This window comes from Rattus norvegicus, chromosome 1 (assembly GCF_021556685.1).
Source record: "Rattus norvegicus strain SHRSP/BbbUtx chromosome 1, alternate assembly SHRSP_T2T, whole genome shotgun sequence".
Taxonomy (NCBI): domain Eukaryota; kingdom Metazoa; phylum Chordata; class Mammalia; order Rodentia; family Muridae; genus Rattus; species Rattus norvegicus.
Window position 1 is genome coordinate 192,789,684 of NC_141534.1, and position 72,089 is coordinate 192,861,772.

Below are 72,089 nucleotides of genomic sequence, written 5' to 3' on the forward strand. Positions count from 1 at the left end.
AGGGGAGGGGAGGAGACAGAGGGAAGGGGAAAGGATGAAAAGGGAGGGAGTAGAAGGGATGGAGAAACGAGGGAGGCTAATTTCAGAGTCCATCATGCTTCCCTGCTGAAAGAGACAGTGGGGCTGACAGTTTTATTATTCAATTGTTCCATATAGATTTTGAATAAAAACTAAATTGGCTTCTTTTAAAGAAGGCAGTCCACAAAGGCGGTGCACTGTGGTGAATCATGTGTGATGCTCTCCTCCTGCTAGGCAAGCTCTTGACTTGCAACAGAACATGGGTCAGTGTGGAGTGGCAGAGTCAGTGACCTGGTATAAGAATCATGAGTTAAAGACGACAGCCACTAAGCTCATGCCCCACCATCTGCCTGCTCATTCCTTGACCTGCTGTGCCCTGTTCCCTACTCACTCTGAGGTCCTGGGCAAATGTCTTCCTCTCATCTGACAGATGGGTGCCAATAAAACCTCCCTTCTAGGAATGCTGAGAAGTAACCAAGATGTGTGCAGAGCTTTCTACTCAAAAAAGGCTGTGCAGTATGTCAAAAGCAGGAACTCAGAGGTGTTCAAAGGAAAGCCACAGCCTCAGTGGGAAATAACAGCAAAGAGAAAGGAGGAGTGAAGACTAAGGAATGGAATGTTCTCAACCTTCCGTAAAGACCCACGTATCCATTTATTGATTCATTTGAGGGTGGAGCAGGGTCAAAGGTAAGCCCGAAGACTTGTGCTGCCATAGGGACCTGAGTATGGATCACAGCCGCCAAATTTAAAAAAAAAAAATCTGTATATATCTGTGTGCACACACCTGTAACCCCCACACTATGGGAGGCATAGAGAGGAGAGTCTCTGGGCTCGCTACACATCAGCCCAGTATGGGTTCAATGAGAGACTATCTCAGGGGAATAGGACAAAGAATAATAAAGCAGGACACCTGCCTTTCTAGCTTGTTTCTGTAAGAACGGGAATCTGTACATACTCTTGTGCACATGTGCACACACATATGCACACAAACATGCACATACACATATACCACACACATGTATTACACACACACACACACATACCACATACACACCTACAAAACACATGTGCACACATTGCACTATTCCCTCTAGGTGTGTCTGGAAGGGTGTTCTCAGTGACTATTAGATGCTAAGAATTCTGATGAAATCAATGGTTTTGTACTTTGATTAACTCAAAACAGGAAGGAATTACTGGGGAGTCATGAAAATGAAGAGGGGACCTGCTTGAAGGTCAATGGGGGATATGTTTTGGGGAACTTTGTCTTGCCCAGACCCCTTTCTATATGCCTTCTCTCTGCTCCCCATCTGGGATAAGCTGAGTATCCTCTGCCACAGACTCCCTCTGCCACAAAGCTATGCCTCCCAACAGGTCCAGAATCAATGGGGCCAGCCTTGAAAGACTGAACCTTCTGATCCCCTGTGCCTTGCTCCATTAAGTTGTTCACAAGTGTTTGATCACAGTGACAAAACTCACTCTCACCACACCTGGATTTTCTATTAAATGCACCTCAGACCAGACCTAATTCATAACATTTGTAATAGCAATATGGGCTCTGGACACATCCACAAAGGTGTCACTCTGAAGCTCAAAGCCAGAAGATGGAAAGGTGTGCCACAACCCTCTCTAAGCAACACCAAACATACAGTTCCCCCTACTGCTCCTTGCCTAGTCACAAGCTTGCCCTGACCCTGCCTCATCCCACTCCAGCTGTGAGCGCTCTCCACTTGAGCTGCTTAGGTCCCTGGGGTAGACCCAGGAGCCTGGGGAAACCAGGACATCCCCCCAGGTCATTCCTCCCTGAGCTCAGACTGTCAGATTCATTTCTGAAAAGGCTCTGCCTCCCCTCCACTCATTACAACCCAGTCACGTCAAAGCAGCCCACAGGATCCGAACGCAATTTTCTCATTGAGTTATGCTAAATCCTTCAGGGAAGGATGTGAAATTATTTAAAACCTATAAAAACTAAAGCAACATTCTGGCTCTATATTTTAAGTTTCTCATCATTATTTAGAGTTAACCTTTTCTGCCGCTAAATCACAAACTCATTTTGCTATATATCAGGTAGTGTGGCCATAAGGCATGGGGGGAGGGGATATTCAGGCAAAGAGCAGACCTGGGGACAGCTCCCAGGGCACAGGCTGATCATAGAGACCGAGGTGGCATTTTGCTCTTGGGAATCAAAAGTATCAGGAGCTGATTCACTGGTGCAGGTAAAATGAGCTGTGGCTGCGTTGTTATAAATACAAGAGCAATAGATTAGGGCGAGGGTGTCTCTAGAGCATAATGTACTGGCTGGGAGTCATAGATGAGGGACACAGCCCTGTGCCTGGAATCTCAAGGAATTATTTATTCCCTCAGAGTCTCTACCTCCCCCTGCATAAAATGGAAAAGGTTAGCATCTCACTCAATTAGGACAGAAGCACCAGTGGGTTTCCTCACTTTAAAACCTCTGCTGTCTGGGAAGTGTCAAGCTGCATTCCCTGCCCTCCTTGCATTGAAAGGCTGCCTTCAGGCACGTGGTGGATGAGACTCTGAGGGCTAAACAGATCAAAGGCAATGACCAACTGTCATTGCGGAAGTGAGAAAGCAGCCACTGGAAGGAAAGTTGACCAAGAAGGAGGCAGATGAAGAAGGAGGCAGGAAAGGCAAGAACCAGCAGTGAAAGCACCCTCTCTCCCACTCCCGGTTCCCACTCAGGAAAGAGCACATGAACTCTCTGAGCACAGCTTTAACTACAAGTCTCCTAAGAGTCTGTCCCTGCTTCCCATCTGTGTGATAAGCACCATGACTGAGAGCAACTCAGAAAGAAGGGGGTATGTTGGATCTAAAAGTCCTGATCACAGCCCATCGTCCATAGAAGTCAGCACAGAACTGAAGCAGAGACCTCAGGGGGATGCTGCTTACGGCTGTGTTCTCCGTGGATTGTTTAGCTTGCTTCCTTATAAAACCCAGGCTCACCTGCCAGGCGTGGCACTGCCCATGGTGGGCTAGACTCACCAAACAGCAATCAAGAAAATACTCCAAGACTTGCCCTCAGGCCAATCTGATGGAGGCAGCTTCTAAGCTGAGGTTTCTTCTTCCCAGGCAACTTCAGTTTGTTTCAAAGTGACAGAAAAAGGAAGGAAGGAAGGAAGGAAGGAAGGAAGGAAGGAAGGAAGGAAGGAAGGAAGGAAGGGAGGGAGGGAGGGAGGGAGGGAGGGAGGGAGGGAGGGAGGGAGGAAGGAAGGGAGAGGAAGAGAGAGAGAGAGAGAGAGAGAGAGAGAGAGAGAGAGGGAGGGAGGGAGGGAGGGAGGAAGGAAGGAAGGAAGGAAGGAAGGAAGGAAAGAAAGAAAGAAAGAAAGAAAGAAAGAAAGAAAGAAAGAGAGAGAGAGAACAAAAACCAAGCAAGCACAGAACTCAACCTAGACAGCAGGCCCCAACGATCAAAATCGTTGCTATGTTCCCAACACCTTGCTATGTCAGAAAGTACTAATGACACCCATAAAACATTTGTATTTTGGACAACAAGAACTCAGCCAAATGGAAGCCAGGAAGACTCACCTAGAACCCAGCCTGAAGGACAAGCCGACCTGACCTTACAAGCACTTGCCTGGCCCTCACCTCACCTCATCATCTCAGCTCTGACGTGAATCGTCAGAGATTTGCTCCTTTCCCTAGGTCACATGACTCCCAGGATGAAGGCACAGACTCAGAAAGCACAGCTTCTGTACATTTGGTTGGCCCAGCATCTGGGTACCTACTACGTGCCTTGCTGTGCTGAGCTCAGAGAAAAGCAGGAAACAAACTAAAGAGCAGCCCTATGGGGCGAGTGAAGAGGTGTTTGGAGAAATGAGAATAACATGGAGGGACTGAAAGAAATGTTCAAAAGTGGACTTGATGGGGTGGTGGGTGGGCTGCACCCAATGGGGAAATGAATCATGGAGGCAGCAAGGACCCAAGGGAGCAGCTTTCTCCTTGGGCAATCCTAAGGACGAACCCAAGGACCTAAGGCACAGACAGAGAAGTTTACTCTGAGTACTATCCTGAGTTACTTCATTTATTTAAGGCAACTCACTTCCAGCACTCACATGGGTAGGTGGAGCAGAGGTTAGCACCTCCACTGAGAAAACCAAGGCAGGAAGAGACCAAGTTACTTTCCGAAGCAAAAGACCAAGGAGGCCCAGGGGAGGGGGGAAATGGAGACTGGGAGGAAACAGGGGAGGCAGGCATTCAGTGAACAGCTCCTTCCCCAAACATGGAGCCTTGCCTGACTGGGTAGGTTGAGGGAAGAGAGGCTAACAAAGGATCCCTGCCTCCTTCCTCTCCTTCAGCAAAGAGTCCTAAGCTCAGGAAACCTGAGGTTCCCATTGATCTAATCTGGATGCAAAGAGCCACAGGGGAGACAGGAACACAAAATACGCTGTGGCATCAATTCCAGGTTCTCAGCTGTAGTGGGGACAGATAGATGTCAGCCTGATTAATTCTTTAGGGAATTCTTTAATTCCCAGCTTTCAGTGTGCTCATACTAAAACTAGGGTAGTGGCCATGAAATGCAGACACACACAATCACCTCTATTTGTTTCTCATAACTACCTGCTTCCCCCTAGTACTCTATACAGCAATGCTCAACAGCTACCCTGGGACTTCCTTACACATGCAGCGTCCCCAAGCCTACTAAAGACGTCTGCCACCTAAACAAGACCTCTAGCCACACCCACCTTCACTGAGAAGCTGAGAAATCCTTTTGTGGTGGGAGAATAGAACTGGAGAAAGATACATGGAGATTAGAAGATAAGAGAAGACTGTAAGGAAAGAAAGACTGGAAAGGCAGGAAGCCCTTCCCCACCTAGGCTTCATACAACTCACAGAGCATGTGCAAGGAAAGTCGTCCTAAGAGAACAGGACAGAAAGGAGCAAGCACCCTGGGACTTTTCTGTCTGCTCACCAGCACACTTCCATTCTGGGGAGTGCTTTCTGTTCTTTAATAAACTTCCTGACTTCTATTTCTGACCCTGTGTCCCTGCTCCAATCCACTGGCATGGGACACATGAACTTGAGAACTTATCAGGGACTCTGAGCCACACCGACAGAGCTGGCATTACCTATCCTTTTGACCCTGGCCCCACAAGGAACCACGTTTTAGAATACATCAATGTCAATATTTGAATATTCAATGTATTCCTAATATATCATTCAAACAGCTGGTTGTGAGACTGTGAACAGTGCTCACAACAATCTGATGGCATCCTTAACTCTTCGTGGAGGAGTCACAAACCACAGTGGTTTGCGCTTGGGACACCGAAGGACCTCCCAGTATTCTCCACCAAAGAAGTAGCATCCAAGGGAACGGGGTTTCGAATCTATAAAACAAAGGTGCTTGAGAGCTGAGTTGCATCACCAATGTTCAACCAAGTCACATCAGACCTTTAGAAAAGAAGAGGTTTAGTAGGGACAAGCAGCAGCAGACTTGAGTAGGGAAGATGGGGATATAACTAACAAGGAGCCGCTAAAGGACGATGTGGTGACTGGCAGCTCCAATTCCTTGCAGCTGTCACATAACTGATGGTATTCCAACAATAGAAAGGGACTGAGTGTAGCGGAGCAATTGGACAGTCTCTGTGAGGACAGAGTGTCTTCACCCAGCAACACAAAAGCGCAGAGTATTTCGTTTCTGGAGCTCAGGTATTGTTATAAAGACATTCATGTAAAGGATGTTGTGGTCCACAAGGGACTTGACCTAAGGACAAACATCTCTGCTCTCCTTCCAGCTGCAATGTCCTATAACCCAAAGCCCAGGTTGGGCATTGCTGCAGCAAATCCACCCACAAAACGCCATAGGCCTACCAAAGGGCTGGTGAGGTCATTCCTGTTGCCATGAAATAAGGCCAAGATATGTATGTTGAAACAAGTAGAAGTGAGCAGTGTGGCAAGTGTCCCTTCCTATGTGGTCTCTTGTGTGCAAGAGGTGGCTCTAGACCAGTAAGTGTTAGGCACAGTTCTGTAGAACAGGATACAGACTAAACCCTAGAGGCTGACTGGTTCCTTCTTTGCATCCACTCATTGTGGGACTATAGCGCCATAGTCCCACACGGTGCTTAGCATCATCACAGACTCAGGCTCTACACTGGATGTGACAGGAGGGCTGGAATGGTCCCCTGGGACACTGTCTTCTTGCTCCCTCAGACATGGTGGTAGTTCACAAACAAAAACAGAGAGGGTGCGGTTCCTCGTGAAGTCATCCTGGGAGCTGGCATGTTGTCACTCTAGCTGGTGGCCACAGAGAGGCATCGAGTAGGCAAACAGTTAATGGTGACTCCAAAGACGCAGACACAAACCAAGAGCGGAGGAGGCATTGTCCCAGGCAATTGTGGCAGCCACCCCAAGTAGTAAATGTTTTGTCCTTGTGTGTAGGTGTGTCTCCTTCCCTACCCCACCTCCATTATTGCGGTAAATATCCTGAGAAGGCAACTTAAGGAAGAGAAGGTTTCTTTGGGTTTTCAGTTGAGAGAGTTACCATCCATCATGGTGGGGAAGACATGACAGCAGCCAGGGGACACAGAGGCTGGAGGCTGGCCGGTCACACCGCTTCTACACTCAGGGAGCAGAGAACAGATAGGGAGCAGATCTAGGCTATAAAGCCTCATGGCCTACCCCTACTTCCTCCAGTGAGGCTCTACCTCCCTAATGCTCAACAGCCCAGACCGCTGGGGACCAGAGGTTTAAACATGTGAGCCTATCAGGGACACTGCACATTCAAACTACAACCACGGTGAACTGAGACCGGGGAGGGTGTGGCACTGTCCTACAGTTACAACACTGTTAGGTGGAAAGTGGGGATTGGGCAACATGGGCCAGTTTGTTTCTACCACACCAGACTCCTGAAAGAGTACTGGAGGCAAGGCACCCCACCCCAACCCTCTCTCTGTCAACCCTAGTACCCAAAACTACTCTTCCTTGCACGGACAGGCCTCTTTTTTAAAAAAGAATCTTTGTCAGATGAAGAAAGCTTGGCAGCTGACCCTGTACACAGCTTCAGGTGCACATATTAGCCAAGCTTTACAGATTGTCTATAAACTTAGCCTACATGCAATTTCCACATGGGTCTTTAGTACCTCATGCCTGCCCCTCAATCCATGCAATGTCCCAGGCTGTGCGAACTCCCGACTGGCTGGCTAAACTCTAATTGGCTAGGTGTGAGACATAGGCCTCAGTTTCCCTGTCTACAAATAGTATAACTACAATAGTTTTCACAAAGTCGGGAAAATTAAATGGATTAAGTCAGGAAAATCTGCCTGCCAGTGTTGGCCTGGCAAACATCCTGTGGTAGTGCTTTATCTATCACCCTTCCGACCCCCAAGCCAACAACAGTGTAATCCTACACCCTTCTCTCAAACAAGAGTCAGCACCAATGCTGAGACAATATGGCTTCGGAATGCACCAGAAGACGCATCCGCATGGCTCCACCCCGAAGCCCAATAACCTGTCTCTCATTTGAATTGCCCAGGATAGGTCATGTGTTGTAGATTGAGTCTAATGCTATTTGTGTTCATTCAGCTCCCAAAATCACACGAGGACCCCTACTTCTCTCTGGAAGACGATGATGGTTCCTGCCCCCAGTTGGTTCTGATTGATAAAGTTGCCGGTGGCCAACGGCTGGGCAGGGAGACAGAGAGGACTTTAGATTTTTCCAGGCAAGGGAACCACAGGAAGAAGTTTTAGAATAGCCTGGATGGGGAAGCAGGAGGATCAAGCTTGAGAGCTGCAGGAGAGAAGGCATACAGCCCTGTAAGAGCTTGGGAAGAGCGGCCCCAGGGGCCCCTCCCTCGACTGGATGAACTATAGATTTTAGTAAGAATTCATTTGGGAGTTTCAGAGGGGAGAGGTTAGCAACATGGAGGTTTGGAAGTGGCCCAGGAATTGAGCTGCTTAGGGCTTATTAAAAAACAAGGCCGTGTGGGTGTGTGTGTGTGTGTGTGTGTGTGTGTGTGTGTGTGTGTGTGTGTGTTTCATTTCAAAATCCAAAGCATTTTGACGGGTGGTAAGGAACACATGTTTCTGCTGTGGTGATTCGTGTAGCTATAATAAATGCATGCAACACACAGGGTCATCTCTCAACCAATCACTGAATGAGTAAACTGAGTAAGACTTGCTCCTGGCTGTAAGTCCCAGTCCACCAACCCTAAGTCTTTTACAAGACTTCTTCAGCTGGTGAGGTGTTCATGCCATAGTGAGGAGACCGGGAAGAAAAGAGATGAGGGACTTCCCAAAGGGCACCTTGTTAAATTCCCCCGCTCAGGACAATTGTAGGGAATAGGGTTTGTTCAACTGTATAGTGTATGTCACACAACCATATCTTTATGTTTTTATTTTATTACATGTACATAGATGCGTGCGTGTGAGTGTGTGTGTGTGTGTGTGTGTGTGTGTGTGTGTGTGTGTGTGTAAGTTGGAAGACAACTGGCTTTCTCTTTCCACCATGTGTGTTCCAGGGATGGAACTCAGGTCCTCAGGCTTGGCAGCAAGTCCCTTTACTCTGAGCCATCTTGCTGGACCACATAACCACATTTTTGTCAACTGACCTACCACTCGTTACATGATGATGGCATGTACACACAGACGTAGTGTGCCAAGCCATCTAGACGTGCTGTGTTCTCTGCAGTATGTGACGAGCAATGACATTGTCTTGCAACTTATTTCTCAAAACAAATCCTGGTCTCTAAGCAACACATGACTATTTCCATCCTCTGAGACTCCCAGTCAAGGCAAAACGAAGCCCAGAAGGCCAAACAACTCTCCAAGGAGGTCATGTCAGAGTCTCTGGGGACTGTCACCACCAACAATGATAGCTACAGCTGTCCTTTATGTGGCTGACCCTGAGCTGGGTGCTGCATTGACTCACTTTTTCGATGTTCCTAACAGTCCTTTAAAAGTCAACCCTAAAGCCAGGCAGGATCCTGTCTCCTTCTTTTTCATTCTTATGCATTTGACTGTCTGTCTGTCTGTCTGTCTGGTAGTTACTGTTGTCATCACTGACAGAGTCTTATCTGCACAGAGTCTACACAACCCAGGCTCCCTGGAAATCACAACCTCAGCCTGCTGTGACAATAGTCATGCCCCCTATCTCTGACCTTACCTTTCTCCCTTTGTATCACACAGGTGCCCGTGAGCCTTCTAGTGGCTGCTCATTTGTTCAGTTGACTGTGACAAGCCAGACAGTCTAGAAGGCATTTTTTAAAAAGATTTATTTATTTATTTATTACATATAAGTACACTGTAGCTGTCTTCAGACACACCAGAAGAGGGCATCAGACCCCATTACAGATGGTTGTGAGTCATCATGTGGTTGCTGGGAATTGAACTCAGGACCTCTGGAAGAGCAGGCAGTGTGCTCTTAACCGCTGACCCATCTCTCCAGCCCTCTAGAAAACATTTTAAAATCATTCAATCATTTCTTCAGTGGGTACTCTTTTCATTCATTCATTCATTTATTCACTTTACATCCCAATTGCAGTACCCCTCCCTCCTCTCCTACCAGTCCCACCCTTATAAATCCCTCCCCCATTACTCCTTCCCTTCTCCTCAGAGAAATGGAAGCCTCGTTGGGTACCACTGCACCTTGGGACATCTAGTCTCAGTAGGACTAAATGTATCCTTTCCCACTGAGGCCCAACCTGGAAGTCCAGCTAGGGGAAAGGGATCCGGGGGCAAGCAACAGAATCAGAGACAGCCCCTCCAATTTTGGGGGGACCAAATGAAGACCAAGCTGCACATCTGCTACAAATGTGTAGGGGTCCTAGGTCCAGACCCTGAATGTTCTTTTGTTGGTAGTTCAGTCTCTGTGAGCCCCATGGACCCAGATTAGTTGACTCTGTAGGTCTCTTGTGGAGTCCTTGACTTTTCTGGTTCCCTCATTCCATTCCCTACTCGTTTGAAAGACTCTCTGAGCTCTGCCTGATGTTTGGCTGTGGGTCTCCACATCTGTTTCCATCCGCTGCTAGATGAAGCCTTTGGGAGACAGTTACACTAGGCTCCTGTCTGCAAGCAGAGCAGAGCATCATTAATAGTTTCAGGGGTTGAATCTCTCACATAGATGGGTCTCAAGTGAGTGGGTACTTTTTAAATGCCCACTTTATATCAATGGCTAATAACTGCAACCTTATCTCTGCCCTCAGAAATCTCAACGTGTTTCTCTGCAACTGGCTAAAAGCTAATGGCTGACATGTGTAGGCATGTAGTGTAGGCACCGGTCAGTGGTGCCCAGCAGACAGGATGAGCGAAATGACATGTCCCTTCACTCCTCTTACCAGATCCTATGCTCTGACTCAGAATTGACTACCCCAAAAGACACACTGGAGATGCCCGTGTGCCAGTTGTGCCATATGTTCCCAGTAAAGAAAGCTTCTCCAGTTCATCCAAGGTGCCACACTGGACAAGCACAGTCATGTCCAGGTTAAGCGAAGGCTTCAGTTGTACTGACTGCTGGGTCCCAACAAAGCTACTCACAACACAATGCTTCTTGGTCTTGTCTTTTCAGTAGGTGATTCCAGTTTGGGGCTGAGACTAATGTCTTATGGAGTGCTGGCTGGTGAACTTTTCTTCATGGGTTTTTTTTTTTTCATCTTGATGCTCAAGGTTCACCTAGAAGCATTAGGGGACAAGCAGTAGGCTCTGCAGGTTAGAATATCTCCCAGTGGACAGTCAAGGGAATCCCAGTTCACTTTCCTCCAATCCCATGGGAGCCAGAACCCCAAATCCAGTCTTGAAGCTGTATGAGAGCACTGCCCACTGAGGGTCCTGCACCAGAGGCTGACAGCTCTGTCCCTGTTTCCCCATAGTCCCCCCTACCACTTACCCATAAGCCCCCAGGAGACTTTCACCCCCAGCAGCCAGCTATTGTAGTCCTTGCAGGAGACGGGTCCCTTCTGCCTATGCATCTGAAAAAACCTCAGGAGCCAGGAAACCATGGGGAGCACTTAATCCATGGCATTGAGATGGACACCCAAACCTCCTTACCTGCAGACTGGGGCAGTGAGTAAGGCAGCCATTAATACTGCCCCTGGGATTGCACTTAGCCCAACGTGTGTGCCATGGACCAGATATCACACTTACTTGCCTGATCCCTTCCCTAACATCTCCCTCCCCATTATTGTCTCCTCAGTGATGCTTCCTGCCAAGAATCACACACATTTCAGTGAGGGAACAGATTCAGGAGTCAAATTCAGCATAGGAACCAATAGACATCAGGCAGCCATATGGCCAGGAACCAATAGACATCAGGCAGCTGTGTGGGTGGGGCCCTCATCCCACTGCCATCTTTTCACTCCTTTGTCATTCCAGAAGGCTCGTGCCAAGGACTTGAAGCCAGGCCTGGGCTATTTAACTCAGCCCTCCAGCTCTCTACCCAGATCTCCATAAAAACTCATTTTCAAAATGTTTCTTTCTCACCCTTTTCCTCTCCCTGGCTTGTGCTCTGTCTCTTACTTGCTGCCTAAACTTAGGAGTTGCTGCTCAAGGACTCCTAGAGATGCTCCTCTAGATGACAGCTTGATGGGGCAATAGCCACTGGTGTTATATGTGTCCTCAGACAGGCAAGTCTTTTTATGCTGCATGTGGCCCCGTAAAAATGATTGGTTTAAAGTTGTTATTTTAATATTGCTGTGATTGTAGCATTGGTCCCTGTGCTCTCTGAAGGAGATGGGTATCATAGCCTGACAGAAGTCGACTATGCTTACAGGAGGTTCTATAAGTCTGTGCAGAAAATGACAAGACTTGGGGATTCTGTCCGCCAGCAAGGATGGGCTCAAACCCCTTGTGTTGATGTCACAGAGATGGTAAACAAGTGATGGTGTCGAAAATATGAACTGCATCCCGGGTTGGAGGAGAGCAGAGGGGGTGCGATGTGGTCTGAGAAGACATGGAAAGGATTCAGAGGAAAAGAGTGTGACAGACAGGTGTCAGTAGTAGAAATGAGGAGACAGAAAACAACACATGAACAAAACCCATATCAGACAAGATTAGGAAAGGGAACACAGTAAGACATCAACAGCAAGAGCAGAGAGCAGCACCAATGGACAACACGATGGACCAGACACCAGTGGCCATGGGTAAAGAGAAAGGGATGAGAAGGACAGAGGCAGCTGGTCACTCCAGAGCGAGGTAGACAGGAAGAAGCAGAGTGGAATTCAGTCTGGTTGGCAGGAGAGGGGGTTCCCCAGCCAGAGAGACCAGAGTCAAGACCAAGCTCACAAACCAGATGGCCTTACTCAGTTTCCTCACCTGCAAATGGGATGACATACTGGACACAGAACCTGTTCCAGCCCCTCATCTGTGATCACAGCATATGAACATGCCTCTGATGGTATGAAACCACTCAGGCAGCTCCCAGTGACACGTACCATAACTGCTCCTCGTGTGATACCTTGAGTTTAGGCCAGGCTCTATGGTTAGATTCTAAAAAATATCCAACCTGGCAGAAGGAGCCTGGAGTGATTGCTAAGGTTGTGTAACAAATGTCCTCAACCAGTGTCTTGCTTGCCCCATTCCCTTTCTTGAGTTCTTGGTTTAGGACATTGGAGACTGGATAGAAGGACCACATGGCAGATATTGATCTCCCCAGACATCAGCCTGCTACCATGTGCATGAGCCTTATCCCCCAAGAAGCCTGAAATGGCCTCCTCAAGAGAGACTTCCAGTCAGGGGAGACACTGAACAATAGACAAAGACCCTGCTGTTTAAGCCCAGTGTTTAGGAGTAGCTTGCTATGCAGTAAGTGACACTTGGTGTAGACCTTGGGACCTGGAAGTGGGAGCCACTTTAACAGCGGTGTCCAGGTGTGGATGCCTCTGGAACCAGACAGAGAGAAGAAACTGAAAGGACATCGGGTGGGGAGCTGGAGAAAGGTTCTAGTGGACCATGAGGATATGGGGGTTTGGGTTTCCACAGGGAATGAATTGGAGTGAAAGAGAAAGTTCTGCTGGAAGTATAGCCACATGCTTGCCTTTCATGACTTGGGAAGGAGAATGAGACCAAGAACTGGGTTACAAGTAAAGTATGAGCCATTCATCTGGCTGTGTGTTAGTGCTCATAGGAAAATCTAAGCAGAGTCTACTTTGAATTGCCTAGCACTATGAATGGAGCAACTGTGTGTGTGTGTGTGTGTGTGTGTGTGTGTGTGTGTGTGTGTGTGTGTGTGTGTGTGTCCTGGGAGTCTTAGAATGCACTTCTGAGGGGATTGCTGTATTTACAGACTTCTCATACTACCTGGGTCCAGTGTCACTGAGGTATAATCCCCCCTGGGCCCAAGTTGGTGCAGGACTTGGGTGCTAAATGGGCAATGACAGTGTAGTAAGACAGAGAGGACAACAGATGAGACCTGCCATGCTCATCTCTGAGCTGCCTCTAAGCCAGCACACCCATGGTGACACACACAGAGTTACTTTTCAATTATTGTGACAAAATGCAATGACCAAGGCAACTTACAGAAGCATTTATTGGGAACTCACAGTTTTAGAGAATTAGAGTCCATGACCATCATGGTGGGGAACATGACTTCAGGCAGGCAGGCCTGGCATGAGAATGATAGCTAAGAGCTCCCACAAGGCAGAGAGAGAGAGAACCCTTCCCTCCCCAGCTTGCTTTGCTTATACTGAGTTTGTTTCCTGATCTACTCATTTGAGTTCGTGGGGTTTGATTTGTGTTTTTTGTCTATTGGACTTGGGTTTAGTTTGTGGTTCTAATTTAGGTTTATTACCCATTTTCATAATCTTGACTATTCATCTGTCAACATTTACATTTTTATTTTAAATCTTTTGTTGTATTAGCTGTACAAAAAGGAATTTCAAATCCTTCTCCAGTGTCTTCTGACTCCTCTCTCCACATACTTTCCCCATGCCCCTAGATCTAACCGGGATCCCACATCAGTTCCCAGTCTAGTCTGGTCACCTGTGCATTCACAACAATCAACACTTCTAGGATTCAACTAGGACATGTCCTGCCTGCCCCTGAACCACAAGACCCTGCCCATACCACGCCCAATCTTTCTACCCAGCCAGATCTTGTGCTTCCTACTCCAGGGTCTAACCAAATGAGTCTGCCTGATCCTCTACTCCACTCATCCTCCCTAACTCCCAGCTCTCTCCCCAGACTCCAGGTTCAGACCAGAGAGTGTCCCAGCATGGAGACAAGGCAGAGGATGCAGTGTCCAACCTCGACCTAAAACACTACTTGTAATTGATACCAGTTGGCAGAGAGAAAATAAGTTTTATCCAAGGGAGAATCATTAGGTTCAACAGCCACATGCCAGGGAAGGGCCCTGCCCCACTCTCCGGAGTAGTTGGTCAACACAAGAAAATTCTATTTTAAAGTGGATATTCTTTGTCTGTTTAATACTTGCTAATATATTTTGATTTTTGGCTTTGTGGTTTCATTCATTGAGGTGGAAAGGGAAAGAATATAGAGAACATAAAGTTGGTTGGGTAGGGAGGTGGGAAGATCTGGGAAGACTTTGGGGAAATGAACGGACATGATCGAAATGAATTTATGAAAAACTGTAATAGGGCTGTGCTCAGTGCACTAGATGGAGCAATAAGGCGAGAGAAGGAAATTAAAGGGATACAAATATGGGAAGAAGTCAGACCATCCCTGTTTGCAGATGACACGATGCATCAGAGATTCCAAAATCTCCACCAGGAAACTTGGAGAAACAGTGATACAAATATAGCAGCCTGGAAGGATACAGAAGCAACCTGCACAAATCAGTAGCTTTTCTACACAAACAACAAAGACAATCGTGAACGCACTCCTACTCACAATAGCCTCAAAAAACATCTGGGAATAAACCTAACCATAAAAGTAAAGAACAACAAAAACACTACATCTCTGAAGAAAGACACACAGATACTAAAACAGGGAAAGATACCCCATGCTCATGTTGTGAAAATGGGCATTCTTCCAAAAGCTATTTACAAATTCTGTTGAGAGTCATGGCATCCCAATGCTTTCTCAGAGGTCCTGATGAAGGAACAAAGTGAACATTAGTTCTAGGTCCTTTTCAGGTGATGGACATGGCAAAGCCAGTCAGAACCTCAAAGGAGTTAAGGTTTGGGTCCTTTTGGGTCTCTCAGGACTTGACTTTTCCCCCAAAAAGACCAGAGTTGTCAGTCCCAAAGCTGCTGTGTGTTCAGTCTGTAAGGTTCTTGAAACACCCTGCCTTCCCCTTTTGTAATACTGCCTGACTTGACCCGCTGTATGATACTTTGTTCACTTTGTCCCATTTATTCCCTCGGAATAGTATATAAGATACTGTAGTTAGTTATTTGCTTGTTTTTAAGGAAAAACCTTTTTTCCTTTATTTTGGTAAAAATATGCTTAACATAAAGTGTATTCAAAACCCTAGCTAGTTTGCTTAGCATAAGTGATACTTATGCCTGTACAAGACTGTCCCCCTCCAGCTTTTATCGTCTTTATCTTCTGCCTTCTCTTTCTCATCCTGATATCAGGAACCTGTAACTAAAGAATGACCTGCCAGTCCACATCAGAATTCAGTGCTGTCCTAATCAAAATCCTCATCTCATGCTTCACAGAAATATAAAAATCTGTCCTAAAATTGATATGGGACCACAAGAGACCCCAGCCAAAAAATTCTGATCAAAAAGAAAAATGTTAATGTGGTTATCATTCCAGACATCAAGCTATATTACAAAGCTATTGTGATAGAAACAATAGGGCTCTGGCAAAAAAAAACAAAGACTCAAACGTAAGTACCTGCACAACCAGTCACTTATTCAAAAACATAACGCATCTTCAACAAATGTTGCTGGGGAAACTAGATGTCACACAGGATAAAATTGGACCCACATCTAACACCTTTCACAAAACTCAACTTCAAATAGATCAAAAGACCTGAAACTTGAAACCTGAAACCCTGAAACTGCTAGAAGGAAACATAGGCAATGACCTGAATTATAAAGGTGTAGGAAAGGACTATTCTGAATTTCCTCCATTTACTCAGGAATTAAGGTCAACCATTGACAAAAGATCTCACAAAACAAAAGTCCACAGACTGAGAAACTTTACCAACTGTACAAAAAAAAAAAAAAAGAAAAAAAATGGACTTGGAATCTGAACAGGGTTCTCAAAAACAAAAGAAAAAAAAAAGCTAAGAAACATCTCAAAGCATGTTCATCATCCCTAGCAGTTACAGAAAGCTTCATTTTTTAAAAAAAACGAGATTTTATCTCAGCTCAGAACAATAAAGGTCAGCAGAATAACAGACAAATCCTGGAGATGAGGTGAGAGGGGGATCCTCAACTCTTGTTGGGCCTGGAGGTTTGAATGAAAATGGACCCTATAGGCTCATCTATCTGAATGTTTGGTTTCTAGCTAGTGGAACTGTTTGGGAAGGATTGGGAGGTGGGACCTTGCTGGAAGTGGCGTGTCACTGGGATCAGACGTGAGTACGCAGCTATTGCTCCAGTTCCATGCCTGCCTGCCACGATGTTTCCCACCATGACGATCATGGACTAATCACCTGAGGCTGCAAGTAAGCCCACAGTTAAATGTTTTATTTTATGTGCTGCCTTGGATAAGGTATCTCCTCACAGCAACAGAACAGGAACTAAAACAGTATGATTGCAAACTGGTACAGCCACTGTGGAAATCAATGTGGAGAATTCTCAAAAAGTTAAAAATAATCCAGCATATAACCCAGCTATAACACTCTGTACCATATGCTCAAATGGCTAGACATGGAGAGGCCCACCCATGGCACAAATGAGCAGAAGACACCCAGAGCCCAGCCGGCTGCCATGTGGCATGTGTGGGCTATACACACCCAGAGACCTACCAGCTTTTTGGCCCAGTGGCAGTGGGAACCACTACAATGTACAAGTATGTGGTAGACAGATAGGAGAGAAAGAAGTCCAACAGTCTGAACACTATGAAGAGATCTGAAACTGGAGACGTGAGGGTGGAGAGAAACAGCCTGTTGAGAGCAGCCAGCCCTGTCACCTGAGGCCATGGTCAAGTCCCAGCCCATGCTGCCACTGAGGGCCATGTCTGGGTCTGTGGCCATGCAGCGGCAGATATCTATGCCAATGTCCATGGTTTCTATTACCACTAAAGACCATGTGGATATCCCTAGTCTGGGCTACTATCTGGGACCATATTAATGTCCAAGGGCTGTGCAGAATCGGCCCCACCTCACTGGCTATGACACCCTTGAGAGCTGTCCCCACCTCTCACTGGCTGCAGCACCTAGGAGAGTAGGCCTGCACCTTGCCTGGGCAGCACGTTAGAGCTGGCCCTGATGGTGCGGGTGCTGGTGAGTGAGCCCAGAGGTCATGAGTGTGGGAGAGCTGGCCCTGCTCCCTTGCAGCACTGGGTTGAGCACAGGGTCATTCTGGAGAGCTTGCTCTGGTGGTGTTGGTGCAGGAGAGCTGGCAGGCTGGCAAACTCAGCTACCACACAGGTCCAGATCCAGGGTTTTGAGTTGACCCAGTTCAACATTCGCCTCATCTACAAACTGCCAGAGTGTGTGAAAGGGCAGGTCCTGCAGATCCAAAGTTGCAGGATCTCCATGACACGGGGCAACAATAGGCTATCCAAGAGGAATCCCCATGGGGATCCAGTATTGGTGTAGCAGAAGCCAGAGGCCTCGAACCAGACCAATGACTCATTGCAATGAACATTCACAAGTAAAGATGTGTGGACAAAAGAGTACACTGTGGGACACACCATGACACACTGCAGCTTCCACAATGAGACACTTGTGTTTTATTTTTATTTTTATTTTATTTTCTTTGGCAGGGGAAAGTTCCAAACATGGAGGGCAGCTATGAAGGGGTGGGGAGATGAGCGGGATTGGGGTGCATGATGTGAAATTCAAGAATCAATGAAAAGGTTTTATAAAGAACAGAAAGAAAAGACATCATACTGGACAGATACTTGTCCAGCCATGCTCACCGCTGCTCTACTCACAATAATAGGAAATGGGAACAACTTCAGTGCCCTTCAGCTGAATAATGGACCATGAAAAGTGTGGCCCATACTCACTGTGGAACTGTACTCAGCTGTAGAGAAGAATTAAAGCAAATTTTCAGGTAAATTGATAGAACTGGAAAAGATCCTATTGAGGCAGTGGGGGTAACTCAGAGAGCCCCATGCTCTTTTCACTGGAGACTCCCAGTTCCCAGTCTTCAGATGTGAATACATAGCCTGTGGTAACTCTAGATAGCAGAAAAGTGAAAGGGGATTATTGAGGGAGGTGGGACAAGAAGGGGATGGCGGGGTATATGTCCTCTGAACATGCAAGTGCAGGTTCTATTTAAGGAGGGGAGAGAAATAACTACAAAAGAACAGTAAGAATCTCTCATCAAGGGATACTATTAAGTAGGTACATAAAAACACCTATAGTGTACATTAGTCCCTGTATAAATGTATAAAGCTTAAATGAACTTTTTCCCATCTGGGCTGCCAATAATCCCCACAAAAGCATGGGATGTCTAACAAAGTCCCAGATATCAATCATGAGCAGGAAGCCATCTTCTGAATTTATCAGAGGTGTCTAAGACTCCCAAAATATTGTAGGCTACTGCCCTTTAGAGGTGGAAGTTAACTCCCTGTGTCTGGAGACATCATGCACTTCACAGGACCAGAAGCCCTGAGCTAGATCTCCCCTGACAGCTTCCCTGAGAACTCATTTTCATGGGACCAGAAAGGGCCGTGTTAAGCTTCCAATGGAAGGAAGCAACAGTCCTACCCAGCAACGATGCCTATGAAGCACAATTACCAGCATGGCATGATGACCTCAATCATCCTTCCAGCGATGGCACTCGTACACTGCAGTAACCAGCAGCTATCTACTTGAAGAGGGAAATCATGCTTGGTACTGCAAACCTAGCCGACTACCTAGGGCTAGTGAAGTCAAGAATGTTGAATATATAACTGCTACTTTAGTAAGCCAGTATAATCTTTAAAGACATACTAAATATTTATTCTTCTACCCAGGGATAAGTATAGCTCTCATCCCTCCTTAAGGAAACTTCTCTTTACAACATGTAGACCTTTACAGAAAGCCATGACTGATCACAATGTGAGTTGTTGAGACCAGCCCCAGTAGATCCATCTCCAGAGTAACTCCTGGCACCCACGGCTCAGGACTCCTGTGGAAGATGGAGTAGAAAGAGTTTAAGAGGCAGAATATCAGGAAGTGTGCTGTGAGGCTGTGTCTCCTAGAAATGTTAGAGCCTCGCTAACATATCTTCCTAACGTGACCTAAACAGAGGACACGAATGGCCATGCTAATATGAAAGCAGAAACACTCAGCCCTAGACAAAATGCAGGCAACTAAGAAAAGCTGACCACAGGAGAAAGTCTTCTCCAGGGAAGAGCACACTAATTATCCAATGCCATGGTCAGCCCTGAAAACACACACGTACTTTCAATAGTCTTAGACTGCGCACGTTGCACTAATGTATTTATGAATATACATGGTATTTTTAAAAGAGGCCTTGAATTTGAAAGATGCAGTAGAGTACCTGGGTTTGTGGAAAGGGAACATAATCCTAACCAGGAAATTATTTCTAAAGAAATTATGGCATGCATTTTGATCATATCCACCTCTAACCCCACTCCCATCCCAGTCTCTCTGTAAGCTTAAAAGTCTATCATCCCTATATCTATGAGATAAAAGATGCCCTGGGGCATATTGAGTAACAGTTCATTTTCTTACATCACAGTGGAGAAGGGAGCTACTATCCTTTTGATGCCCATAAATTTTTTAAAAAGTATTTCCAGAGGCCACACTGACCATTAGAAGACCAGATCATCAGAAAGGCTTCCTCCAGCAGCAGATGGGAGCAGATGCAGAAACCCACAGCCAAACATTAGGTGGGGCTAAGGAAACCTCAAGGAAGAGGAGGAGGAAGGACTATAGGATCTGGAGGGGCTGTGGACACAGGAGAACGCAGCCCTCAGAATCAACTAAGCAGGGCTCATGGGGCCTCACAGACACTGAGCTCAACCAGGGAGCCTGAATGGGTCTGCATTAGGTCCTCTGCATTTATATTAATAGTTGTGTATCTTGTAGTTATGGGACCCCTAACAGTGAGAGGGGGAGGCCTCTTTTGCCTTGTGGGACTTTTTCCCTCATACTGGGTTGCCTTGCCCAGACTTGGGAGTTTATATCTAGTCTTACTGTTCTTGTTTCGCTGTGTTGGTTGATATCCCTGGGAGGCCTGCTCTTTTCTGACATAAAATAGAAGTGGATCTGGAGAAGAGGGAAGGTAGGAGCTAGGAGAAGAGGAGAAACTGCTCAGGGTATATTGTATGAGAGAATTAGGAAAAAAAGTATTTCATATTAGAAAAAAAAGTATTTCATAAGTGTAGAGATGAATTCTGTACAAGCCTAAGTTCCCAAGAAATTTTAGTGAAAGTCATTGAAACAGCCTACACCACACTCTGCAGTGAGCTGATTCCCACTTGCATACCCCAGGGCAAAACAAAGATTTTGTCTGTCTCCACTGCCTGTGCTGCTCTTATTAAAGGTCCAGATGTCCTCCTTAAGGGCTGAGTGTGAAAATTGTCACAGCCTGTCATGTGACTGAATGCTTGGCCTCTAGCTGGTCGTGCTGAGAGGGAGTGAAAGCATGGTGAGGCAGAACCTATGAGAATCGAATGACTGGAGAAAACCGAGGCCTCCAAAAACCATTAACACCTCAAATATAGCTCTCCAAACCACTGGCTCCTCCTAGGACAATCCCTTCCCTGCTCTCTGCAAGGCTGAGGCAAAGTCACCCTCCTTTAAGTGGCTTCTTGTCAGGTTTCACAGGCATGAGAAAAATTAACTAATGCAGTCGTTGGGGGCAGTGAAACCATATTGAGTTGTTCCTTGCTGCTATTGGTCCTTTTGTTACATCACAGAAAACGTTGTGATAGACGCTGGCTCAGGCTTGGATTTGTCTGAAGCTCATGTTAGTGTGGACAGCCATTGGGTTCGAACTTTGATTTCGAAAACTTTGTATTTCCCAAATCTGTGAGATTTTTGACATACTGAGTGTCCCACTTTGTTGCTTTTCGTTTGATTCCGTTTCGTTTTTATTCATGCCCTCATTACTTTTGCTTTGGGCTTTGTGCAAGTGTGCATTTTCCTTCACTGGGATTTTTCAGTTTCATCTAGTCTGTGGTGAAACATGTTTCTAGCTGTGAAAAATCAGGAACTTTATTGTGACACTTCCATGCATATCAAATTTTATCACTTTCCCCTGCCCTGTGAATTTTTACCAGATTCCTACACGTGGCTAAAATTCTCTTTACATTAAGGCCCCATCATCCACCCACCCGTGCCATATTACAAATAAGCCAATGCCCATCTGTGTAGCAGAAAACGACAGCATCCTGTTCTTGGTGCCTGAGCATAGGGCTCTCCCTTTGAACCTGCCTGGACACGAGCTTATGTGGAATTTCTAGCACTCCTTGCTGAATTCACCTTGCTCATGAAGCACCAGCTTCTTAATGTGCTGGTGAACCTGGCACATTTCACATGCATGTTCATCCAGGAAACTGGCTTGCACTTTGTCTGGCGTCTGGGGTTTAGGAACAGTCATGCTGTCTTCAGTTTAGCAGCGTGCCTTCCATTTCTATTTGATAGAGTAGCTTCAGGAGCACTGGGTCTTGCTCTTCTTCAATGGTGGACAGGGTTCATCAGTGAGTCACTGGCCTCAAGCTATTCTTTGTTGGGAGACACTGTCTCTATGTCAGTTGTGTTCTGTATATTGACGTCTTGAAGTGTTTTAAAGTATCTTTCTCTCGGTATTGTCACCTCTCTGTAATATGTTTGCCCAATTGTTCCCTGGGGATTCTCTAGATTTTTGTTTATTTATTTGGATAACAACTTTTGTCTTTATTAGTGCCTTCTCTGTTAGCTGAGCTAAGGGGTGTCCGTTTCCTTGATCCTTTCAAATCAACGTGTTTCTTTGGTTCTTTGTCACTTTGGTGCCTACTCAACCTCAGCTCTCATCTTTCTTATGCTTTCTCCTCGGCTGCTTTGGGGTTTCCATTGCTCTTGTTTGTCTACAACCTTGAAGAACATCATTAGGTTGTTTGGGTATCTGGAATTTTAAGAGGTAGGAATTTGTGGCCATAAACTTTTAGATTTGCTCTAATTTTTTTTAAAGCATTGAGTAGCAAATTCATTTTCTACCTGTAAAGGTAGCAAACATAAGAGCTTGGAGACAGCCCCTTTGATGAGGATATCCTCAAAGTTCATTATGTCTTAATGGCCCGGGGCCACTGCCTATTTTCAAAGTAAGCAGCATACCATGCACCCACCAATACCAGAGTAGCTGTGAAGATCTTGGACAAGGCCATCAACAAAGCCACCTGAATGAATACTGTAAGAGCAGTCCTAAATCCAAACACTGCAAAGAACTTCCAGCCATTCGGCAAACCAAAAAAAGACAAATTTGATCATAGAATTTATGGCATGGGGAACTATGGTCAATCTCATAGGGGCATGTGGCCATACATAGAGGGGAGAGATAGTGGCACCTGCAGCTCAGTCCCTCCATGAAACAAACATTGCCTATATGACATAAAGGCAGACAATCTGCTCTTGAATGTAGACAGAAACGATAGACTCTGTGAAGCCCTGATGGCCACAAATGTCACCTCTGGCTAGACATTGTCACTGGCACACTTTCTTACTCAGCACTAGAGATGTTGGGGACCATCACAAACTCTCCACAGACATGTGGAGCTTCCGTACTCTGACTTACACTATGGTCACTGGGCCTACACCATACAAGACTTCAACCTCTTCAGATCTGCACCAGCTGGTCACAGCCACAAATATATGAGTCTATGAAACCTACCAAAAGCCTCAGAAAAATTCATTTCATACCTATGCATTACAGAGTCTGGGTCCATGGTTACCATCAAACACGATACACCCATGAGACACCCATGACTGTCTCACTGTAATGAAGTCTCACCGTGAGCCCCCAAAAAACAGTCTGCACAATCCTAGTCATCAAGACTGTGAACACTATGTTACTGCTTTGGCTACAAGGTTCGAGAAATCATAGAATCTGTAGGAAAGAGAGACATAATGATATCATGGCTACTTACAATATAATCTACCATCAATTCAATATGGCTACCTCAATCAGCAAATGTGGAAACTTGCCAAAAATCCATTCAAACACAAGCCCTGTAGGTCCTTCTAACCTCCCTCTCCCCATGAGGAGGAGGAGGAAGAGGAAGAGGAAGAGGAGGAGGAGGAGGAAGAGGAAGAGGCGTGGACCTGCCCTGCCTTCCTATCAGCATCTCATCTAGAAAACTGCAAGAAGTTGTTGAAAAAGAAAGAAACATGGGCTGCACAGGAGATGGCTTTCCTGCTATCCCTTGATCCTTGAAGCAGCAGTAACCAGTCCTAGGGTGCACCCATACTCAAAAATCAACTGAAGAAGGGGTAGAAGTAGGTATGGGGGTTGATTCTCCACTTGTTTCACAGTCTATGTTGTTGCCTCTTTACCCTCAAAGAAAAAAAGGACACATTCCAGAGGAAGGACTACAGAAGAAAAAGAAAAATTGAGTCCCACAGGAAACCTAGTAGGCATGGCCACCAAGATTGACTTCTGTGTGTTGTATTCCCTTTGCGTTTTAGGTGTATCCTGCCATTGGCAGACTGCATCCATTTATAGAATATAAATCTTTAAAATGTCCCACAGCATCCTACTTACCTGGGAAAGTTGAGCCAGAAACAGACAGCAGTTGTGACCAGAGTTTGTGAAGGATGGAGGGGGTTTGGTATGAGGGTATACATTTCCGAGTGTGAAATCAAGGAGTGAGCCATGGTACAGTGGGGCTAGGGTGGTGCTGAGTTTAGTCCTGTCTCTGTCACAATCACTGACTACACTCTTTATCTTCTTTCAAGGATTTCAGAACAGACTCACACATCCACTTGCTAAACACTGGAGCTGGTCTCCACCTGGTACGGACTGAGAACCACAGGAGGGACACAGGCTAGAACTTTAGAGGCAGTGCGCCCAAACAACTGTCAACCACCACACACCAACAAGAAACATGACACAAGCTCCTATCCCCCTCCTCTAACAGCCAGGTTCGAGCTAATAGCCCCACCCTCCTGTGACCCAAACGTCAAGTTCTGGAGAGTGATATAGTCCGAGTGGCTTCCACCTTATGAAGTACCAACCCTCCAGGCTGTGTATGACTGAACACTCACACAGAACTGAGTGATCCACAGAGTTCGGTCTTTACCAGCTAGTCCCCTCTTCCACAACAGAAGTATCCTGATGAGTTGAACAGAAGTACAGAAACCGTATGCCCAGGAGGAGGAAGAGTTGCAACATGAAAGGGGGAGGGGGAAGTGAGAAAAGGTGAAAGAGAGAGAGAAAGGGGAAGGGGAGAGAAAGGCATCAAGCAGGGTGAAGCCTGAAGGAAGACAGTCTGAGGGGGAAATTCTAGTCACCAAGATGAGGAAAAGGGGTTGCATGCACTAGCTAGGGGCAGAAACCCTGAACTAGCAGGGATGGAGGGTACAGGGCCATGAAGAAGAGAGAACCTGTCCCCAGTGGAAGCCCAGTTTATACCAAAGGGAAAATGTGGGATGCTGCCTTGCAGATCTACTCCTGGGGCCAAGCTGGAGCTGCAAGGTGTGCCACATAGGGTGAAGGGAATCCTGGAGCCATCTCCTCCTCCTCCTCTTGCCTGACCAGCCCCATTTGGTGTCATCTCCTCCCTTCTTGAACTTCCACAGAGGGATTCCTGGCACTTCCCTTTGGCCCAGATAGAAAGATCATGCATATCAGATAGAAGCCCTGAGGATGGACCTGGCAGCCAGTAGGCTCTTTGCAAGGAGGAGCTTGCAGGTCTCCTGGGTGGCATGCAGTAAAGGGACACCTCCTGGGATGAGCAGGGTTATTTCTTTTGCTGACAGCAGGGGGCTAATCTCTGTGGCCACACTGCTGACAGGGTATTCTTCAGTACTGGCTTACAGTAGAAGACAAGTTTCTGATGTGTGCACTTGACTCTCGATGTTTAGAGGAGGGAAACATGGAACAGCTGCAGTCAGCCTCCAAGACAGCCAGGAACCATTTGGTATTTCCTCATTGAAGACCAAAGGATGCCTGAAAGACTGAATAGGTTGTGCTTTGGAAAGGTCCTAGTATCTGTTGTCCTGGAATGTGGCTGAGCACTAAGTCATATTGAAGGAAGTTTCCATGTGGCAAGAAAGCTGAGCTGTCATGAGCCAATCACTGCATTGTGCATCACGATCTACAATCATGGCCATCAAGTGAGTCCCACAAGTCCTGCCATGGGAACAAGGGCCAGAGAACCTTGCTTGAAAGGCCAGAGCAGATTTGGGCCAGTAGGTGACTACTAAGTCAAGCCTCCAGTCTATAATGAAGCCAGCAGCTGGGGAAGGTATGTACTTATTTTCACTATGTTAGAGAGTCTTGGTAGGGACAAACCAAGTGAATAAGTCAATGTAGTACTGACTGAGTCTTTGAGGTGCACCAAGAGGCTGGATGACTTTGTGGCATGGCTACAGCCATACTGCTTGGGACATGTCCCTAATTCCTTTGGCCTTTTACCTAAGAGGATGATGGGCACGCAAACCTAGCCAGCTCATAGGCTATCTGCCTGACTTTTCTCCATTCCTCACTTTTCCAGTGGGAGAAGATTCAGTCACTGGGAACTACCATGTACCAGGCTTTTGGCAAACATGCCTTTTGTGGAGCCCACAGAAGTAACTCAGAGAGAATACACTATGCACCTTGTAACAGACTCTAAGTAGTTGCTCTGGGTCATAAAGAGTTTTGTCAGAGAATCTTATAACTTTATAAGTCAGCTGCAGTGTCCTTTGTAGCCAGAGGTCACTCTTGGGGCCATTTTTTCTTTCTTTGGTTTTCTTGAAGTATGTGCTCTCTGGGAGGCATGTGAGGAAGGTAAGGTTTTGAAGGGCAGAGGAGCCATGGTCAGACATATGGATGAGGAGGTGTTTCTGGGTATGTGTTCCCACATCCTGCAAGCCAGGACAGTAGCTGAGCAGTGAACCTCACTCAGCCCTGCAGAGGTTTCCTAAATGGGCCTGTCAGTGTCTTCCCAGGGCAGAGACAAGGTGTTGCACCTTCCACATTAGCCCCTGAACTACAGCCAAAATGACCTTGTTCTCTGAAGAGGCAGCAGGCCTTGGTTCTGGAGAAGAGAAAACTTCACGTCAGCTATCCATTTATCTCAAATGTTCTTCCTCTTTTCTTTATCCAGATAGTTCATCTACGTATCTTTCTCATTCAGCCTGAAGAACTTCCTCTGCCCTGTAGGAGATCAAGCTGGGTTAGAGTGGCATTGTTCATGCCTGCCCTCTTTAGAAAACTGAACACTATGGGTAAGTATAAGGCCAAACTAAGCAGAGATGAGACCTAAAAGAGCAAATAAGATCTCAGATTTAATACTTGCAGCAGATAAAGAGTATATAGATCTCAATCAGATTACAATGTCTTCTTTGAACACAGAAAACATTGGGGTTTTAGCCACAGAACCTGGACGTATTCCTGAATGAGGAAGCCCATTGCCGAGCATGCTGAGTGGCCCTTCCTGATAAGTGGCTGAGCTGATAAATACCTTCTCCTCTCCTAAGTAGTCAACTCTGGGGCATATAAACCCCTGTGCACGTGTATATGTCTACGTAGAGTGAATTCGTTGTAAAGTGAACTTTCAAGAGAAGCACCTTTCCTTCCTAGACGTGTCCCTCTAAGGAAGGAACAGGGTGGGACTAATGGAAAGGTAAAACCTGTGAATGCATCCTGTAAAGTCATCTTGTTTTTTAAGTATCTTCCTTGCTTGCTCTCATTAAACTCTGGATGCTTAATATTCAACTGTATCCTATTTGAATTCTTCTGTTTCAGGAGCACTAGATCCCTTCCCCATTAAACTATGCACTGTCTCACAGGCTTCAAGCTCTCATCTGGCCCCAGGGTGTTCAAGGCTCTTGGAGCAAGAGTCTCTCCTCATGTGCTCGTGGGGTCAGATTGAGAGGTTACCACTTCTAAAGGCCCTCGTATGGCAAGATGAGTCTTCAGGACAGAAATTATATCCTCCACAGTTGACACCCAACTCCCCAACATTCCCTCAGTAGACCCCATCTCTCTAGTTTTTCCCCAAGGGCCTACTCTCCATGAGGTGCCCCGTTTCCCACAGCACAGGGACTGAGGGCAAACCCAAAGGGAAGGCTAGGCCCTGCAAGGCAAGGAAGAACCCATGAGGGCAGTGCAGGCAAAGTTGTGGGAGGCTTTCACTTGGCTGAAGTTTCTCCTAGGCTTGGTTTGGGGATAGCAAGAGGAGGGCATGGCAAGGAAACCATAGCGATGGTGGGGATTAGAAACTGAAGCGCGCACAAGGGAGCTGAACTGATAATGTCTAGGGACTCGGTGGCCCTCCTATGAAGCCTTGAGGATAACTGACAGCAGAAACAGAGTGTATGCAGTATGAGAAGGCTGTAGGCCTGGGGCAAGCCAGAAGCCCTCCCAGACCAGGATAGGAGCCTGGGTGAGGAGGCACTTACCCTCCCCTCCCCAATCTGAAAGCCCACTGAGTACCTTGGTGAGCCAGACCCAGTCAACAATGTAGAAAGCTCTGGAGAAGATAGTGGGGTGAACTGAGCACTCTTCAGAATCACCCTAAGGAAAAACAGGAGGAGTTAATGTGGGGTCAGAAACACCAGGTGCCTGAGTCAGGGCCCACGCAGATAAACCCTGGATCAAATCTCAAGGACATGAGACTGAGCGTCAGGCAGCGCCTAAGCCTGTTAACAGGTGTTATTTTAGGAAAGGCAGGGCCTGATTGGAGGATGCCAGCCACGGCCAGTGTGTCTTTGGAGGGCAGCATCTTGTCTCAACTGTTCGTTACAGGTCACTCCATTTTCTGTCCACTGTGAAGTGTTGCTCCAGCACACTCTTCCTCCGGGACCCTGAATATTCTGAGTTAAGACCAGCCCTTCACCCCTTAGCAGTTTCCAGCCAGGTATTTGGCCTCAGCACCCAAAGCTGGCAAGCACACTGTCTCTCCACCGTGCATCCACAGCAAGCCATGACCGAAGGATAGTTAAGGCACGGATGCTTTTTTTTTTTTTTTTTTTTTTTTTTTTTTTGGAGCTGGGGACTGAACCCAGGGCCTTGCACTCGCTAGGCAAGCGCTCTACCGCTGAGCTAAATCCCCAACCCCTGCACGGATGCTTTCTTAGCACCTGTCTAACCCACCCCAGTCCTCAGCCAACCTCCCAGTTTTCATTCCTGGCCTCTGCACTCTATACAGCCTTCTTAAACTCAGCATCTGCGCAGTGCCGTCCTTACCCGGCAATGACCACGCATCCCAACGCCAGTGCCCACCACCATCATTATGGCTGCTTTTTAGAAGGGAAATACAACATCTCTCCACATCACAGATTAGAAAACTGAGGCACAGAGTGATAGCCTAGTTTTTCAGAGCTAACCCAGCTACTATCAGGAGAGCTATAACACCAAGATATTAGCCAGCAGAACACCCTTCCCTCCCAGGTCCAAGGCACAATTCTAGGATCCCGTTTCACCTCCAGGGACACATGTGGGTGGAAAGCTATGGATAGACACAAATTTCAGCTGGGTGAGCAGTTCTGTACCTCAGTTTCCCCGTGGTGAAATGGGGATACTAACCTTTTCTTTACATAAATATGAAGATTAAAAATAGTACACGCTGCCACATGCCCGGACCATGAAAGATGCTTGGCAGCACACAGCTGACACCATTCAAGACGAAGCTGGGAGCAAGTGGTAGGCAAATGAGGAAGCAGAGGTCTCCTCCCAGCCCCACCACAACTGTCAACTGCATCACAAGCGCTCCAACCTGAGCAATCCAAAACAAACAGCTGACCCACAGCCAGGGACAGTGTGCCAACAGTCACTAGCTTTCATTCTTTGCATACTATATACCCCACTGTGCCGACAGGGAAAACTGCCTGTAGAGTGTTTCAAGCCCATTTGGCAAATGCAATTAATTTGGTCAGCATTAAATTGTCTTTCCATAATTGCATGTACAGATGCCCAGGCAGGAGAAAGGGACAGAATGAAAAGGCCATTAATGTCACTTGCTTGCCAGCGATTAGCTGTGCTAGCAGGAGATGCAAAGCCAGCCAGACACCACAATGGAGGCCCGACTGTCCACTCACTTGCCACCCAGGCTGCAGAAATCCTGGGAGGCAGCAATTCGTCTGCAGACTGTTTCTGTGCCGCTGGCCACTTCTGAAGAGAGATGGCAGGTTCTGGGGTTGTGCCAGCTCTTTAAGTGCTGGATCTTCGAGTTGTGGGTACATTTCCAGGCAAGGCTGTGAGCCAGGTCTGAGGTATTGATAGGACCCTCTCGTAGGTCTGGCTGGCCCAGGCTGAGTCTCCTATGCACCTGGAGGAGATCTTGGCAGCTTATGGCCACAGAATTCCTACCCCAGTCCCAGCCTGAATCATCCAGCTGCACCTGAGCAACTCAGTTAACTAAACTGTGGGGCTACACAGCTTTTCTGAAAACTGCCCCTCTCGGGGTTCTCACAAGGTGCTACCCCTCCCTGAGGATCTATGAGCCTTGCTGGGGAAGAAGGGAGCATTTTTCCAGTGCTGTAACCAATGTTAAGGTGTACATGCTCCTCTGTAAATAACCCCTTATTCATGTTCTGTAAGCAACCCTACTGAAACTAATTGGTTCACTACACACACACACACACACACACACACACACACACACACACACACACACACACGTAGAAGTGAATTGGGACACTGGAGAAGAGTCCTGGCATTCTTCTAGAAGATCTGGTTCAATTCCCAGCACCCACATGTTGGCCATTCATAACTCCAGTTTCAGGGCATCTGAGCACCTCTGATCTCTGTAGACACTAAACACACAGGATGCACAGACATACATGCAAGTAAAACATTCAGACATAAAATAAATATAAGTAAAATATTTTTAAAAGGTAGAAGTGGGGCTAGTCAGGAAAAAGGAAGGAATCTACATGAGTGGAAGAGGACTAGAGAAAAGTGTGAGTAAAAATGATCAAAATACATATATCAACTACAGTATACAGGTCTGGAGAGATGGCTCAGTGGTTAAGAACACTGGTTGCTCTTCCAGAGGTCCTGAGTTCAATTCTCAGCAACCACATGGTGGCCCACAAGCATCTGTAATGGGATCTGATGCCTTTTCCTGGTGTCTGAAGACAGGGACAGTGTACTCACATATAGAAAGTAAATCTTTTAAAAAAATACAATATACATATGTATGTATATCATATAAAATGTATATATGTGTGTATATGTATATATATATATATGCTGATGATTATTGTAAAATGTCACAACGAAACCCACTATTTTACCTAAATAATATATGGTGATAAGAAACTTTGACAATTGCCCTCCCGCCCTTACACAGTGAGTTAAACTCTCTGAATGCATTCAAGCCTCTTAATGCATAAGCAGACCTCCATGTCAAACAACTCAAGTGCAACAGAACATGTAAGGGGAAGTGCAGTGGGGAAGGGCTCCGGGCACAGCTGAATCCAGACTCTCAGAGCCAAACACGGGAGGCTGAGAGCTGCCTCTGCTTCTAGTTCAGCACCTTACTCTTCAGTGACATTAGGGTTTGGACAGGAAGTGACCCCCAGAAGCTCATATGTTAAAATTCTTGAGAAGGGAAAGCCTCGCCTCAAGCAGGAGGTCTGCAGGAGAACACATGTGAAGAGGGCCTGCCTGGTCACCAGGCACTTCCTCAGTCTCAGCCTGTCTGCCAATGTCCCCTGCTACACACTCCCACTACCAGGGTTATTTGCCCAGGCACATGGGGCCAAGCACCAGTGATATATCCCTGAAACCATGAACCTCCCTGAGACTGTCACTGCCAAGGAGCTGGTCACAGTGATGTGTGCACCCTGTGGCATCTCCAAGCTAACACCGTCTATCCTTACAGCTCAGCAGAAAGGGAGAGTCAAGGAGAAAAGGCCCAAGAGGAGGCCTTTACCCAGTCCAAATGTCCAGGAGCTGGTCTGTCTGAATCACGGCTTTGTTCTGGAGATGGGTCAAGGTGATGGGGCGTCTCTCATTGTGATCTGGGAAGTCTTGATTGATAGATAGACCCACCCTAGAGCCATTTTCTTACTTCAGCTCCTGCTGTTCACTCAGTCATCCCTTAAGAGTGCAAAATGAAAGAGAATGAGGGGCTCTGCCAGAGCCCTACTGATACAGATGAGGATGCTCACAGCTAACCATCAGACTGAGCACAGGGACCCCAATGGAGGAGTTAGAGAAAGGACCGAAGGAGCTGAACAGGTTTGCAATCCCACAGGCAGAACAACAATATCAGCCAACCAGACCCCACTAGAACTCCAAGGGACTAAACCACCAACCAAAGAGTACACATGGAGGGACCCATGGCTCCAGCTGCATATGTAGCAGAGGATGGCATTGTCTGGCATCAAAGGGAGGGGAGGCCCCTGGTCCTGTGAAGGCTCAATGCCCCAGTGTAGGGGAATGTCAGGGCATTTGAGGTGGGAGTGGGTACGTGGGAGTGGGAGCATTTTCATACAAGTAGGGGAGGGGATAGAAGAGGGGGAAAGGGGATAACATTTGAAATGTGAATACATAAAATATCCAATAAAAAATGAATGAAAGAAAGAGAATGAGAAGGAGAGATACTGGATAAATGGCTCGGAGGTAAAGTACCTGATGCTTAAGCATGAGGCCCTGAGTTCAGATCTCCAGAACCCATCTAAAAAGCTGCCCTTGACAGCATGCACCTATAATCCTGGTGCTGGGAAGACAGATGCAGGGAGCAGGGAGGTCACTGGGGCCATGTGGCCAAAACATCTAGTCAAATTGGCGAGCTCAAGGTTCAGTGAGACATTGTCTCAAGCATAAGGTGGAGAGTGGCGGAGGAAGTAACAATGTCCATTTCTGGCCTCTATACTCATGTACATACACAGGCACATGTGTGAACATGAGTAGAAACAGAATGGAGAGCAAAGCCACCATACCTGTCAGAATTCCCACCCTCCCCTTGGCCCTACATGGGCCAAGCCTGACTTGGGTGGGGCAAGACCTAGATCTATCTCTGGTTCTATCCCCCAGGACATAGCATCTCAGGCCCTCACCACCGGTCAGGTCATAAGTGAGATGCAGGCCGACTGGGAACCTCTGGGTTCTTCCTGGCTCCAGTCCCAGCTGCTGCTCCTGCTCCGGCCTCCTCTCTTCAGGACTACGCCCTTGGCAGGCAAAACTGCTCCAGCTGCATCCACTCCTCAGACTCTAAAGGTTCTAAAGGCCAAGCTCATCAGAAGCACCAGAGGGGCCCCTGGGCCCTGGATGGGATGGAGAGCCCAGTCCTGGAGGCCAGCAGACCCGGGGCCGCTAGGTCAGTGGGAGGCTCACCCTCATCATGATTACATAAGCCCAGCATGAAGAGGGGAAGTAGTAAAGGGAGGAGGAAAGAATTGACTATTCCAGGGCTCATCCCTGCCTGACAGACCTCCCGCTTTCACCCAGATAACCCCGCCACTATCTGTGAACTCTCCCCCACAACCTCTCACCTACTGCGCAGGCTTGACCCTACCCCCACCCACCTCCTTCAGCAGCCACACAGCCAGCCCACCCACCTGAGACAGGGTCACTTTGCCCAATGATTTTGAGACACCCAAAGCCCAGAGGTGATCTTCCAGATGCAGTGTGGCCTACCTCCCATGAGCCTCCCTGTCAGTCCTGGAGATCTGTCGCCAACCGGAAACTCTCAGTTCGCAGTGCATCCCTTGGGCAGTGCTTGCCAGAGACTCTAGCAAAGGAGCACCTCCCATGACAGAATGACATAAAGCCAGCAGGGACCACAGTGGGTCGGCCTGGTCTAGAAGGTGTCAAATATTTAACTAATTCACATTTAAATAGCAGGAAACCGCCAGAACCATCTTTAACATAAGAAGATATAAATCCTTACTCCTACTCAAGATGGCAGCCACAGCCCCTTCCGGCTTTCCTCAATTCCCATTTGCCACTAAACTATGCCATCTGGCATTCGCATGTAGGAATTCTGAAGCAATAATAATAATAAACTCCAGATGCCCACCTGTTCAGACTGGAAAGGAGCAAATACAACCCTTCCTCTTTGCAGGTACCGTGAGTGTAAGTGTAGGAAATCCTAACTGAAACTACATATACACACAGAGATCTGCCTGAGAATGCACACTTGCACACACACACACACACACACACACACACAGAAACACACACAGAGACACACATACACACACACATACACACACACATACACAAACACACAGAGAGATACACACACACACACATATACACACACATACACAAACACAGAGAGAGACACACAGAGAGAGACACACACACACACAGATACAGAGACACACAGATACACACACACACACAGAAACACACAGACACACACACACAGAGACACACAGACACACACACATACACACATACACAAACACACAGAGAGAGATACACAGAGAGATACACACATACACACATACAAACACGCACACACACATACACAAACACACACAGAGACACACAGACACACACACAGACACAGACACACACACACAGACACAGACACACACACACACAGACACACACACAGACACACACACAGACACAGACACACACACAGACACAGACACACACACACACAGACACACACACAGAGACACACAGACACACACACAGACACACACATACACAAACACACAGAGAGACACACAGAGATACACACACAGACACACACACAAACACACATACACAGACACACAAACACACACACAAACACACAAACACACACATAGTCACACACAGAGAGACATGCACACACACACACACAGAGACACACAGACACACACACACATAATACACACAGCCACACACAAAGACACACACGCATACATAAACTCTCTCAGAACTAGTGAGTCCAGCGAGATATCACGATGTGAGATCTGCACACAAAGGTCAGCTGCATCCTTGCGTATTAATAGTAAACAGATCTAACCTGAAATTTGAATACCATATTCAATTACTTTTTAAAAAATGAGATACTTGGGGATAAATCTAACAAATACCCCAGGGCTTCCGTGCTGAGAACTAAGCAGCAAGAGAGAAGTCAAAGACCATCTTACGAAATGGAGAGGCACACCATGTTCATGGGTGTGAGGACGTGGCCCAGTACAGAGAGTTGTCCTTTCTCCCCACTTGAATGCACAGGGAAGCAATCCCTGTCAAAACCCAGTGATGACGTATGTTTGCAGAAATGGAAAACAAACAAATGACCAAAAAACAAAACAAAACAAACAAACCCGCAGGGACAAGTCATGCCACCCACTTTTGAGACTGACTATAGAGACATAGTATCAAGACAGTGTGGCACAGATAGAGGGACAGACACACAGACACACAGATAAGTAGAACAGACAGATGTAGTAAACCCACAAACACACCACCCCCAACCCCAAGCAAGGCAGGGATTTTTTTCTGTATGCAGGGAACTGTGGCCTTCTGCACATCCAGCAAATGCTCTACCACTGAGCCACACACCAGCCCTGGCCACTGACTGCTGATAACGGCCCAGAGCTCCCAGAAGAAAAGGTGGTGCCTTCTGCAAGCGCTTGGGAGCCTATAGACAAAAGGCAGAGGGAAGTTCTGAGAGAGAAGGGTCCTTGCTCTGTCCACAGCTCTACACTGAGCACCAGCAACAGTAACGGGCACTCAGTAAGCCATCAAGAAACGCATGCTAAGTGGCTAAGTGTGAATGGTTATTTTAACATTCTTAAGACTATCACTTTTTGACATTATGCACTACCCATAGCCCTGAATGTCTGACATATTTAGCCTTAACACAATCAGATAGGTACTGTTCTTCCAGCCTGATAGAAGGAAATTTGAAGCCCAATATTTCCCAGTATTACCCAGGATTCAAAAAATACTTCCAGTGCCCCTCCATTGCTGGTGGGACAGCAAGCTGGAAAGAACCCAGATGTTCCTCAACAGAGGAATGGATACAGAAAATGTGTTACATCTACACAATGGAGTACTACTCAGCTATTAAAAACAATGACTTCATGAAATTCACAGGATGAAACAAGAAAATACCATCCTGAGTGAGGCAACCCAGACACAAAAGAACACACATTGTATGTACTCACTGATTTTAGCCCAAAAGCTCAGAATACCCGTGATACAACCCACAAGCCATCCGGAGCTTAAGAAGAAGGAAAGGCAAAGTTTGGATGTCTCACCCCTACTTAGAAGGGGGAACAAAATACAGGAGGTAGAGGGAGGGAGGGGCCTGGAATGAAGAGGGGGAGGGAAAGGGAAGCAAGATCAGGTGTTGGAAGGAACAGAAGTACAGAGAATCAGGAAATCGAATAAAAATATGTAGCAGTGGGGGATAGGGAACTGGGGGTAGCCACTAGGAAGTTCCAAACACCAGGGAAGTCAGAAGCTCCCAGGATCCAATGGGGATGACTTTAGCCAAAATAAGCAACAAAGGGGAGACAGAACCTGTAGAGACCACTTCCAGTAAATAGGCGTGGCCCCCAGTTGAGGGATGAGGCCACCCATCCATCCCAAAATTTTTAACCAGAAATGCTCCTGTCCAAAGGAAAGACAGGGACAAAAATCAGAACAGAGACTGAAGGATAGGCCATCCAGAGACTGCCTCACCTAGGGATCCAACCTATCTGCAGACACCAAACCCTGACACTATTGCTGATGCCAAGAAGTGCTTGCTGATAGGAGCCTGGTATGGCTGTTCCCTGAGAGGCTCTATCAGCACCTGATCAATACAGATGCAGATATTCACAACCAACCATGGACTAAGCCTGGGGACCCCAATGGAAGAGCTAGGGGAAGGACCGAAGGAGCCAAAGGGGATTGCAACCCCACAGGGAGAACAGTAACAACTAACCAGACACCCAGGGCTCCCAGAGATTAAACCACCAACCAAAGAGTACACATGGAGGGACCCATGGCTCCAGCTGCATAGGTAGCAGAGGATGGCCTTATCAGGCATCAATGGGAGGGGAAGCCTTTGGTCCTGTGAAGGTTCGATGCCCCAGAGTATGGGGATGCTAGAGCAGTGAGGTGGGAGTAGGTGAGTGGGTGGAGGAGCACCCACAAAGAGGCAAAGGGGAGGGGGGGAGAGAGGGGATAGGATGGAGGGTTGTGGAGGAGTAACTGAGAAGGGGGACATCATTTGAAATGTAAACAAAAAAATTTAAAGGGGAAAAAAAGTACTTCCAGCAGGACCTGCGTATGTTTAAGCCAGACAGGGAGCCAGCCCTGAGAGGGGAGGTGGACATGGGCCCCCACCCCTAACCAAGAAGCTGTCTGCAATTGACACTGGCTTGTAAGTTTTTCCCCAGTCTCACTGGACCCATTAACCACGTTCAGAGTAGGCCTCATGCCCAGGAGTAGCTAACAACACAAACTCAATAGTATTTTGGACACATTTTACCTCATATTGCGTATGAGCATCGTCTTTTCTTGTTGGTCTTTTGCTTGTATATTTTGGCTTCTGGATTTTGTGTGTTATGGGGGTGATGGTCTCTATGGTTTTGTTTGTTTTTTGAAATGAGAGAAAGGGCTTGAAGTTGGGTGTGTGGAGAGGTAGGGAGGATCTGGGAGGACTTAGAGGAGGGAGAAAGAATGAACAGAATATACTACATGAATGTTTTCTTCAATTAAAAGTGAAGTAGTGCTAGAGCCAGGGAAATACAGCTCAATGGGTAAAGACCTGAGTTGGAATCTCTGGTACCCACATAAAGAGCTCCAAATCTTCAGATACAAATGTCCTCAACCCTCACCAAGGGAGCTTCCCATAGCAACAGAGGCCATAACTGAAAAACTCAACCAATCAAAACACAAAGCTGTGGAACCCATCCTGTGGGTCTATCTACCAAACACTCCCGAGACACCCAAGGCTCAGGGAACAGAAAGATTGTAAGAGCCGGAAGATCAGGGAGTTTCCTGTGAGACAGTGTCTCCCACATCCATAAGAGCTCACCAGCGTGGCTGTTCAAATGTGAGCAGAGACAATGGTGGGAGAGGGGCACTAAAACCCAATGGCCTCAACCTACACAGAAAACTACAGAGAACTAAGGGATGCTGAGAGTAGGACAAAGAGCCTTCCCTAGGGAAAGGCTCACCAACTGTTTGTCTAGTGCCAAATTGTCAGCCCTGGAAAAAAATATAGAAGTAACACAGTATAGACTGAGCAGATTCTATATAGGGATATATATATATATATATATATATATATATATATGTATATGTGTGTGTGTGTGTGTGTGTGTATACACACACATATACCCCTATGTAGGTCCCTATATGCATGTAATAATTAATGTGGGAAGACCATGAGTTTGAAAGAGCAAGGAGGGTTATAAGGGAGAAGGTTCTGGAAAAAGGGAAGGGTGAAACGATGCAAATGTATGATAATCTCAAAAACAAATGAATAAATTATAAAGAAAGAAACATAGATAGGAAGGAGAGAGAGAGAGAGAGAGAGAGAGAGAGAGAGAGAGAGAGAGAAAGGGAGGCAGGCAAGCTGGGTGTGGATGTCGTGCCATAACTTCCATGCAGCGCCTGGGAGCTCCCTGGCTGGCCAGATGAATCAGTGAGCTCCTAGTTCAGTAAGAGGTCTTGTCTCAAGGGATGGGGCAGAGAATAACAGAGGAAAATATCTTCTCCCTAGCCTTTATGTGCATGCAAAACACACACACACACACACACACACACACACACACACACACACACACACACACACACACAGGCACAGCCTTTAAAAAGACAACTAGTGACTACAGGAAGGATATACACTATCTAGATGAATCCTCCACTCTGCCCTTTCCTCTGAGGAAGGAACTGAAGGTCAGCTATGACACACACACACACACACACACACACACACACACACACACACACACACCTCTGTGATCCTCTAAAAGGAGGAAGGGGAGTTGACTGGCAATGTCCCCAGGCCCTGCTATAGGCAGATCAGAGCTGCATACATCCCCCCCCCCCAACCAAGCTTCCAACCCCTGCCTAGAAACTGCTTGGTGTATACAGCTTAAATACCAGGACTCCCAGCGGGCACGGTTCACCAAGCCAGCTCATTTATTCATTAATTTGCTTTCCATATTTCCAAACGGAGGCAGCTGCAGGCGGGGCAAATCAATATTGCACTCTGCGATTCATCTTCGTTCCTGCCATCTCCTGCGCCAGCCCCTTGTGCGGCTCCTCCGAGGGTCCTGAGCACTGACGAATGGGATTCTCGGAGGCAGCCACAGCACGTTAGCAGATTAAATCATTAATATCTGCATCGGTCATTTTTACGAGCCTCCCTTACCCCAGACTCCGCCACCCTGTTTAGAGACCCATGCAGACATGCTGAGGACAGAATTGCCACTTCTGTGGCATGATTGGTTGTGAGAGTCGAAATATTGATTTTTTTTTCTCTCTGCATTTCTAAAAGCAGGTATATTGCCCACAGTTGCAGAAACTATTGAGACGAGGTGTGAATTCTGACCAACTGACCCCAACCACACCCACACCCAACACCACAGGGTTTTTCTACAGGAAAAAAATGGTCTTGGAGTTACAGCTTCAAGTTAAAGCCTATGGGTTTCGGGCTGAGTTCTACATCGGGCCTCCCGGACCTCCCAGCCACCCACAGAGGTAACACCTGAGAGGAAACTCGTGTTCTGAGATTTCCCCACAAGCACAGTAAACTTGGATCTTGGGGGCCTGGCCCCCAAACTGCCCTGGTGACCCACTGTAGTAAATAAAGAGATGTCAGGTACAGGGGCCTGGTTGGTAAAGGGCCTGCCACTGCAGACATGGGGACCTGAGTTCTCCATGCACAGCCACAAACAGGCCAGGCAGGGTGGATCACACCTCCAGTCCCAGGCCTTGGATAAAGCATAGGTAATTCTATACAATAAAAATAAACACAGACCTCATTCTCCCTCTCCTAAAATTGGGGATTATCAGGCAGGCAGGATAAGAACAAAGGTTCTTCTCCACCCTACCTGCCTTGCCTGCCAGCGGAACCAAGAGAAGTATCCAGCCTCCTCCAAGGAACAAAAGCCACAAGGACAGACACAAAGAAGAAACTGAACATCAGAGTTTGATGCTCGACAGAGGTTCCTAATATCACCCCTTCCCTCACTCCCCCTCTGTCTCTGACTGATCCCACTTTCCACTCCTACATATACTATCCCAGCCATGAGGACCTCTGGTCCTCTCCCTCACACAGCCAAGCTTGCTCTCACTTCAGAGTCCTTACACAGTCTGATCCTTCTGCCTGGATTCTGAAAGGCCAGCCCTGTGGAACAGAGACTAACTGGACCATGCTGGACCACTTAAGCCCCAGCCAGTCTACCCACTGAGAATAACTTCAGGCAAGATCATCAAAACCTGCCCCATGTCAACAGAATACTCCAAGCCAGTCAGACTCACAAGAAATCATCTTAGTGGGCTTAAGTCACTTCATCATAGTGGTTTCTTCTTACACAGAAATAGCTGCCACAGTGGGTAACTCTACTCGTTTACAGTAGAACTCTAGTAAGAGCAATTATTCTATACATTCCCCGTCAGAAGAACAAGAGAGTTGGAAATTTTAGTCTGCCTTTGCCTGGCATGTCGGAAGTGCTCAACTTTTGAGGCTTAGCCTTTTTCTGAAACTCTTCTTCCCTTGGCTTATGGGACTGTCTGTGTATTAGGTTTTATTTTGGTTTGGGTTTGTTTGTTTTTGTTTTCCTTTTTTGTTTTCTGGTGCTGAGACAAAAGACCCTGACAAAAACAACTGAAGCCAGAATGGGTTTCTTTGGGCTCACAGTCTGAGGCCCATTGCAGCAGAGGAGTTCTAGTAACAGGAACTTAGGGCAGCTGGTCCCATCACATTCACAATCAAGAATCAGAGAACGGAAAAAAAGAAAAAAAAGAATCAGAAAATGAAGAAAGCTTGTTCTTGGTTTTCTTTCTCCATTTTATACAGTCCAGGGACCCCAGCCTAGGGAATGTTGCCACCCGTTGTGGGCAGGCCTACCCACCTTAATTAACCTAATCAAGATAACCTCCACAGGCATGCCCAGAGGCCCATCTCCTAGATGATGCTAGATCAAATTGACAGTTTAGACTATCTGCCAAAGCCCATAATGATCATAATGATCATACGGTTTTCTGACCCCCATTTATGCTTTCAGATTCTTATGTCCTTTAGAAGGATCACCCTCCAATGACTGTTTAAAATACTGAATTTGAGTTAGACATCTTTCCTGGTCCTATGATAAAATACCTGAGAAAAATCTACCTACAGGGAGAAAAAGGTTCATCTTGGCTCATGGCTCAGAGGTTTCAGCCCCTGGTTTCTTGGTAGTTGGTTTGGAGACCATGGATAGGTTCTCATGGTAGCTGGCAAACAGAAAAGCTGAGGCTCCAATATCGCTGAAGGGCATGTGATGAGTTCGCTTCCATTAGGCTCCATCTCTCAAAGGTCTCACTGCCTCTCAGAGGTGCCTCAGGTTGAGGACCAAGCCTTATACATGGGCCTCTGAGGACACAAACCATGGCATTCCCCCAGACCTAATCCCTTGTCCATGGTGCTCCTGACCTATATTATAACTCATAGTGCTATCCTACTCACAGGTCCTCACAGTCAGGTCCAGGGCACACACTTTCCTTTGTGGTGGGCATGAGTGGGTAAGGTGCTCGTGCTTGGTTAAATGATCACCCATAGCCTGAGATTGGTCAGGAAATCTAGAATAACCAACTGGACCTTCCAAAAACTCCAAAAAAAATGGAGTTTAACCTCAAAGGACAATTTAAGAGGGACGCTCAGTGTGATTCCCTTTTCCTCCCTATCCCCTCCTTTTCCCTCCATCTTTGCTTCCCTCTCCCTCGCTCCCCTCCTTGCTCCCTCTGCAAACAAACCTTTACCAAGTCTTTAACCTTGCTCATGCCCACCTTCTGTTTTTGGCTCCGTCTCCTCCCTCCTATTCAAACCTATTGCACCCCTTCCCTAGATGAACACAAGAACAAAGCAAATGGTCTCCCTGCTGTAGCATGAACCTCCGCCTTGAACCAGCATCCCTTTACCCAGCAACCCAAGCTGAAAACTTCCCAAAGCGCACTCCCAATGGTACTCTGACTTCCCATTGCTCTTAGAAACAGCTCCTGACAGCGGCCGGTGACCATGTTCTCCCTCGCTCTCTCCGCTGCACCCACTGCCCTTGCCTTGGTTAAAGAGGTTAGAGGGCCCAGGCTCCCCCACCACAGGGCCTTGCTTTTACTTCTTCCTAGGATGCTCTTGTTGCCACCCTTTGTCTGCCTGTCTCCTTTCAGTCCATAGGTCTTAGCTACAACATCACTTCCTCCGGGAAGTCCTTCCCAGGCCTCCTCACTAGATTGATGCCCTTAGAGCACACGTGAGGCCTTGTGTCACTTTGATCCCTGAACCCCATCACTGGCATAGCAGTGAGAATTATTCTTTGAGCGGGGACAGAGATACAACATGGGTACATACTTGCTTCTTCGTGCTAGAATGCAGATCGGTGCTCCCCAGGGTCTGATCCTTCTCAAGAGTCATAGCTAGGAGAGAATTAAGTTCGGAACCCAGGTCATCCAGACTCAAGAACTGAACTCACTTCATCTCATCAAACTGGGTTCCACAGGATTCTGGAACTCATCAGGGACACCTCTTAGGAATCAGGGAACCTGAGAAGCAAACGGTCAGGACCTGAGATGTTATGTTCATCTCTCTGCCCACGTGGTTTACTCCCCGCAAGAACAGGCCGGTGTGCCCTCTCACTGTCCTCAGCCTCACCCTGAACAGGACATCACAGCCCATCAGTCTGTCTTTCTAGTCTGTCCTTTCTCCCGCTGTTCCCACCTAGGTCTCCTGCATACTCTGATCTGTCCAACTCAGTCACCTAACTTCTCCCTAGAGCCTCCAGCCATACTCTCCAGCCATACTCTCATTAGGGGGCTGGAGAGATGGCTCAGTGGTTAAGAGCAGTAGCTGCTCTTCTAGAGAAACCAAATTCAAATCCCAGCACCCATACAGTAGCTCACAACCACTTGCTAACTCCAGTTCCAGGGGAGCTAATGCCCTCTTCTGGCTTCCTTAGACACCAAGCACACACATAGTACACATTCATACATACAGGCAAAGTGCTCATACATATAAAACAAAAATAACTTTTTGAAAACACCTCTTCAGAGGCATGGGAGGTAGCTTAGTGAGGTACAATATTGCAGACCTGAGTTCAGGTGTCCAGCACTCGTAAGAAAGCTAGACATGGCAACATACTCTTGCAGTCCTAGAGCTGGGAGGATACCCATGGCTTGCTCATCAGCCAGTCTCTCCAATCAGGGAGTGCCAGATCCAGTGAGAAAGCTGCCTCAAAAATAAGGTGCAGAGTGATTAAGATACCTACCATCAATTCCTGACTTCCATACAGATGTCCACACCTAAAGACAGACAGACAGGCACACACTACATACACAAAGGAAGAAGAAAATGTCCCCTCAAGCTAATCTGACTTGGCTTCTTTCCTGGCAAGAAGCCAGTGGTTGGGTACACATCTTTGGTTCACCCACATACCTGATGACTTCAACTCCTATTAATTAGTTTGGCGGTTTGTTTTTTTTGTCCCTCAGTGTTAGTTAATTTTGCATAGCTATAATCAAAATGTCTAAAGAAAAACTTAATAACCAAGGACAGCTGCAATGCCGGTGCCTAAGAATTCTAGGGCTACCCTGGGGCAGGAAGAATTCCAGACTACCCTGAGCTATGGTATGAGACTATCTCAAAAAAGAACCAAAAAAGATTTTAAAGGAAAGAAGGAGGAAGTCTTCAGGCTGGTTTCAAGACTTTGATGTCACAGATTCTGGGACTCAGTGAAAGAAAACACCCTCTTTGTAAGTGTGTGTATGATGCTGTCACCTGATGGCCAACAGAATGCAGAGGGTGAAGAAGGAGTTGGAGACCAAATCTGATCAACTTCTGCATGGACTTGGACCCCAGCCTCTGCTTACCAATAAAAAGCTCCTGCCATTTCCCCCAAGGTCACCAATTCCATGCTCACTCGGCCCTCCTATTCTTGAACCACTATCTGTCTCATTTCCATCTCCAGCCTCTCTCACCCAGCCTCACCATGCAATTGTAAGAAACTGGCTCCTCTAGAAAACACAAGCTAAGCCCTCCCCCCACTGGCACCCTCCACGACCCAGCCATCTCCCCATTCCCCCCCGGGGGGGGGGATCTTACCATCTTGTCCAGCTTCGAAATGTTGTGGGATCTTGGGTGAGAAGTGGTCATCTAGGGTTAACACGGAGGTCACTGGGGGATGGGAGACAGACAAAAAATGTAGATCTTTACAAGGCTCACTCAGACAAGAGAGAGGGGAGGCAGTTGGGGGAGTGGGGAGAGGAGACTCTGACAGTGAGACAGCTAGAGATCTGAGGTCCGAGCCAGGAAACTGCAGCCAGCCAGATGAAAATGCCAGAGGTCCACCAGCTTCTGGATACAAAGTAACAGTTAAAATTCCATCTACTTACCGGCAGTTACACACCCTAAGGCAGTTAGAGACCGGTGGACAGTTACAGGCACGAGAGCACTTACAAATCTGAGCAACCAGCAGAGTGAAGGTGTCTGAGAAGCACCCGGCTTGGAAATTTTTTATAAGAACAAACAGTTCACACCCCCTTGATTAGAGATCCCCATTGGGGACCCACCTAAGGCTCTGGGTTTGACTATTTATAGGCTCCAGGGGCCCTCCCCTGTCTTGCCTCATGGTGAATTGACTCTTCCCTAGCCTTAATTTTTGTAACAATTGCAATCTCCTCCAGAGTATGGGGAGGGGACCAAGAAGCAGTCCTGCTTAAAGGGGCTAGTCCCTGTTCTCCAAGTTCCTCTGACCCTCCTTTACACACACCATCAAGCCTTATTTATCTCTTTTGCCTGGTGCTTTCCCTGTGGAGAAGTTAGTAAATGACCACCCATCCCAGATCAGGCACTGACAACATAGAAATTATACCACCCTCATCTAGCTTGATGAACCGATAAATCTATTAGGATTACTAACTTCGAGTGTACTAAGGTGTTACAGGCATCACTGAAGGGCCCACTCACAAACCTGCATCTCTGAAGCTACTCGAACCCTGAGTTCCACCACATCAGAGTCTCCTTTCCCCTGTCTAACTTTGGGGAGGCGGGGTTAGGTGTCTTATGACTCTTTGAGCTTCCAGGAAGATGAATCTCTATTTCTGCACCCTGCTCAGTAGCTAACAAGCCTGTGTTTCAATTTTCAATTTCTGCTTCCCTACTCCCTGTGGTGTTTTCTGGGGTCATCTCCTCCAATACTATCCTGTCTGAGCACCTGACTATGAAGGACCAGAAAGTCCTCATCCCCTCTGGGTACCATGTCTCCTTCCCCACTTCTGGACACCCCTCTGCGTGTGTGTGTGTGTGTGTGTGTGTGTGTGTGTGTGTGTGTGTGTTGTGTTCATTTTGTTCCCACGCCCTCTTCTGTGTGCTGAAGCCAACTGCCTTCAGTGTCTCACCCAAACTGACTTTTAACTATACAAATACAATCTTCCCTTGTGCTTGATTCCTCTACAACGTTCAGTATGTCCACTGTCCTCTCAGAGCTCCCATCCCTAGTTTCAAATCCTTTTCCTTCCACCTGCCATTCCTTCCCACATACTCTAACTATCCTTTAAATGTCAACTCTCCCGAAGGCCCCACACCCTTGGCCTCCTCCCCTTCTTTTGAGTGTGTATGCAACCATATTTGCTGGCTACTTACTTGGGTTCTTGCATGGACCACCCTTCTCAAGTTGCTGCTTCCTGCAGAATCACAGGTGGCTCTCCATTGCCTTGTCCACACTGAGAACCTGATCTTGATTCTAGCTCTCAATCAAATCTCTCTTATCTTCTGAGTAATGTCCCAACCACCCACCCAGTCACCCAAAACACCCCATTTTCCACTTCGGCCACCACATCCACCATAATTTGAATATTAGCTGTTCCTTCACAGACTCGCATGTTGATGTTTAAAGTCTGGGTATCTGTGCTATTTGGGGAGTTTCTGGAAACTTTGAGAACTCAGAAAGAGGAATTAGGTCACAAAAAGTATAGCTTAAACCTGGAACCCAGTACCCTACCCTCTGTTTGCCTTCAGTCTACTATGAGACAAAGGAGCTCCTTGGCTCCCTGCAGCCACAATGTTCTATCCAAGTAGACGGGACTGAGAAATCACTGATGGGACCCTCCAAAACTAGAAGCCAAAATAAGTCTTCCCTCCCTTAAGTTGTTCTCTCGGGTGTTGGGATCACAGAGATGATAAAGCTAACAGCACAAGGCTCACATTCTAGACTTTTCCACACCACCTCCTATTTTCCTCTCCTGTTTACCAGCACTGACTTTGCCATGTGGTCAAGCCTAGTCACCGTTTTACTGTTACTTGTCCGCCCCTCCCCATACACACACACAAGGTCATGTCCTATCCTCCACAGTTAGTGTTGGTGTAGCACAAACATGAGCAGCTAGCTCCTGATCCTGCTGCAGTCTGTGCTTATTGCCAATCCCAGGCTCCTGTGACCCATCCCCCACCCTACCCCACCTGAGACTAGTGTGCTGTCCTCCCCAGTGTCCTTTCTCCCACAGTGGACAATCTCCAGCAAGCTCCTGATCCTGCTGTAGTCTGTGGTTACTGCCATCCCCAGGCTTCTGTGACCCACCCCCCACCCCACCCCAAGGCTAATATACTGTCCTCCCCAGTGTCCTTTCTCCCACAGTGGACAATCTCCAGCTAGCTCCTGATCCTGTTGTAGACTGTGGTTAGTGCCATCCCCAGGCTCCTGTGACCCATCCTCCACCCCACACCCCAAGGTTAGTGTGCCTTCTCCCACACTGGACAATCTCCACCTCAACAGCTCCCCATTCCAGCTAACCATCACAGCTACCCAGAAACACTCCTTCCCCAGAGGATAACTCAGAGGATCAGGCCCCAAGTGAGAGACTAGCAGGAGCCCGGACAGACTGAGCACTTTCTAAGCCAAAGGATCAGGGTCTCTCATCCCCTCAACGCTAGCAGCTAACGCAGTGTGTCCCACCTTAAATAGTACAGGTTTGCTGAGTGAATATATTGTCTCTAGCTATGACCATAGGAAATTTGTCACCTTTGTATCTCTCCATCCACTTCCTCTATTTTGGTGCTGTGGCATATAGTAAATGCTCAATAAATAAACATTTGTCGGGTGAATTAATACAGAGAAGACAGAGTCAAACATCCACCTAGCCCTCACTTTTCTGGGCAAGCTCTAGGGGAATAGAGACAAATCAAACTAAACTTCCTACAGTTTTGCTAAAATGGAATTTGCCAAAGACATGCTGAAAAATGGATTTAATTAGGCCCGTTAATAGGGGAGTCGTTGGTGGCAAAGATTTAAAGCCAGGGCTGGAAAAGGTATCAATAATTTTACCATTCTAAATTATATAAGAGGTTATTTCTCACTCTTGCCTTAATTATAAGAACACTTCTCAACAATACCTCAGCTTTGGAGGGAAATAAAGCCAAAGGTAGCAGTGAGATTTGATATATCTCTGAAGGGAAGGAAGCATCTGAGGCAGCAAGGCAGGACAAGAGCTGATCAGTCCAGGATGCCCACCAAGGGGGAAGTGTGGCATTGTGGGACACACAGCTGGGTCTCATTAAGCTAATGACTGTCACTAAAACCCAAGTGACTCTTAATTGCAAGAGCTGTCAGTAGAGGGGAGGTATCTATCCTTGCAGTGAGTAGGGGGACTGAGGCTTTGGCTGTGGGTCTCCCACACCACCTCTCCTTCATCTGCATTCAAAACCCAAGTTCAAATCTGCTCCACCATCAGGTTCTGGTCAGGACACTCTTGCCCATCATGGACTGTTGTCATTAGAAATCACAGTTACCCCTGAATTATCATGCTCAGATTGGGGCCCTTGCTTCCTTCCAGTACACAGGGTGTTGAACAGCCATGGGATGCAGGAATGTCTACTTCCTGATAACTCAGGAAATGGGTCTCCACATGTCCACAAGGTACCATTCATTGTACAAATCTTCATTGACTGTTGACCCATGACATAGTGTGGTGTACATAGAGAAGGAGCAGGGGGAAGCAAGAAAGAAAAATTTTAGAGAGCACCAAATATCTAGTTATTAAAATAATCAATCTTTTAGCATAAACTTATTAACAATAAAAGTCGATTTTAAATCTTCATGTTGGCCTGGTGAGATGGCACAACACCTATGATCCCAATACTCAGGAAACAGTGGTCAAAGGACCATGAGCTCCTGGGGTAGCCTGGACTACATAGTGACTCAAGGCTGTCCTGGTTAGCTGGACTACATAATGAGACTCTGTCTCAACCATATACATAGGTATATGCTCCCAGTGAATAAGATGTAAGGCTTTTTGCTGTAACGTACAGGCCCACAATTGTAAGAACCTTATGCGCTCTCCCTCCCAGCTCTGGGCCCAGGCACCAAGGAAGCAGCAGTGAGGGTCAAAGGAAGCAGTGGGAGAGGTGGCCATACTGGCATCTCCAGCTCCCAGACCAGCCCAGACTCCTTGCTATCTGTTGTAAAGAAAGGATTTATGATCTTTTTTCCAATCTATGATCAAACTCCTGAAACCATTTCTGAAAGGGGGGCTCATTTTCTTATTTTTTGCCCAAGTTCTTGATGGGTCTTGACCCACTTCTACCTGCCAGCCTCCCCAAGCTCCCCAAACAATGCTACCAGCTGGGGACAAGCATTCAAAGCATGAGCCTGGGGACTGGGAGGGGCAATCTCAGGTTCCAACCACACAAAAGAGGACTGGTACAGAGATTCCTTCTGTCACCTGTCACTGTCGCCCTGCATCCCATACAGCTGTGCACTCTCAGTGTGGCCTGAGGTATGTAAACAGTGGTCATGACTCGCCCAGCCCCTGCACTCACTTATCCCCTACTCCTAACCTTGAGCAATCCAGGGAGGTGTGTGCTTCTGCAGTGTGGGCAGTGACTTTGGATGAAAAGACCTTGTAAATGGAGAGGCTTAAGCTTTGGGTTTGTTGAACACAGGTTCCCAGCCACATGCTCCATACCTCAAGCTGAAGCCAGACTCCACTGCTGAGGGACCCGAACTAAGCTTCTGGATCTTTCTGAGCTTCGCTGTCCTCATCTGGGAAATGGGAATGAAACATAGCTCGCATGTCCTGTAATTCTACTGTGAAGTTGTATTCCTGCTAGGGCAGGCACCCAGGAAGTGTGCACCTCTCTCCCCATAGCCCTGTCTAGGCAAGCAACTCTGTCCCCAAGGTGACTAGACTCCATAGGTGGAGTTGAGAGGTGGCCCGTTTTCTATTTCCCTGACAGCCTATTTCATGGATCACAGAGACAGACGCAAGCACAGCTGCTTATCCAGCGGAGAAAAGAACAGATTCATTTTCATTCCTTAATGCCCACTGTGACCTATTCTCGTTGATTTCTCCTTTTGGAGGGTACAGCTCTTTCCTAGTACTTCCAATTTAGCCAAAGACAGAAAACAGGCCCTAATGACAGAAGGCCCTGCTGGGAGGGTGCCAGGAGTCCAATGGCTGCCTAGCCAGGAATAAGTCCAAATGAAAGATATTATGTCACCTCGTCTGAATTAAACAGATGAACTATCATCCTGGACCATTAAAAATGAACTAGTGTGCTGGAAGGCATCCAAGCGCTCTGTGCCTCGCACTCCCAAAAAACTCCAGGATCCAGTGGGGTTTCGCATCCTCATCTTCTGCCAATAATTCTACGTCTCGGCTAACCCATGGGATGATTTGATAAAACGGTCCTTCAAGCTTCTAGATATGAGGACAACCCACAAGCAGGGGCTTTGAAGGCGCTTGAAGAGCACCAGGGAGTAGGGAGACAGAGCAGACACCCAAGGGAGTCTGAGGGCTGTGTGCTGAGTAACTGTCCCCTGGAAGTGTTCTCTCCTCTCTATATGATCAGGGATGCCTGATCTGTACCCCAAAAGAAACTTGTTGTCTGTTACAAAGGGGGAGTTCTGGATAGTGGAGCCCTGGGTGCCTGTAGTGTCTGAGCAATCAACTCCCCACCCCCACCTCCCCTTCAAAGATGCTCTGGTCTCTCTCTTCAAGAACTTGCTGGGGAAAGGTGTACTGGAGCCTCCATTTGTCCCCAGAACCTAAGTAAGAGTATTTAAAGATGCAGTGGCCTCTCTCATTCTCTCGCTATTTGGTTTTCAAACTTCTGTGTGTCTCAGTGTGAGGAGAACCAGCAGATTAGTTCTTCAGGGACATCTTGGATACACATGGCATCACATTGGGAGGAGAAGCTTTCAGCTTTGATGACAACTGTCTGGCCTTATGACTTAAAGATCCATGTCCCAGAACCCTCCCAAGTCATGTGCTAAATGAAAAAAAAGATTTACGTTGAACCTAAGCGCTCAGACCTGTGCTAACCCTAACCCTCTCTCTCTCTCTCTCTCTCTCTCTCTCTCTCTCTCTCTCTCTCTCTCTCTCTCTCTCTCTCTCTCTCTCTCTCCAGTTCTTTGAGACCTACTAGGTCAGTACATGTATCCTTCCTGAAGTGGACATGAGAGACAGCCGTTCTATATCTATAACCATATGAGAGCTGCAGCATCTCTGAGCCCGCATACCAAATCCAGAAGCAACCTGGGAAGGCTTCACATCCTGAGGTTGCAAAATGGTCCCAACCTCTAGCAGTCTGTGAGCAGGGTCAGTTTCACCCCAGCTCTCCAGTCTTTCACTTCAGCAGGTCTTGCCAAGGCCTTGGCGCAGTATAACTTTAGAGTCCTGACACTTGGCACTCAATGAGCACCTTCTGTATACCATGACTGGCCTTCATAGGATCCTTACCACAACCTACAGCAGTCACTCCCCCCTGCACCTACATTTACAGATAAGCCAACTCCCCTGGTGTCCTCATAGCCTTTGACCTTCAAGGACAGAGTCTGAGGGTTTCTGAATGCTGCCTGATGACTTGACCCAACCTGTATCTGCCACCAGACCTTCTCAGATGTTATCTGAGCATGCTCAGGAAAAGCCTGAGGACAGGCAGTCCCTCCATAGGGACAGCAGCAGTGGGCAGCAGTGGTGTTGATGAGGCACATCCCATAGCTTTCTGAGGACCCACAGGACCAAGCTCATGTGGCTTATTCTCCCTAAGGTCTCTTCCTGACCTTCCTCCTTCCCTGTCTTACTTGCTGTGTCTTGCTATGGATCTCTTGGGATCACCTCCCAGAGAAATTTCCAGTTCCAAACCCTTCTCTCAAGCATTGCTTTTGAGTGAACCCCAAATGAGACCAAAGAGGTGTGGGAAGCTTGCCCAGAATTACATGACCTCTAAGTGTCAGAGTCTGGAGTTGAACTTGAGCCTGTGGCCTCATATATGCAAGCTCCCCATTACGCTGCTGTACGGGCAGACCTATGGTTATCCTTGGTGATCATCACACCTTGACCCTCTGAACTCCTTGGAGATCTCTGTCACCTTCTGCCTTCTTCCCTTCCCACTTCTGCCTCTACAGAGAATCCGTAATTGAGAGTATGGAACAGTTACAAAACTCAGGACATAGGAAGCTGTGTGACAATCCTTGAAGAGGAATAAAGACATCTTTAGTGGCTTGTCACCTTTGAGCCTCCGCCTAGCCACTTCTCCCCCCACCCCATTCCCAACCCTACTCAAGTAAGTTAACTCTGTGACCTCTCATCTAACCCAAACCGAACATCTTTGAATGACCACATTTTATGACCAAATAGCAGGCAATGAGGCATCTTGCTCATCCCTCCCATCCCTAAGCTGGACCTCACAGAGACTTAGATGAATCCCAAGGGATGTGGAGAAGTGTCTGCCAGGTACACTAGGGGAAATGGAAAGAAACTGAAGCATCATGTTCTGTTAGGTGGCACGTGCTCAGAAAGCCTGGGGGAGGGCCATGGGAAGGGGACACATAAAGGTGTCATTATCATGGGAAAGGAGGGAAGCAATCTAAAGGTTCCCTGGTGGGATGAGTAACCGGCATTCCTATAGAGAACGCAGTAGTGGGAAGGGAGCTTGGGATGCGGGTATAAGCAATGATGAGGGCATAAATGTTATCCTGAACGCAAATGGCAAGCAGTGTGCAAAGGATGCCAGCTACATCAAGATGAATGGCAGGAAGAGACCCCCCCCCGCCCCACATACTTTAGCTATGAAAATGTGCATGACAATGCTGGGCATGGCTTTCAGGGTTTCCATGGAGACACAGTGTGGAGGGGTAAACAGATTTGGCATATGTGTTAGATTTCCATTCCTATGACAAAATATCTGGAAAATATACTTTCAAAGGGAAAAGGCTTCTTTGACTCAAGGTTTCAGTACATGATCCCGTGACTTTGGGCCTGTTGCTGCACCATACGCCATGGTGGAAGCCTGGGTAAGAGATCGGTTTGCCTCGTGCCAGCTAGGAAGTAAAGATAGAAGAAAGGGCTAAGTCTCAACAGCCTCTTCCAGGGCGTGGCTCCCAGACAGTCACATGGCCCCGCTCCTAAAGACTATACCATCTTCCAGTTGCACCCATAACAGGCTGACAACCAAGCTTTTAACACATGGGCCTCTGAAGACATTCGGAATCCAAACCACATTGAAATGTTTTAGAATGTCCCTTTCTGACCCTGGGCATGAGTACACGAGTCTTCATAGTATCGCTCCATTATAATTCTACAAAGTAAATGAATTGAAAAGGGAGAAAGAACCCCAAGTCAGCCCACTTGTGGTTCTTCGGTATCTACGGGAACTGAGAGGCAACCACTGCTATAATACCAAGATAGCACCTGTTAGCCTGTGACAAGGCGTCTTGTAGCCAAGTTAGTTAGGAGTGGGGACTGCACTATAGACTCTCATGGCTAGAGTTTTGTCACCTTGACATAATAGAGTTATTTGGGAAGGGGAAAATGTTCCCACTAGATCAGCCTACATGTAGGCAAGTCTGTGGTGCATATTTTGATTAATGATTGATATGGGAGAGCCCAGCCATTGTGGGTGACGTCATTCCTGGGAAGGCAACTCTGGGTGCTATCAGAAAGCAGACCGAGCAAGTCATGGGAAACAAACAGTAAATGTTGCTCCTCCATGGCCTCTGCTTCAGTTCTTGCCCTGACTTCTTCTGATGGTGGACTGTTGTGTGGATGTACAAGCTGAAATAAGCTTTCCTCCCAAAGCTACTTTTGGTGTTGTTTTATCACTATAGTTATTCAAAACAAGGCACAGATAGAGCAGAATCATGAGATGTGTGGCTTTGATCTCTGCTTACTGCTCAGCCTCCAAAATGGAGATGCCAATCACGGCATCGCACGAAGCTATTTGAGGAGTAAAGAAGGCAGTACAGCAAACAAGTAGTCGATAGCGACTGCCACAGAGCCAGCTCTCCAAGCCATCGTGGAACTCTAGCTGTGATGCTGGAGGAACCCTCTAGGCTGGGGTCAGGTACCAGTCCCATGCTGACCCAGTGTGTGCAGGCCTTCCCTTGGCTGAGTACCCAAAGTAAATACACAAGGACAGCACAGCATGTGCTCAAGAGTCGATGAGGAAGTGCCGAAGGTGCTTACCCAGACTGAAGCTCCACATGGAAATGCTCAATGGGAGAGAAGGGGGAGCTTCAGAGGAAGATAGGGGGGTCTCACATAGGAACAAAGTTCCTCTCTCTCTGTAGAGAACTTTGGGAGGAGGTGGGTATTCCCAAGTAGGGGTTCCTGAGGGGAAGAGGGTTTGTCATTTGAAAAGCTCCATGACACTCTGACCAAGCCTCAGGGACATTGCAGAAAAGGAAGCAGAACCAGAGGTTGGGGCCAATTGCTTTGTTATGCCTTCTGGGAATGGCAGGTCTGTTTTACTAATGAACTCAGAGCAGCTATGGTTCCAGCACATGTCCTGCACAACACCAAGCCAGTCAGTTCTTCAGTGTGTATCACAAGGCCCCACGCTCAACTGAGGAAGTGTTGGCAGCTGAAAACTGCTGGGGAAGGGAAGTCAGTTTTCCTAAGCAGTGTGGTACATGGTAGGTTCCCCATGCCACAGACAATAGTGCCCTACACACATTCACGTATAAGCAGCTCTATGTCTCAATGAGTCTTTTTTTTTTTTACTTTAAAGAAGATACAAAGTTGGGAGGGTATGTAGAGTGATCCATGGGGAGTTAGAGGAGTAGATATGATCAAATACATTGTATTCCTATATGAATTTATCAAGAATAAATTAAAATTAATTAACTGAAAATTTTATGACCCACTGCAGCTGTGGCTACCTGGTCGAGACTGCACACGGTTAGCCCCATCACCCATTCATTATCATGCATGGAGAAAGTATGCATATGCCCTTGTCCTGGGCCAAAGGGTCCAAAGAAAAGGAAGAAAGATCAAAGTAGGAGGTGGGCTTTTGGGAAGAAGACAGGTTTCCATAGGAGTCAGGAGAGAGAAAAATGAGATTAAAACTGTCCCAAAGTCAGTATATACATGTATTAAATTGTCAAAAACAAAATATTTCATGTGAGTATTCATATACACTCACATGTATTCCCATCCACATTCTTCCATACCCACACACACATGGCTGTGTGCTATTCACATGCACAGCCATACACACATATACTCTGCTTTAAAGCAGAAGGTTCTCTGAGGGCCAAAGCACCACGTGTAGAGCCTGAAGGAGCAGGCTGGTCCTGACTGCTGTGTCAATCACATCAGCCCTGTGTGGGGCAGTACCCATTACTACTCATGTTCTGTGAAGTTAAGTGGATCCTGCAATGTCTCCTCAACGGTGGTCACGAAGCACAGCATGCTAGAGCACTACCATTTCCCTCTCTCTACTGTCCTGACCCAAGCCGTCTCATGCCCGAGATTACCACATCAGACACTGTGCATCCAGTTATCCTGGCTCCAAAATTATCATGCCACCCTTGCCCACCTCGCTCTTTGCCCTGATTCCCCAGACTTCCCTTCATGTGGCATCCTGAAACAGATGTTCTGCTGGAAAGGTTCAGTAGTTCCCAGGGCACTTACAAGAAATTCCAAAGCCCTTTCACAGCCCACTTCTAGAGCATGCTTGTTCTGATTGCAGAAATAGATGCATGCATTTCCACACTCATGCGCACAGGTGCACACCAGTACTCTACTCCCTCATTCTGCTTTAGTCTTCCTAACATTTCATGTCCCGTAGCACATCTGCTCGTTTCCTCATGTCTGCCTCCCTCCATGACTGTCATCTCACTGAGGGCAGATAATGCCCCACCTAAGCACTGAGAAAGACCCCATAAATGTCTGTGGAAGGAAAGATGGGTAAGAATCTAGACATCACTGTGGATGGGAGAATAAGCTGCAGACCTGTCCCCTGACACGGCAAGTGCTTCTGTGGCCGTGTTGGGGATGGCTGCTGCTGCATGAGAGGGCTGCAGCTGTGGGCCAGTTTTCTGAAGTTGTGTTGAATGATACTGTCTTTCTTCCTCTGGATACGGGGAAGGGCAGCATCCCTATCCAGACATTTCACTCTGAGACATCATCCAGTGTAAGAGAAAGCAGAAAAAGGAAGACATTGCAAAAACCTCAGGAATAAAACTGAATCCTTCAGAAGGCGCGCTGGCCGTGTCTGGGAGCTTGGTGATTCATCTATGGAATGCCGACCACGAGAGCTGGAGGTTAAACTCAGTAGAATGCTTGCCTAGCATGAGTCTCTGAGCCTGACTCCTATACCAAAGCATGGTGATATCCTCCTGTAATTTCAGCAGCTCAGGAGGCAGAGGCAGGAGTAACAGGTAAAGTTAAGCTTGGCTACATAGAAAGTTTGAAGCCATCCTGGAATAGAGGCGACCTCTCAAGAAAAAAAAGGGATTGGGGGTGGAGAAGAATCCCTAGACCACCTATATAGTGCACACCCCCTCTGCCTCTCCCAGGCAAGTCCCAGAAGAGTTAGATCTCACTCCCACTGCCAACATTGTTAAGTTCTGTTAATCTCTCAGATGTGTGGGGAAAGAACACTGCCCAAATCACCATGGGCTCTGATATATATATTCATGTACATGGGCTCTGTCTCCCTACATGGAGGATTCAAGAGGCTAGCATTGGACATAAGAAGATAGAGAGGTTATTATAGTTCAAGAGTAGGGGGTTTCCAAATGGGGAATTTGGCAGGCAAGTGGGTAGGGTTACAAAAGCAGAACATAAGCATTAACAGGTTGATCATAACCTCTGAAACAAAGACATGGCAGCATGGTGGTCATAACAAGGTGTTCATAACAACCTTTTGAAACAAAGGCATGGCTGCCATATCCCGGAACCAGCAGTACAGAACCATTTATAGTCTCGGTTACAGGTGAGACATAGTCCAAGCCTTGAGAAACAGATTTAATCATAAACAGAAATAAACCTAGTTTGACTTTAAGATGACTTTTAAGCCTAAGATGGAGGCAGGCTGGTTTATTATATCTGCCAGTGTCCCTCATGCTGAGCCTCACCACAGAAGACACCAAGTACCTCTCCCTCCCAGTCCCTCGTCAGCCGGAAGAACCCCTCCCCCACTTTGTCCAGGAAATCATTTCTGGACAAAAGGATAACTCTGTACAGAACATAAAAGCTAAAGAGCTCCCTGAAGCTGCACAGGGATTGTCAATGAACATGACAGTGACAATTAGCAGAGACATTGCTGATAGCTATCAAGATGGTGGATGTTCTCCAATGGGCATCTTTCTTTTGCCTGTTACGCAAACACAGCAAGCCATCCTGCTCCAGTCCTAGTAGGTTTGGCCAAAGCAAAAGGGTGAGGGGGACATCCAACTCCCACATGTTAAGATGAAAGTTGCCTTGAGCCTCTCTTCCACCGAGGACAGCAAGTGTGTGACAGCAGTGCTCTGGAAGTTATACATACAGATTTCATTTATTTACAATACCTTTAAAGGCTACATATCTAACAATGGCCATTGTAGTCTCTTTTTCTCATGGCTGCTTTGAAGAACTGATTAGCCACACCCAGTTTAGCCTCTCTTCACTCACAGCATCCAAAAGAACCAAGTCCCTCCTCCTCAGAGCAGGCGCCTCCAGATAGCAAAAGCCTAAATGGAAAAGTGTTACAGGCAGGGCATGTGACCACAGCACTTTATATATTAGTGAGGTTCATTGTTCTTCCAGACACCCCTGACTCTCTTCAAGCACCTACCTCATTCTGACCTATAGAAAAATGTCGAACCTTAATCTAGTTTGGCAATGTCAGCATGCCATCTTTTCATGACAGTACCTTCCCACTCTCTACTACCTTACAAGGGACCTGTCTTAGCCACTATTGCTGTGGTGAAACACTGTGACCAAAAGCAACTTGTAAATGAAAGGGTTTGTTCAGCTTACAAATCTTGAACCACAGTCCATTGAGGGAAGCTAAGGCAGGAACTCAAGACGGGCAGAAACCTGGAGGCAGGAGGTGTTGCAGAGGGCAAGAAGGAGTGCCATTTACTGGCTTGCTCTTCGTGGCTTACTCAGCCTGCTTTCTTACAGAACCCAGGACTGCCTGCCCAGGGAAGGCCCCAACCACAAAGGGCTGGGCCTTCTCACATTAATCACTAATAAAATGTCCTACAGCTGAATCTTATGGAGGCCTTTTCTCAACCAGGGTTCCCTCCTTCAGATGACTACAGCTTAGGTCAAGTTGACATAAAACTAGCCAGCACAGAACCTTAAAAGAACAAGGCTGCTCTCTATAGGGTCTGAGGATTTTACTTCAGACCTGTCCATGCTGCCTACTGGGGACATAATATCCTCACCTGAAGAAGGACCCATTGTGTTCTCTCTCTCTCTCTCTCTCTCTCTCTCTCTCTCTCTCTCTCTCTCTCTCTCACACACACACACACACACACACACACACACACACACACACACACGCACGCACACACACACACACCATTCTTCCCTGTGGTGGTTTGAATGTGTATGGCCCCCATAAGTTCCTACGCTTAAATGTTTGGACCATAAGTAGTAGCACCATTAGGAGGTGTGACCTTGTTGGAGTGGGTGTGGCCTTGTCAGATGAAGTGTATCTCTATGGGAGTAGGCTTTGAGGTCTCTGATTCTCAAGCTACCTCCAGTGATTCAGTCTCCTGTTGCCTTCAGATCAAGATGTAAAACTCTCAGCTCTTTCTCTAGCATCATATCTAAATAGACACTTTCTTGCTTCCCACCATGATGATAATAAACTAAACCTCTGAAACTGTGAGCCAGTCCAAGTCAAATGTTTTTATTTATAGGTTCCCTTGGTGTGTCTCTTCACAGCAATGAAACCCAAACTAAGAAAGACATTGGTACCAGGAGTGGGGTATTGCTGTGATATGGCTTGACCGAATTTTTGCTTGGAGGAATATGGACTTTGGGACTGTGAATTAGAAAAGCAGTTGAAAGCTTTAAGTGGGGCTTAATGGGCCATTCTACTAGGAACATAGAAGACAGTTGTGCTGAGGGTGATTTGAACTATGGGGGGTCTGGCTCAAGAGGTATCAGAGGAGAAGAATTTTAGTATGCTGCCTAGAGATCATTCTTGTGAAATTTTGGTAAAGAATGTGGCTGCTTTTTGCCTTGCCCAAACATTCTAAGGTAAAGAGATTTAGATTAATTGCATTGGCAAAAGAAATCTCAAACAGCTTAGTATAGATTCAGTCCTGTAATTCACTCTTATAAAAGTGTTTTAATCAAACATATCAAGCTGAGAAAGGAAAATATATAAATGTATGGCTCAAGGATTAAGGAGTGCCAGGAATTCCTGTGTACCTAAATTTTATGTTCAGGGGAATAAACAGATTAAAGATAGTAAATGGAATTAAGGTAGTAGTGCCATTGGAGCAAGATTCCACCCATCTAAGCTTTCATTTTCTGAAAAAGAGTTAAAGAAAAGCTTAGGTCCAGGCTTGGTAGTGGGTGCCTTTAAAACCAGCACTCAGGAGACAGAGGCATACAGATCTTTGAGTTCAAGGTCAGTCTACAGAGAAAATTCCAGAACAGCTGAGCTTAGGCAGTAAAAGAAATCATTGAAAACAGAAAGCCAGTGAAAACAAAATTGAAGGAAGGGGCCATGTTCCAGTCAACAGCAGAACTTGGCAGCTTCAACCATGTGGTCAAGAGTAGAAGAAAGCGGTTAAGAAAGTTCCCTCTGTGACTAAGGTTACTAAGGCCAGGCATGTGTAGCAGGCATGGCAGTCCAGAGAGGCTACTCTGTGAAGCTGTGAAAATGAAGCCTATATTGCTTTGAAGAGTCCAAGAGGTTAGAGATGCCAGAGCCACGGGATACCTGTCAAGGAAAGCTGCTGAGAGGGTGTGGAATCAGCCCAAGGGAAGTGCGTTGCAGTCAACAATGCTGAAAGGAACCGGAGACCTGAAGAGTATTTGGACATCAGACATGGAAAGGCAGAGTTTAGAGTTTGCCCAGATGAATTTTTGTCAACCTTTAGTTTAGTATTTCCTCACTATTCTTCCTTCCCTACATTATAGAATGGTAATGTATATCCTGTCTATTGCATGTTGAAAGTATATGATCTGGTTTTGATTTTGATTTTATAGGGGATTACAATTAAGGCATTGCATGAATCTTAGAAGAAACTTTGAACGTCAGACTTTTAAACATTGTTGAATGTTTAAAAGAGACTGTAATAGACTGTGGACTTTTGAAGTCGGACTAAATGCATTTTGTATAATATTATGGCTACAAGTGTATTGAAATGTGGTGCTTACCACCAGGATAATAATGGACTGAACCTCTGAAACGGAAAGCCAGCTCCAATTAAATGTTGTCCTTTATAATTGTTGCCTTAGTCATGATATCTCTTCAGCGGAACCCCAAGACACAATACCTATTAACTGTCTCAATTCCTTCAACATATTTCTAATCAGTTTCCTCAATAAAGATCTATGAGTGGCCACTAATAATTATCTCACTGTGTGACCCTTGATGGCTGCCTCCTGTTAGATTGTAGAGGGAACCAGCCACAGATAACATTGTACAATCCATCATGCCAGGAGAATATAGATTAGAAAGTGGATAAAGGGGGCTGGGGATTTAGCTCAGTGGTAGAGCGCTTACCTAGGAAGCGCAAGGCCCTGAGTTCGGTCCCCAGCTCCGAAAAAAAAAGAACCAAAAAAAAAAAAAAAAGAAGAAGAAGAAAGTGGATAAAGAATGCCAGGGCCTCTAGAAACTCTTCTTGGGAAGTCAAGAGAGATTTACTGGAAAGGGTCAGTTAGTTTAAAGCCAGGAGGAAAGGGAACAAAAGGAAAACTTAGGAGAGATGGGGGCAGCTAGTACAGATGCCCTGTGGCAGGGAAGGGCTTAAAATAAGAAAAGGTAATACAGCTGGGTCATAAGGTAGTTCTATTTCTAAAAATAGAACCCTAAGGTTTTGGTTTAGGTTTTTTAAAAATGACTTTTTTTCTACAGTGGCTAGGCTAAATCTCATTTTCAATTTGCATCGTGAAGTAACTGTGGTCACTTGTCCTGCCTGTAACCTTTCTCCCTTTAGGGCTTCGCTATCTGGAAGGGCCTGTTCTGAGGAGGAGGAAGGAGAACTTGGTTCATTTTAGTGCTATGAAGAGAGAGAGGTTGCATCTGGGTTTGGGTGATCAGCTCTTTGCGTGTTGTTGGAATCAAGCCCAAGGATGTACACTAGGCAAACATTGTACTGAGATACCCCACATATTTTTGCAGTTTTTAAGAGTTCTCTTGTTCCTGCATCTTCAACAGCATGTTTCTTTGTGATAACCATTCTAAATGGAGTGACATGGAATTTCAGCATAGTTTAACATACCACAAAGATACACGCATATTCATGTTTATTTCAGCACTGCCCACAACAGTCAAGTTATGGAATCAGTCTGAGTGCCTATCAAGAGATAGGGATATAAATATACTGGTATATATGCACAATAGAGTTCAGACATCAAGTGAAGTTGTGTTGTTTGCAATCAGAGATCATCATAGAAAACAAAATAAGCCAAACTCAAAAGGACAACTATTTTCTCTCATTTGTAGATCCTAGACTTTTAAAAATACATAAAACTATTATATGTGACTGTATGTGTGCGTGTGTGTATGTATGTGTGTATTTGTGTGTGTGCGTGTGTGTATGCATGTGTGTGAGTGTGTGTGTGTGAAAGAGAGGTCAACGAGGATACCAAGTTTTCTATAACTGCACCTTGGAGACAGGGTCTCTTATTGAACCTGAAACTAGAGTGGTGGCCACCCTCCAGTCCCAGCTATGCTTCTGTCTCCACTTCCTCATATCATGGGGTTACAGCCTCCCATGGTCACACCCCCCATTTTATTCAAGTCCTCATGCTTGCACAGGAAGTGTTCTTATCCACCGAGCCATCTCTTCAGATCCAAGAATTATCAAGAGAAAGGAAGACTCAGCCAGCATGACTGGATGTGAAAGGACACATAAGAAACGGCTATAGCAAGGCTGGCAGAACCTGGCTCAGCAGGACCCTGGAGGTCTGGACGGGAATTAGGGTTCAACCTGACTGAATTCTCTTATAGTCTTCTTGCTGTGTCCTTCAGCAAGGACACAGAGGCTTGAGAAGCAGGCCCTAACCCCCTTAGGAACCATCCGGTTCCCATGCAGTGGTGAAGCGCCCAGGAGAGTAGAGGAGTGCAGTGTAGGTGCCTGCACATGTGTTTCCATGAAGGGAATCACCCTCGATGTCAGCATCATTCCTTTGGTCTGTGAGCATAAAGAGGAAAAGGACAAAGCCCACAGCTCAGATGTCCTCCCTGCCTCTGTGTACTTGGTGTTGTCATGGTGCCCTGGAACCTTCAGAGCAGCGAAATAAATCCTTCCTCCTTCAGCTTCTGTAGGGTCTTCCCTTACAACTAGAACTCCCACTATGGCTACCAGGCCCTTTTCTGCCCAAGCTGACCTCTGTCACTGAAGTGACTAACTGGTGTCAGAGAGGCATTGTTCTCCCACCTACCCTGCCTCCACCTCACAGGTGCTATCACCATGGGAACCAAGTTGACCAATGAGAACAAACACTGAGCCACCTCTCCCCCAAGACAGGCCACAAGCAACATTCAGAGGCCTCCAGGGCCCCCTCCTGGATAAACCAATCCCACTGCCCCCCGCCATCAAGGCGGAAAAACGGGGGTCTTCTGTCTGTAATGCTCAAGAGCAAAAGTCAAGTTCGTCATTGTCCAGTTTAGAGAACCAGCTGCATGTGGGGTCCTGCCATTCAGCAATCATTCAGAAGCCCCTAAAGATTGTCTGTAGTACCTTGGGAACACCCGAAAGCACTGAGAGCCTCAAGAAGAGCACACAGAGCCTCGAGCCAAAGGTATGCAGTATCTCTACCCTGTCGAACAGTGGCTATGAAGCCGATGAGGAGAGCAGCAAGGACAACCTGGTTAACAGGAAGCAAACAGTGAGGCTGACTAAGCGGCTCGCTGCCCGAGTAGAGAGCAGTGAGCTATTCCCTGTGCCCCATCTCAGCCCATTCAAGAACCGAAGGCCGGCCAGGAAAGGCCAGTGCACCCAGAAGTCTGGAGGGGAAAAGTGAGACCAGCCTGCCGGGCAGCAGAGTCAGCAGCCTGAGTAGCATCGGCTTCCTCAGCCCAGGCAGTAGTTTCCTATCCTACCAGGTGAGCAGCGGCCTTCTCAGCTCCAGCAGCAGCAGCAGCAGCAGGCCCTCCAGCAAAGCCAACAGTAGCCAGAGCATTAGGGTAGACTGTAATGAGCAGAGCGAGCCAAGAAGCAACACCAACCTCCAGGAGGACAAGACCACGGACACGGACACAGTGGAGAGCAGCAACCAGTCCACCCAGGCTGAGCAGCCCACCCAGGAGCCCATGCCTTTATGAGGTGATTTCTCAGCAGCCAGGATCTAGACACTAGGGCCCAGCAAACGCCGGTTCACCCAGAATGTCGATTGACAACGTAAGTAGAAGTGGGAGCTGTGTCTTCCACAGCCGTGACCATCAACAGATAGGTCACACGCAGGAACAGCTGCTGAGAAGTGACTGTATGAGAAGGTGTTGTGAGAAGAGCTGCAGCAAGAGCCATCGGCGCCAGACCATCTTCATCAAACCAAGAACCATCGGCGCCAGACCATCTTCATCAAACCAAGGACCATTGGCGCCAGACCATCTTCATCAAACCAAGGACCATTGGCGCCAGACCATCTTCATCAAACCAAGAACCATCGGTGCCAGACCATCTTCATCAAACCAAGAACCATTGGCGCCAGACCATCTTCATCAAACCAAGAACCATCGGCGCCAGACCATCTTCATCAAACCAAGAACCATCGGTGCCAGACCATCTTCATCAAACCAAGAATCATTGGCGCCAGACCATCTTCATCAAACCAAGAACCATCGGCTCCAGACCATCTTCATCAAACCACCCGTGGGAAGAGCATCAAGTACCATGAACCTCAGCCCAGGCTCTTCGTAAGGTCCGTCGAAATTATCAGCACCATGATCAGTAGTGACCGTTGACACTGTTTTAAGAACCGTTAAAAGGTAGAACCTTCCATGATGAACCCATTATAAACAATGAGCACCATTTACAACTGCCACGTGCTCAGAAGAAACGTGTCACCTACACTGGGAGTGGCCCAGGTCCAGAAGTGTCTGGGATGATAAGGGCCCTGCATGGGGATCTATAACCATGGAGGGCTCCATCCCTACTGAGCTCTATAACATGCAGGCACTGCCCAGGAAGCTCCAACCTGGGGAATACTGTACACAAAGAACATCCACGACTCCCAACAGTGTAACCCAGCCCATCTGGGGGACCATCAAAAACAGCTGGGAGTACCACTAGCCCAGGGGCAAAGTGTCTAGAAAGAACTTCTGAGGGGATATGGTACCCAGGTACCCAAAGAACATCACCCACGGGAGAGCTGTGCTTTCCTGTCTGATTCTTTCTGGGCAACTGTACCCCACATTCCATCCAGGAGCAAGGGCTGAGAACACGGTTCCAGTCTCTATATTGGCCTCAGAAAAGAAGAAATCAGAAGCCATGGACAGCCCTTTGCTCAGATGGTAACCACCACCATAGACTCAGAGACCAGCCTGCAGGAACTACGGGGACAGGAACTCTACACCACGGATGAGTGCTGCAGAACTGGATAAGAGGCCTGAGGCTCTGGCCCCTTTCCTTCTCAGAACAGTGGAACCCTTCCCCGGACTAAGCACATAGATCCAGGAAACAAGTGGGTGCATGAAGAGAAGAGGCCAGGGGCAGTCGATGCAAACATCCACGAAGCACCAGAAGGAAAGTTGAGGGGGCACCAAACACAATAAATGGTGTCTGGAGAGGTCACATGTACAAGGCTCTGTGTGTGTCTTCCTATACAGGCCATGGAGAAGGCAGCCCAGGCTCACTAAAGAACCAACTATACCTACCACTTGGGTCACTACCAAGCCAGTCACCTGGGGTAAAATGCATTTTCAGAGCCATGTTTCCTGTAGACTTCGAAGTCTAAGGTCAAGGCACTGACAGGAAGGGCCACTTGATCACAGATGGCTTCCTTTTTCCTGTAATGTCACAGGGAGAAAGGGTAAGGACACTGTCTCACACATTTCACAAAGATGCTAATCCCATTCGAAAGGGCTTCACCCCTGCTGACTCCAGCACCTCCCATTCTAACACCTGGGGGTTGGGAGAATCCATTTCATTATGCAATCAGTTGCTGGAGAGATGACTCAGCTGGCAAAGTGCTGTCAAACAGGCATGAGGACCTACACTTGATCCCCCAGAATCCATGGTTTTATGGGTTTTTGTTTTTGTTTTTGTTTTTGTTTTTTAAAAAAGCCCAACAAAAAGGCTAACACCAGCTATCCCAGTACTGGAGAGATAGCAGCGAGAGGATCCCTGTGGCTTACCAGCCAGGCCACTCTGCCTGCCACCAAGCTCCTGATCCAGTGACCGGTCTGTCCTGAGGAAGACACCTCATGTCAAACTCTGGCCCCTACATGCTTGTGCATACACACATAAACATATACCTACACGTGTACTACATATACAGGAAAACATACATCTATACCGGCACGTATGTTGAGGAGAGGTACAGAGACTCAACTGCTGCACTGAGCACCCTGTGTTCTGCATGCCTAGCCATGAGGCCTGGCCACCCCTCCCCCATCAGAAAGAGGAGTACACAGGTAGAGACGGAACTGTGAGAGCTACAACACACAGTTATCTCTCATCATAGAAGCCACAAGCTTCTTCGAAACAATGGCATCAAGACCAAGCCTGGTCCCTTTCCCTAACAACCTCTCATGTCCCTCACCAGATACATCCTCATACTCAACTGTCCCAGCAGGACCCTGTGTGAGACAGTGTCCTACCAGTCCCTGTCACCTCTCACATCCACTGAGCCACCCAACCCTCAGCTTCATCTTCTCCTGCACCTGTGGGTCCCTTGTACCCATGGGTCCCCTGCACTTGTGGGCTCCCTGCACCTGTAGGTCCCCTACACGTGAGCATCACAATCACTGAGGGCCATTTAAAACTCCAGATGTCCAGGCTGTGGACTGCATGTCAGTTTTTAAAGTTCCCATACTGTGCCAGTCTCGTGTTGATGACAAAATTCCTACAACAATCAACTTAAAGCTGAGGCTTGTGGGGGCAACTTGTTCCAAAGTGTTCCATGCCTCCCTTCCATATTCACTTGGCCTGCCTCTCTGGACCTGTGGCTGCATAGTGCATTCTGGGAAAGCGTGTGGTAGAAGAGGTTTGTTGACAGCATTGCAGCCAGGAAACAGGAAAAGGAGCTGTGACTCCAGTATCCCCTTCTAGGGTGGCCTAAAGGTGGAACCACCTTTCAACAGTGCTACACAGTGAGCCTTTGAGGGACACTCAAAATCTAAACGACAGCACCAAATGATGTCTGTGTTCAAACCAGGACTGGGGAATGTGGCTGCCCTGGCTCTCTTTCCAAGCCTTTAAACCTGGAGCGGGAAAAAGGGGGGGGGGGGGGGATGGGGGAGAAGGGAACTGAAAATCAAAGAGTGAATCCTATAAAGAGAAGCCAGAAGTCTAAAGAAAGTCTCCTGGGCTTTACATTATGCTCCCAAATTCAAATGAGAGGAAGGGAGGGTCCTAAGAAGACACAGAGATCTTCCTGAAATGAGCATCCTCTTCTACTTCTTTTTTTTTTTTTTTTTTTTTATTAACTTGAGTATTTCTTATATACATTTCAAGTGTTATTCCCTTTCCCGGTTTCCGGACAAACATCACCCTCCCCCCTCCCCTTCCTTATGGGTGTTCCCCTCCCAAACCTCCCCCCATTGCCACCCTCCCCGCATAGTCTAGTTCACTGGGGGTTCAGTCTTAGCAGGACCCAGGGCTTCCCCTTCCACTGGTGCTCTTACTAGGATATTCATTGCTACCTATGGGGACAGAGTCCAGGGTCAGTCCATGTATAGTCTTTAGGTAGTGGCTTAGTCCCTGGAAGCTCTGGCTGCTTGACATTGTTGTACTTTTGGGGTCTCGAGCCCCTTCAAGCTCTTCCAGTCCTTTCTCTGATTCCTTCAACGGGGGTCCCATTCTCAGTTCAGTGGTTTGCTGCTGGCATTTGCCTCTGTATTTGCTGTATTCTGGCTGTGTCTCTCAGGAGCGATCTACATCCGGCTCCTGTCGGTCTGCACTTCTTTGCTTCATCCATCTTGTCTAATTGGGTGGCTGTATATGTATGGGCCACCTGTGGGGCAGGCTCTGAATGGGTGTTCCTTCAGTCTCTGTTTTAATCTTTGCCTCTCCCTTCCCTGCCAAGGGTATTCTTTTTCCTCATTTAAAGAAGGAGTGAAGCATTCACATTTTGATGATCCGTCTTGAGTTTCCTTTGTTCTAAGGATCTAGGGTAATTCAAGCATTTGGGCTAATAGCCACTTATCAATGAGTGCATACCATGTATGTCTTTCTGTGAGTGGGTTAGCTCACTCAGGATGATATTTTCCAGTTCCAACCATTTGCCTACGAATTTCATAAAGTCGTTGTTTTTGATAGCTGAGTAATATTCCATTGTGTAGATGTACCACATTTTCTGTATCCATTCCTCTGTTGAAGGGCATCTGGATTCTTTCCAGTTTCTGGCTATTATAAATAAGGCTGCGATGAACATAGTGGAGCACGTGTCTCTTTTATATGTTGAGGCATCTTTTGGGTATATGCCCAAGAGAGGTATGGCTGGATCCTCAGGCAGTTCAATGTCCAATTTTCTGAGGAACCTCCAGACTGATTTCCAGAATGGTTTTACCAGTCTGCAATCCCACCAACAATGGAGGAGTGTTCCTCTTTCTCCACATCCTCGCCAGCATCTGCTGTCACCTGAGTTTTTGATCTTAGCCATTCTCACTGGTGTGAGGTGAAATCTCAGGGTTGTTTTGATTTGCATTTCCCTTATGACTAAAGATGTTGAACATTTCTTTAGGTGTTTCTCAGCCATTCGGCATTCCTCAGCTGTGAATTCTTTGTTTAGCTCTGAACCCCATTTTTTAATAGGGTTATTTGTTTCCCTGCGGTCTAACTTCTTGAGTTCTTTGTATATTTTGGATATAAGGCCTCTATCTGTTATAGGATTGGTAAAGATCTTTTCCCAATCTGTTGGTTGCCGTTTTGTCCTAACCACAGTGTCCTTTGCCTTACAGAAGCTTTGCAGTTTTATGAGATCCCATTTGTCGATTCTTGATCGTAGAGCATAAGCCATTGGTGTTTTGTTCAGGAAATTTTTTCCAGTGCCCATGTGTTCCAGATGCTTCCCTAGTTTTTCTTCTATTAGTTTGAGTGTATCTGGTTTGATGTGGAGGTCCTTGATCCACTTGGACTTAAGCTTTGTACAGGGTGATAAGCATGGATCGATCTGCATTCTTCTACATGTTGCCCTCCAGTTGAACCAGCACCATTTGCTGAAAATGCTATCTTTTTTCCATTGGATGGTTTTGGCTCCTTTGTCAAAAATCAAGTGACCATAGGTGTGTGGGTTCATTTCTGGGTCTTCAATTCTATTCCATTGGTCTATCTGTCTGTCTCTGTACCAATACCATGCAGTTTTTATCACTATTGCTCTGTAATACTGCTTGAGTTCAGGGATAGTGATTCCCCCTGAAGTCCTCTTATTGTTGAGGATAGCTTTAGCTATCCTGGGTTTTTTGTTATTCCAGATGAATTTGCAAATTGTTCTGTCTAACTCTTTGAAGAATTGGATTGGTATTTTGATGGGGATTGCATTGAATCTGTAGATTGCTTTTGGTAAAATGGCCATTTTTACTATATTAATCCTGCCAATCCATGAGCATGGGAGATCTTTCCATCTTCTGAGGTCTTCTTCAATTTCTTTCCTCAGTGTCTTGAAGTTCTTATTGTACAGATCTTTTACTTGCTTGGTTAAAGTCACACCGAGGTACTTTATATTATTTGGGTCTATTATGAAGGGTGTCGTTTCCCTAATTTCTTTCTCGGCTTGTTTCTCTTTTGTATAGAGGAAGGCAACTGATTTATTTGAGTTAATTTTATACCCAGCCACTTTGCTGAAGTTGTTTATCAGCTTTAGTAGTTCTCTGGTGGAACTTTTGGGATCACTTAAATATACTATCATGTCGTCTGCAAATAGTGATATTTTGACCTCTTCTTTTCCGATATGTATCCCCTTGATCTCCTTTTGTTGTCTGATTGCTCTGGCTAGAACTTCAAGAACTATATTGAATAAGTAGGGAGAGAGTGGGCAGCCTTGTCTAGTCCCTGATTTTAGTGGGATTGCTTCAAGTTTCTCTCCATTTAGTTTAATGTTAGCAACTGGTTTGCTGTATATGGCTTTTACTATGTTTAGGTATGGGCCTTTAATACCTATTCTTTCCAGGACTTTTATCATGAAGGGGTGTTGAATTTTGTCAAATGCTTTCTCAGCATCTAATGAAATGATCATGTGGTTCTGTTCTTTCAGTTTGTTTATATGATGGATCACGTTGATGGTTTTCCTTATATTAAACCATCCCTGCATGCCTGGGATGAAGCCTACTTGATCATGGTGGATGATTGTTTTGATGTGCTCTTGAATTCGGTTTGCCAGAATTTTATTGAGTATTTTTGCGTCGATATTCATAAGGGAAATTGGTCTGAAGTTCTCTTTCTTTGTTGGGTCTTTGTGTGGTTTAGGTATAAGAGTAATTGTGGCTTCATAGAAGGAATTCGGTAGGGCTCCATCTGTTTCAATTTTGTGGAATAGTTTGGATAATATTGGTATAAGGTCTTCTATGAAGGTTTGATAGAATTCTGCACTAAACCCGTCTGGACCTGGGCTCTTTTTGGTTGGGAGACCTTTAATGACTGCTTCTATTTCCTTAGGAGTTATGGGGTTGTTTAACTGGTTTATCTGTTCCTGATTTAACTTCGATACCTGGTATCTGTCTAGGAAATTGTCCATTTCCTGAAGATTTTCAAATTTTGTTGAATATAGGTTTTTATAGTAAGATCTGATGATTTTTTGAATTTCCTCTGAATCTGTAGTTATGTCTCCCTTTTCATTTTTGATTTTGTTAATTTGGACGCACTCTCTGTGTCCTCTCGTTAGTCTGGCTAAGGGTTTATCTATCTTGTTGATTTTCTCAAAGAACCAACTTTTGGTTCTGTTGATTCTTTCTATGGTCCTTTTTGTTTCTACTTGGTTGATTTCAGCTCTGAGTTTGATTATTTCCTGCCTTCTACTCCTCCTGGGTGTATTTGCTTCTTTTCGTTCTAGAGCTTTTAGGTGTGCTGTCAAGCTGCTGACATATGCTCTTTCCTGTTTCTTTCTGCAGGCACTCAGCGCTATGAGTTTTCCTCTTAGCACAGCTTTCATTGTGTCCCATAAGTTTGGGTATGTTGTACCTTCATTTTCATTAAATTCTAAAAAGTTTTTAATTTCTTTCTTTATTTCTTCCTTGACCAGGTTGTCATTGTGTAGAGCATTGTTCAATTTCCACGTATATGTGGGCATTCTTCCCTTACTGTTATTGAAGACCAGTTTTAGGCCGTGGTGGTCCGATAGCACGCATGGGAATATTTCTATCTTTCTGTACCTGTTGAGGCCCGTTTTTTGACCAATTATATGGTCAATTTTGGAGAAAGTACCATGAGGAGCTGAGAAGAAGGTATATCCTTTTGCTTTAGGATAGAATGTTCTATAAATATCCGTTAAGTCCATTTGGCTCATGACTTCTCTTAGTCTGTCTACATCTCTGTTTAATTTCTGTTTCCATGATCTGTCCATTGATGAGAGTGGGGTGTTGAAATCTCCCACTATTATTGTGTGAGGTGCAATGTGTGTTTTGAGCTTTAGTAAGGTTTCTTTTACATATGTAGGTGCCCTTGTATTTGGGGCATAGATATTTAGGATTGAGACTTCATCTTGGTGGATTTTTCCTTTGATGAATATGAAGTGTCCTTCCTTATCTTTTTTGATGACTTTTAGTTGAAAATTGATTTTATTTGATATTAGAATGGCTACTCCAGCTTGCTTCTTCTGACCATTTGCTTGGAAAATTGTTTTCCAGCCTTTCACTCTGAGGTAATGTCTGTCTTTGTCTCTGAGGTGTGTTTCCTGTAGGCAGCAGAATGCAGGGTCCTCGTTGCGTATCCAGTTTGTTAATCTATGTCTTTTTATTGGGGAGTTGAGGCCATTGATATTGAGAGATATTAAGGAATAGTGATTATTGCTTCCCGTTATATTCATATTTGGAAGTGAGGTTATGTTTGTGTGCTTTCATTCTCTTTGTTTTGTTGCCAAGATGATTAGTTTCTTGCTTCTAGGGTATAGCTTGCCTCCTTATGTTGGGCTTTACCCTTTATTATCCTTTGTAGTGCTGGACTTGTAGAAAGATATTGTGTAAATTTGGTTTTGTCATGGAATATCTTGGTTTCTCCATCTATGTTAATTGAGAGTTTTGCAGGATACAGTAACCTGGGCTGGCATTTGTGTTCTCTTAGGGTCTGTATGACATCTGTCCAGGATCTTCTGGCCTTCATAGTTTCTGGCGAAAAGTCTGGTGTGATTCTGATAGGTCTGCCTTTATATGTTACTTGACCTTTTTCCCTTACTGCTTTTAATATTCTTTCTTTATTTTGTGCGTTTGGTGTTTTGACAATTATGTGACGGGAGGTGTTTCTTTTCTGGTCCAATCTATTTGGAGTTCTGTAGGCTTCTTGTATGCCTATGGGTATCTCTTTTTTTAGGTTAGGGAAGTTTTCTTCTATGATTTTGTTGAAGATATTTACTGGTCCTTTGAGCTGGGAGTCTTCACTCTCTTCTATACCTATTATCCTTAGGTTTGATCTTCTCATTGAGTCCTGGATTTCCTGTATGTTTTGGACCAGTAGCTTTTTCCGCTTTACATTATCTTTGACAGTTGAGTCAATGATTTCTATGGAATCTTCTGCTCCCGAGATTCTCTCTTCCATCTCTTGAATTCTGTTGGTGAAGCTTGTATCTACAGCTCCTTGTCTTTTCTTTTGATTTTCTATGTCCAGGGTTGTTTCCATGTGTTCTTTCTTGATTGCTTCTATTTCCATTTTTAATTCCTTCAACTGTTTGATTGTGTTTTCCTGGAATTCTTTCAGGGATTTTTGCGATTCCTCTCTGTAGGCTTCTACTTGTTCTCTAAGGGAGTTCTTTATGTCTTTCTTGAAGTCCTCCAGCATCATGATCAAATATGATTTTGAAACTAGGTCTTGCTTTTCTGGTGTGTTTGGATATTCCGTGTTTGCTTTGGTGGGAGAATTGGGCTCCGATGATGCCATGTAGTCTTGGTTTCTGTTGCTTGGGTTCCTGTGCTTGCCTCTCGCCATCAGATTATCTCTAGTGTTACTTTGTTCTGCTATTTCTGACAGTGGCTAGACTGTCCTATAACCTGTGTGTCAGGAGTGCTGTAGACCTGTTTTCCTGTTTTCTTTCAGCCAGTTATGGGGACAGAGTGTTCTGCTTTCGGGAGTGTAGTTTTTCCTCTCTACAGGTCTTCAGCTGTTCCTGTGGGCCTGTGTCTTGAGTTCACCAGGCAGCTTTCTTGCAGGGGAAAAATTGGTCCTACCTGTGGTTCCAAGGCTCAAGTTTGCTCGTGGGGTACTGCCTAAGTCCTCTCCGCTGTGGCAGCAACCGGGAAAATCTGTGCCGCTCCTTCCGGGAGCCTCCGTGCACCAGGGTTTCAGATGACGTTTGGTGTTTTCCTCTGGCGCCTGGATGTGTACAGAGTGCAGTCTCTTCTGGTTTCCCAGGCGTGTCCGCCTCTCTGAAGGTTCAGCTCTCCCTCCCACGGGATTTGGGTGCAGAGAACTGTTTATCTGGTCTGTTTCCTTCAGGTTCCGGCAGTGTCTCAGGCGCAGGGGTCCTGCCGCTCCCGGGCCCTCCCCTACGGGAACCCAGAGGCCTTATACAGTTGCCTCTTGGGCCAGGGATGTGGGCAGGGGTGGGCAGTGTTGGTGGTCTCCTCTGCTCTACAGCCTCAGGAGTGCCCACCTGATCAGGCGGTGAGGTCTCTCTCCCACGGGGTTTGGGAGCAGAGAGCTGCTGCGGTCCGGGATCCGCCGGTGTGGGACTTCCGGTAAACACAGGAAGTGCCCGGCCTTAGAGGAATTTTGCCTCTGTGTGTCCTGAGTTCACCAGGCAGGTTTCTTGCAGGGGAAAAGTTGGTCCTACCTGCAGTTCCAAGGCTCAAGTTTGCTCGTGGGGTACTGCCTAAGTCCTCTCCGCTGTGGCAGCAACCGGGAAGATCTGCGCCGCTCTTTCCAGGAGCCTCCGTGCACCAGGGTTCCAGATGGCGTTTGGTGTTTTCCTCTGGCGCCTGGATATGCACAGAGTGCAGTCTCTTCTGGTTTCCCAGGCGTGTCCGCCTCTCTGAAGGTTCAGCTCTCCCTCCCACGGGATTTGGGTGCAGAGAACTGTTTATCCGGTCTGTTTCTTTTAGGGTCCGGC

General features: G+C 46.7%; 1 protein-coding gene and 1 long non-coding RNA gene across 2 annotated transcripts; one reads left to right on the forward strand and one right to left on the reverse strand.

The window, feature by feature from the left end:
* Positions 1–17,935: 17,935 nt before the first annotated feature.
* On the reverse strand, positions 17,936–43,634 carry LOC102548041 (uncharacterized). Its single transcript, NR_185099.1, is given in 4 exon segments — positions 17,936–26,336; positions 27,618–27,698; positions 41,635–41,825; positions 43,381–43,634. It is a non-coding gene; the product is annotated as an uncharacterized LOC102548041 (long non-coding RNA).
* A 17,586-nt stretch (positions 43,635–61,220) lies between these two features.
* On the forward strand, positions 61,221–63,475 carry C1h16orf82 (similar to human chromosome 16 open reading frame 82). Its single transcript, NM_001145762.4, is given in 1 exon segment — positions 61,221–63,475. A coding segment is annotated over 1 exon segment (459 nt). The 5' UTR covers positions 61,221–61,241; the 3' UTR covers positions 61,701–63,475.
* The last annotated feature ends 8,614 nt before the right edge of the window (positions 63,476–72,089 follow it).